This window comes from Anser brachyrhynchus (genome assembly GCF_964034855.1).
Source record: "Anser brachyrhynchus genome assembly, chromosome: Z".
Taxonomy (NCBI): domain Eukaryota; kingdom Metazoa; phylum Chordata; class Aves; order Anseriformes; family Anatidae; genus Anser; species Anser brachyrhynchus.
In genome coordinates, this window is record NC_137697.1 from 60,402,060 (window position 1) to 60,455,213 (window position 53,154).

The following is a 53,154-nucleotide window of genomic DNA, read 5'->3' on the forward strand; positions in this document are numbered from 1 at the left end:
ACAATAATAAAAAAATTAATGTGAAGGTTTTCTTTTGCCATATAAACTCAAGGCATATGTGTAACTTAGGATACTGGTGGCACACATTCCTGTTATTACTGCTTAATTATTACTTCACATTAAAGATTTAACACGTTAGAAATTATGCAAAAGCGACAACGTTGCGTTTTGCTAGAATTTATTCACATTACCCTGCCACAGAATACAATGAAAAAGGCCGTAACACCTCAGCGTTACAACAGGAAGGTTATAACGTGAGGGTTATTTATAACATACGGGTTATAAGGGAGGTGTCTCCCTCCAGAACCCAGCACCGCCATTATTGCCCCCCACCCTTCACCCCCCCGCCGTGACTGGGCGGGAAGAAGGTGCCGGAAGTGCAGGCGGAGCGGCGGGCGGGGCCCGCCGTTGCCAGGCGGAAGTGCGCCGGCAGGCGGCGGTTGGCGGCGGTTGGTGTTTAAAAGGCCGTGAGGCGGCGGCAGTTGTCCTGCCAGCAGCGGTCGCGACCCGCGGCAGCCCCCGGGCGGAGCGGGTCGAGATCGGAGCGGGGTGATGGTGCCCAGGGCTGCCGATCGGCTGCTGATCGTCGTCTCCATCCTGGAAGGTGAGCGGCGCGGCGGGGGCTTCCTGGCGGCAGCCGCGGGTGTAGGTTTTTCTTCGTGATAGGCTGATGTTCTCTATCCGCTGTCAGCGATCTACTGTAACGCTTCTTAATGCTGACCTGTGTGCCTGACTGTGCAAGCGAGGGTTTTGTTGTTGTTGTTGGGGGTGTGTCTGTGCTTTCTGTTTGTAATGTGCGTTATTATTCTATTACTATTACTCTATTGTATGACCTATTTTACCCAATTACTCTATCAGGCAGTGTAGGAGTAAGGTAAGGAGTAATGTGTTTAAGCTAAAAGAGGGTAGACTTAATTTAGACACTTGTAGGAAACCCTTCACCCAGAGGATGTTGAGGCACTGGCACAGGTTGTCCAAAGAAGCTGTGGATGTCCCATCCCTGGAATTGTTAAAGGCCAGGCTGGATGGGGCTCTGGGCAACCTGGTCTGGTGGGAGGTGTCCCTGCCCATGGCAGGGGGTCTGGAATCAGAAGGTCTTCAAGGTCCATTCCAACCCAAACCATTCTATGATTCTATTTCTCTGGCTATTTATGTTGTTTGCCAAGGTAACTTAACTTAAAAATTAAGATTCAGTGCTCTGAAAGGCATGTAGCCCCTTCCTGTGTGGTGACATATGCAAATTTTAACAATTCATTTTGCCACTAAAGTTATTAATCAGAATATAGAATGGTGCTGAATCCAGGACAAATCATAAAATCATTCAGGTTGTAAAAGTCCTCTAAGATCATCTAGTCCAACCATTAACCTAGTACTGACAAGTCTACCACTAAACCATGTTCCTAAGCTCTACGTCTACATGTCTTTTGAAGACCTTCAGGAATGGTAACTCAACTGCTTCCCAGGACAGCCTGTTTCAGTCCTGCAGAACTCTTTCAGTAAAGAAATTTCTTCTAATATCTAACATAAACCTCCCCTGGTGCAACTTGAGGCCATTTCCCTTCATCTTGTCAAATAGTATGACCTTAAACATTCTGTTAATCCACTAGTGAATTTTTTTGAAGTCACGAGTAACTGGAAAAACACCCTTCACTATGTTCATGAGGTCATGTTCCCTGCTTTGATTTAAGACAGTGGTCAAATCTGTAATGAAGGAAGAATGTTTAAACTTTCCTGTTTGTTACCTGTTGGCTTGATCTCGTCCTTGTCATAGATTTCTCAAAATTAAGTCATACTGGTTGCTCGGTTTCTTTCTTAATTATTAGGTGTTACGTAATATCTCACCGTTTCTGGGTGCTTCACAAATGGTTTGTTCTTTCTTAACTTTTAAATAGTAAGAACGCATTCTTAAAATACAGTTTTAGAGTAAGTTCAGGGAAGATATGGGAAATAATTTTATGAAATTGTTTAAGATGAACATCTGAGCTCGCACTTTTTTTTTAATGATGGTGTCTGGCAATTACACTCTGTTGCAGGGCGGTATTTTCCAAAACGACCGAAGTACGTGCTTATAGTTGAAGCAAAGTTTGATGGTGAACAGCTGGCTACTGATCCTGTAGAGCATACTGATCAGCCAGAATTTGCCACTGAATTGGCTTGGGAACTAGATAGGAAAGCACTTCATCAGCACAGGTAATGGTGGAAAGTTAAATCTGAAATAAATTTTCTTTGTAGATAAACTTATTTTTCTTGTCCTTACAGCTACTGAAATACAAGGTTTGTATTATTTTTGTCTGAGCTTTTTTGGAATTTTTCTTAGAAGCCTTCTTTTACCTATATGCTGATCTACCATTTTGTTTCCACAGCAAAATAAAGTCGTATGTGTAAAGATAAGTGAGTTTAAAAGTTTCTAAAGCTTCCGTTTATACTACTTAAAAAACAAAAAGGCAAATTAGAAAAGCTATAGTTTAAGCATTGGATTCAAGCTTCCCTTGTGTATGCCATGACACAGAATTAAGTTAACTTTAAGCTTGAAAAGTCTACGTAAAATCTTTTTGAAAACTTAAAATAAAGCTGAGAAATTGGTTTTGGTTTCTATAACTGTCATTGGTTTTGACTAAAAATATTGAGGTAGTATTTTAATGTGTCAAATAAGTTCAAAAGACTATATGAACTTTGAGGAGCGAAAAATGGCTGTATGTACTTTATGCTAGACACTTCATCTATATGTTTAAGTACTTTTAGGTGCTTTGCAAAAATCTTTTTCTCACAAGTGTAACTACAGCTTAATGCAAGTTGCATCACTTATTTCATGCACATGGATGAGGTTGGGTTTATTTAACACTACTGTTCTATTTTAATAGCATTTGAGGCTTTGTGAGACTCCAAGCAACTCTTCTTACAAAATTATTCATTTGCTCATTCTATGTTGCTTCATGCTGAATTTTTGGAAGTTTAATGTAAACTCAGTTGCTGACCTATTAGAACTAGCTATGTTATGAATTTCAATAAGTTGTTGTTGGTATGCTTGAAACTTGTGAAACACTTACTGTGAGCTAATTGCAGAAGTAACTTCTACAGCTTGGATTTCAACTGAAATGTTCTTACAGGCTGCAGCGTACACCTATCAAACTCCAGTGTTTTGCATTGGATCCTGTATCTTCAGCTAAAGAGAATATAGGCTATATTGTACTTGATTTAAGGGCTGTTCAAGAAAAGAAACAGGTATAAAGACTTTACAAACTGATGTTTTCACAACAGTGCTGCTACAGATAAATTAGAATCTGAATTGAGGCAAAGGCGTAACTTCTGAGTCTTGTTTTGAAGGAGTATGAGTCCTATTTAATAGCACTTTATTTTTAAAGAGATCTTGACTGTATAAGAGCATGGGCAAACAAAACTTATTTGTACTAATCTCAATAGAATGCTCTACAACATGAGAAAGCTAAATGTGTAGATTTAAATAAAATTTTGCACTTCTGAATTTGAGAATTTAAACACTTCTAAGCAATGTATTTAAGCATTGCTATCACTTAATAACTTGTAAAAACTTACTGAAGTCGTTGATATTGAGCAAGTGAATTGAGTCTCCATCAAATCAAGACTTTAGAGCCTGAAGTTGTTTTTGGTGTGTGCATGTTTTTTTGTTTTTTTTTAATGGGTTTCTGTGCAAGATGTCTTAGGGGTTCTGAAGTTCTAGCCCCTTACACAGCAGGGGGGTTGGATGGGGAGGGATGGACACGGGACATGTAATATTGTCTATATAAAATGCATTCATGAAAATTCTGTGTTGTGCTTGATCAAAACAACTCTGTGGGTCATGACATGACCCTGGTTTCTTATTTTAAATCACGATTCATAAGGATTTGTGATCCATATAATGTATTCTGCACCCTTACAGCTGAAAACTTAAAAGTTCTCTTCTAATTGAAGATTTATGGTGTATTTTGCTAGCCAACTTGTCTACTGTGCCAATCAGTGGAAAAGAATGTTCAACTCTTCTTTCATTCTATGGCATATTTAGTGTAGTAGCATATTCAAAACAGACTGTGTTTTTAGAAATGAATGCTGAGGTATATTCCTGTAAGTGACAAGATAGTAATACCAGAGCGAGTCTGTTTTCTGTAAGCATATTTTAATTATCCATCTGTTTTTAAAATGCCTTTGGCCTTTATCTTTGTTTATGCAGACACCAAAATGGTACCCTCTGCTTAGTAACAAGTACTCTAAATTTAAATCCGAAATACAAGTAGGTGTGGTGTTGGAAACTGATACAAAAGCATTGGTGGATGGCTTTAAAGCAAAGGAGGCACCCCCTAGAGAAGGGAGGGGTAAGTAACATGATGTCATTGGCTTTGAATTAGAGGTGTTCCTGTGACAGATCAACATATCACTTGTTGCAGACATGTTGTTTGAGCCTGAAGAGAATTTTTTGTATTGTAGCATTAACTAACCCTAAATGATATGTATAGGAAACGTACTTTGTGATAATAACTTCATTCGTTGCTTTGGTAATAGTGTGATTTCAGGTGGACAGAGATGCAAATTAACTGGTCTTTAAAATCAGAATCAGGGACTCAGTACTAATGGCATTTCACTCTGGTTAGATTTCAGGGTTTTAGAAAGTTACGTAACCGTAGAAATAAGAAACCTTCTTTAGAGAAGGCAATTTCACTTGTTTGAACTTGGAATTGCAAGTTGTACAGTAGGGTACTGTACTGTTTGTTGGGTAGACTGCTTTTCTTTACTGATTTTTTTTTGTCAAGCTTAACCACTCAACTTACATTGTGTTTATTTACAAGAAGTATTTGTAGTAACATCTACACTAAGTTAACTGTTGGGACTAATTCTAGTTCTGGATTCCTTTGTACTTTCCTTTCAAAAAGTAATTAGTGAAATGTGTCAAGTCTGTTAGAACTTGAGTATTGCTTGACAGTAGTACAGTAGCAACGCTCTTCATTTGTGCTGTGCTGGTCAGTCAGTCTTGTGTCTGGGATTTTTTGTGAGTTGTTTATTTTCTTTAAATACCCTTAGAAGTGTGATGTTTTTGTTTAAAACAAAAAAGTATGTATTTACCTTCCCCCATCCCAAAGTCAACCTATTTCACTTAAAAACTGAGCCTTCATTAGACTAGTGTATTTTCTCCTGCATTTGTTCTGATAATTTGTGTTCCTGCCCTGAGGGTAACTTTTTTTGTAATTCTGCATTAGTCATTTGCTTATCATAATCATCTACATCTGTGGGTTTGCAAAAACAAAATATTCAGTTGCAGTATTTTTCCAAGATTTCTGGCCCTGACTTTGTCTTCTCAGCCACATTGCAGGAGTGGCTAAGGAGTCTAGTTACACTTAGCTTTCATCCTTTCATGTTCACAACAAAGCACCAGGAATTTTACATACTCTTAAGTTTGTAATAGAGGCAAGGAATGTGACTTGTTAATCTTCTAACTCTACTGTGATTTTTTGATCCACAAGCTGTCTAACCTTCATGACACTTGCAGGTGATATAGGAAATTCCTTCTCCCAGCACTGTCTTCCACTTTTTGTTTTCTGTGGAGAATTAATACAAGTTTGCAAGTCCTGTTCATTTACTATCTCAAAATTAGTCAATGCCATACTTACACAATGGAGGAAATAAGCATGTAGGCTTTCACAGGTTTAAAGTTCATGTTCTAAGCATTGCATATGACAACACTAGACTACTCAGTTCCAGTTTTGTTGGATAGCTAATAGATGTTCTTGTTTTTCAGATTCATGCACTTTGATTTTTACTTCACTGACCTGAGTGGTCTAATGTTTCCAGTGTCTGAAATTGTGCCTTCTGGCTCACAACCAAAAGTGCTGTGTGATTATTAAGTGCTGTAATCTGAGGTGCTTTGAAATGTATTGAATTACTGGCACTATGGAGTGGTAACTGGTAAACCAGAATGTAAAGGGCTTATTCTTGAGTAGTCATTCTTTTTTTAATCCCCGTTTTTTATATCATATCTTATTTTTAAAGATGTAGGATGTGGAAACTAGAGATATGTATTTTAAGTGTGCATTATGTATAGCTGCAAGCTCTGCATGCCCTGTCTTCTAAACATGCATAAAGTACATTGTATAACATGTTTTTGTAAGTATTATTTTATATAATTGTTCCGTTTGCCTCGTTTTACTGTTTTGAAGTACGTGTAAACTATTTTGTTAAGTACAGTCTCAGTGTAGCTCTACAAATAACTATGGTTTCTCTGCCTCCTTGCCTTCAAGAACTCTCTGAAGACGAGTTTCAAAATTACATTGGATCATAAGTGAATTCAGTGATTTTTAGATGTATCAAGGCTACTGGGCTACCTGCCTGGGGCATAAAGCAGATGTTAGAAATTCTGTCTGCCCCAGTAATTGAGCTGGCTGTTACACTAAGTATGCTGTCTTTTCAGTCTGAGCTGTTTAATAGTCCGTGGTTCTGAAGTCTGACCAAGAGTTCAGATTTCACTTTAGAGTTCATTTTTAGAGGTTGAAAGCATTTGGGCTGTCAGGATCTTGCAACTGCAGGTGGAAAGCAGTGATCCATAGGCAGTAGATGGTGGTTTTCATGTTGCATATTTCTTCATTTTTTTTATTTTCCTTCTGATAAAGAAATACAGGTGAGCAAATCAATGCTTTTTTTGTTGTTCAGTGACTTGACCAGTCAGCTTGTAATGCACAGTGTATATTAAGTGGCACAATTTTCTCGCACTAAAATAAGTTAACTGCAGCCCTCTTTAAATGGCTTTACTTTAAATACCTCTATGTTGCTGGAGGCTAGCTCATTAGAAACAGTGACCATGGAGCCCGCACCCTGTAATCACACTCACCTGTGTCTGAGTCCTGTTGTGACCATTTTCCTCTATTTTCTAGAGTATTATAAAAACCTGTAACGCAAGTCTCCACTATTTTATACGCTGAAGACTTCAGATGAAGTCTTCAAATGAGACATTCTAAAGCTCAGTGGAGTGAAACATCACGCTTCTGTCAACAGTTAGTCTGTCATATGCAATTACTGTCTTGCATTCCTTTTGACAGGTGAGAGTGTGATGGACTCAGCCTATGAAATGAAGTTCTCTTCATTGTAACAAACTAACATTCTTTCTAGTAGTGTGCAAAACAATGTGTCCACTGAATAGAAATTATCTAAAAAAAACACTCTGTAGCTATTGTTAAGTATACTTAAACTTTTGTTTTGATGAAGTGCTTTGGAAACAATCATAAAGATCTACATTGCATGTGTGGTAAGAAAACTTACAGATAAGTAAAGGTAAAATTATGATTATATCAATTGCTGTGGGAATCTTGTATAACATAAGTTACTAATTTTTCTCTTCCCTGTTAGTATCTGTCCTTCTTTCTGGACTAGACCCTAAAAGTATTGTACCAGTCCTGAATGAAGAAGAGGGCTATCATCAAATTGGACCAGCAGAGTGTTGCAGCGACTATTTTGTTTTGTCTGTAACCATTGCATTTGCCACACAGTTGGAACAGGTTTGTTTCATGGCCAGTTTAGTTTTGAAGAAGTACTATGCTACGCCTGTATTTTTGCCTTCCTATGCCTTATTTCTACTCAGGATTTTTTATCTTGTTGCTTGTAATAAATAGCCTTGTTGCCATATTGAATTAATAAAAAATTGAATTTTGAAACATTATGTAGTGCTTATATGTCAAATTACAGATGAAAGATCAGAATTGGGGGGGGGCACTAAAACTGTAACTTTAAACTATGCATTACATTAAAGTTCATAATTTATATTGTAACATAAGAAATGTGCATGGACCACAGCAGATTTACCTTATGAACTGTTCTACAAAAATGTAAAAACGTCAATATAGCAAGTATGTTGGAATATTAAACTTCACCATCAGAGCTGCTTTCCCTAAAGGAAAGGGGAAAACTTCAAAGCTTCCCAGACTGGCTCTGGAAAAGTTTGCCTAAAATTAGAACCAAAGGTGATCTTGAACTTAGGAATTGACTTCAGTTTTCTGTATGACATACTTTCTTTCATGAGTGCAACAATACAGGGTTTCAGGTTCCTGGTCATCCTGCATGTTAAACAATTCAAGCCCCTGCTATTTTGTCAAAAGGATTTGGTTGACTCTGACAGATATAGTGTGACTTTGGGGAAGCTCTCAGGCATATGGTATACTTTGCTATTTTTCAAAGAAAGTCCAGAGGACAGCAGCTAAATATAGTGACTGTTTCTTCCAGGCTAGTTATATGATAGGCTTAATCTTCTACTTGTACAGCTGTTAAAAACTGAACTGAAAGTAAAAGCCTTATCTGAAAGCTGATAAATCTTAGGATTTGATAGAATGTGGTGGCCATATGCTAAAGTTCTGAAAAGATTAAATACCATTTCATACAGATTGTGAATTTAAAAGGTAGAGTTCATATGTTTCTTAAGGGAAGGACGTAATAGCTTGGATAAAGTGTCATGCTAATGTGATTAATTCAGCTTTAGACAGCTATTGTGTCCAAGCTGTGCTGTACCACAACACTGATACGTTCTTCAGGTTTCTCTGCATTGTCTGATTTCAAAGTACAGGCTTGCCCAAGTTATGATGGCTAGAAGTTGTGACTTTGATAATGGTTTGGAATTATTGATAGCTCATAGTATATGACAAACTTGCTTGGTCTTATCCACTTCAGAGAAAATAATGTAATTTTAAATGCCAGAATTACAGGGCCATGTGAAATAAATTCACTAATCACTCCAGAGCAGTTTGTGCCATTTGAACTCACAGTTGCAATGTCTAAAGGAAGGAGAAGCTCTGTTTTTGAATGTTCCAATGTTTTATGCAGTCACATAAGTAATGCTATAACAATGTGGGTTAGATACTGAATTTATTTACATTATAAATATTTCGTGGAGGTGTTGTTTTTCTTGAATATTTGTACAGGGCTTGTCATTATTGATTATATAGTATCATTTACAGCCCTTGGTGCTGGTATGTGTTGCCAGTAGTTTGAAAGGGATCATTTTGAAAGTTTCTGGTATCCTTGTTAAGTAAGTCTGCTTTTGAATTCGATTTGAATATTAACATGAAAATTTTCTTTTTAATTTTGTTGGTACTGTAAACTGGGGTTCAGGATAGCTGCTCAGAAGTTTGAGATAATTTAAATCCTTCAGTTTCAGAAGTTTTGAGATCATTTTAAGCCCTTTAGTTTCCAACATAGTGCCTGAAGTTTGCAGTAGCTGTACAATAATGAAAGATTTCTTCTTCTCCATTTCTCTTTTAGTTAGTTCCTAGTACTCTGAAGCTTCCTGAACGACAGACTGAGTTTTTTTTCTACTACTCATTACTGGGAAATGATGTAACAAACGAAACTTTCACTGATTTAATTAATCCAAACTTTGAGCCAGAAAGAGCTTCAGTTCGAATTCGTAGTACAGCTGATGTTCTTCAAGTTTATCTTTGCGCACAGTCAAAATTGCAGGTAAGTGTTTTCTTTTCAAATGTGAATGGAAAACAAATTAAATGATGAAAAAAAAGAAACAGAACCTATCTCTGGATGAAAGGGAAAATATTTTTTTTCCAAAACAAGATTGTATTATAACTTGGTTTTCATAGAGGGTTTTTCATGGAGGGAAATACTGTAGCAGCAAGTTTTCTGCATAGATGGAGTGCATTTTTTTTAAATGGTGGGTATATAGTGAACTGGGTTCCACATCATGATGTAAGATAGAATGAATGAAACAGGGCTTTCTCGAGTGCTCTCAGGCCTCCTTGGAAATAAGACCATCTGAAACACACAGCCCTGCTTTGTGCTGCCTGTTAGAACCTCATCCATGCCAGTCGTGGAGTGAACTCTTAAATAAGTTCTATAATCTGTGCCATCAACATGGCTTGTGAATAATAAGAGGTCTGGCTTTCTCCCCAGTTCTCAGCCAAATGCTATTTTAAATAAACTACAGCAATATTTGGGCTGTTAGGGGATGTTGCTTATCTTTAGCCATGACTTTTGAATGTTGTGTAGTATGAAAGTGTTTATGGTGATCTGCTTTGGCTTACACTTAAGTGATCACAAAATTAGACAACTCTACTGAGGATAGTACAGGGTTTCTAAATCTTGCTGGTAAATAAGACAGTTATAGAATGTAATTCTGAGTATGGACCCTCTAAAGTTGTGGTTTTTTTCTTCCTCCTCTGTACTGGATTATAGGATTTAAACTTGTATAGACAACTCTCGTTTTGTTATCTAGGTTAGTTTAAAAATGTTACAGGAACTTTTGTTTTAGATTTTTTTTGTCAACCTGAAATATTCTTCTAATGCTTGGAGAAACATAGGTACTGATGTGTTTGGGAATTCACCTTAGTCTATTGCATTGAAACAAAGTATTTAATATATGTACACATACACATATTCACACAGTTATGCATATTTTTCATCAAGTTAAAAAATGATTCTTTCCACAATAGATGTCATGAGGTCAGATCCACATACTGCTTTACAGTTTTGTTTCTCTCACTTGGCTTCTTAGAATTTGGGATATAGGATCAAAGCACTGTATTCTGATCCTTAATATTTAATACACTAATATACATATGTATATACACCTAGTTTTACACCTCTTAGCATTAATGTCTTCATTTTCTGGGGAAAAAAGCGTGATAAATGTTAAGGATCAGAATACAATGCTATGGTTTGCTTTTTTAAAAAAAAATGTATTTCCTTGGAGAAAGAACAAATTGGTGTGTAAGTTTCAATAATTAACTTTTGCTGAGTGACTTCTAAAATTTTAAGATCCCTCCTTTACTTAAATGGGCAAATATTACACTGTGGAAGGAAGAAAGATTTGAGACAAGATTCGAGAAAGGAATAATAATCCTGACAAGGAATTAAGAAGGTGGTGACTTAATTCCAAATATCCTTGCTATTTAAATGGAGTCTAAATATATGTATAAAGACAGAGCTTTCAGAGAACTTGCTTTATTTATTCTGTACCTCATGGTGGTGCATTTCACATTAAGAGCAAGAACTTGTATAGTATTCAAAAAGCACAAGCTACTAAATTTGTCATCCAGAAGGGATGACATGACAGGTCATCAGAGGACAGCCAGCAATGATCTGTTGCTGTGCTAGTACTGGGCAAATCCTACCTGCTCAGCATTGAAATATGCTGACAACAAGTGTTTTGAGCAGTATATAGGGACTAGACTACGGATGAAAATATTTTTCTTGTATTTGCTGCCTCTAGCAGAGGTTTGACAGACAGTTCAGGTGGAAATGCATATGCCAGTTACATTCTGGTACTTCTGTATGTTATACAGATCCATCTTTGCTGTGGTGACCAGTCTCTTGGAAGCACTGAAATACCCCTGTCTGGACTACTGAAGAAAGGAAGTGTGGAAATCGATCAACACCCTGTGGCAATAGAAGGAGCATTTGTCCTTGTTCCACCAAATAGAGCTAAACAAAAGCTACCACAGTTGCCCTTGGATATGGCTCCTACTGTGGGTGTATCTGTAGTTCTGCAAAAGGAGAGCTTAAATGTACAGGTATAGGCTATTCATTATTTTTGGCTTAGTTATTGTTGCACAGTTTCATGTCTTAACTGTCTGACTTAGAAATAACTTCTTTTTTTAAGTATTTATTTGAAAAAAATTGTTTTTATGAATAATCTTTTAATTGTTTCACTTTTCTGTCAAAAATAATCTCAAAGTTAAATGTTAAAAACGGTGTATTTCCATTAAGCCATGATAAATAAGAACCACATCTCTTCAGCCTCTACAGCCTTTGATTCCCCTAAATGTTCCAACTGAACCTAAGCAGCCACAGAAGAAAGTTCTTTCACCTGTTAGTGGAAAAACAGAGGGCCTGCAGCAGACATCCAAGGATGTCCCGTCTCAAAATGACCACTCTTCCCCAACAGAAGATGAAGCAACAGAAAGTGAAGTGGAAAGTCTAAAGTTTGAAAAAGGCACAAAACTGAAAAAAACAAGTATGTGGTATGATTTTTTTCCCTACTTGCTAAGTGCAGTCAGTCTTGGATTATGTACTGCTCATTTGTTGTCATAAGTCTTAAGCAAGTAAGAATTATGTATGTAGAATAAGTGATAGGATGAGAGTAAATGTAATTTGAACATGGTAGTTGTTGAAAGCACTTGGAAGATCTGAATTGGGGATTTGACGTGTGGATTGCAAGTGATATGGATGATCTTCGGCTTGAAAAGTAATACCAGATACACTTGAAATTACCTGAATTTGAGAATGCAAGTTTCAGTACAAACCCGTGAAGAAACTGATTTCTTCAGTGAAGAGTAGCAGTGGTCTAAGGTTCAAGTGTATTAAATAAAACAGTAGGGGAAATGCAGGATTTTTAAGGGAAGCTCAAATTCTAAAGAAATGTATTATATGAAATAAATGGTGAAAACCATTTATTGTTACATATATGCTTTGCCCTGTTTTACTTGGTTTGTAGACTGGTTGGGGGAGAAATTGAGAAGCAGAGACAGGAGGGGAAGAAATGCAGTAATGAAAGCATAATACTCAAAATAATCCTTGTTTGCTAAATTTTACTGGGCATGCATAGTCCTAAGAGATGGTATACAAATAAAGCCTAATAGTTATTTTCTAATGGCATTTGTACCACTGTTTTGATGTTGATCCTAAAGAGGTCCAGTTCTGCAGAGGAAAATCTGTGCTCTAGAACTTGTTCTCAGGATTTATCAACTATTTCAGACAAGTTTCTTTTAATTCTAATAGATCTTATCTAAGCTTGGATTATCCTTTATATAGAATGTATCAAAACTTTCATTTTCATGGGGGAGAAAATCCCAATTATGCTTTTTACTCATAACTTTACTACTGCTTATGCTTTGGCAAGGTGAAGAACCTGTAATTTTACGATTATCTTTCAGGGTTGGTGACTGAGTCTTGCAAAGAGGTTAACAGAGTACACTGAAGAGATGCCTATTTTCAAATTGCAGAGCAGAACAAAATCACCACTATTGTCAGATCTGCAAAATTCCAGTAATGCAAAATAGCTTATCAAAATCAGTTAGTACATTGTATGGAATTTAAATATAGCAGCAACTTAAATGAATTTTCACTGAAGACTATATGCAATTTTATGTTCTCTGTGAGAGCCTTAAAGTTCTATTCATCCATTTAATTGCACAAATCAAATTAGTGACAAACTCTTACCTAAATGACTGAAAATATTTAATTTCGTTACTACATTATGCTGATTGTCTGATATTGAAGTATTGAAGTTTTATTTTTTGTGTTGATAATGTAAACAAAGCACTTCATAAAACATCAGGAAAACAGTCAATGCTAGTAATGATTTTTTTTTTCCAAACAGTGGAAACATCTTAGATCAGAACAGCTAGCAGTAAAAGCCAGAAGCTCTCCTCTGTCCATTCTTGCCTTTTTCTCTTCTTAGTCTTAAATGTTTCTGGGAGTTGCCTTCTGGAGACCATGTCTGTAAAACTTGTAGTTTGACATCTTGCTTTTTGAAAGAGGTAGTGGGGAGGCTAAGGCCCCAGTTTAAGTACTTGAAAAATCTGGATTACTTCTGTGATTGACTTGATACAATTGAACAGGCCGCTTACAGTAGGGCTTCTGTTGCCCAGATTATAAAATGGGTATAACAACAGGGGCAATCCTGTCAAAGTGTGTGCATGAGCAGATGTGCTTTGCAGACCTAGTTAGAGCAGTTCAGTTTTTATTTCAAATTAACCCTTAGCCTGGGAGCAATAGTTGATGCTTTCTTACACAAGTTCTGTAGCTGACCAAGTGCTCTGTCCCTTTCAGTTCCAAACTAAATTGATTAGTTAATTCAAAGAAAACTAAATTACTATATTTTTTTATAAGCCTGCCTCTTCTGTGTGCCCTCAATTTGGCTAGGAACAGTTAAGCAAACTATTGAAACTCAAGTCGTATTCAGTTCTGCAGAGTTATGCAGTATGTTAGATACTAGTCTTTAAATTTCATGGAGTAAAATATACTTACATAGCTTTAAAACTTAAAAGTTCTGTAATATTTTTATTTCTTCAAGAAGATTTAAAGTATATTTTTTTTAGAATCAGTAATTTAGAGTGGCTACTTTTCAATATTATTTTAGTATTGGTTTATACTACAAGGAGTTGAAATCTTTCAGGAAGTAACCTATTTGTACTTCCATACAAAATGAGATGTGTTAAATATATTGTTCTTAATAATTTGTTATGCCCCAAATAATATGCACATTCTCTTCTGCGTTTTCAGCTGATGCTGCACCAGTAGCTGCATCTCAGTCCAACCCAACGGGTGCATCCAGTTCTTCTGAGCCTGTGTCAGCACAGAAAATTGTCATTCCAGCAGCCTCTCACCATTTTTGCTTTTCAATAGACTTACGAAGTATACGTGGTCTGGAAGTTGGTTTTCCAATAAATTGCATTTTAAGGTATGATTTATTTTTTTATCTTGTTCTTGGTAATAAGTGTTTTTCTTCTCAAAACAATATTTTTATAGTCAGTTTGCAGCCTGATGCCTTATTTTAATCGTCAGTAGTTGAATGCTTGAGGATGTTCAACTAGTTCGTCACTAAACTTCTGAGAATTGCAGTATTAAAGACAGTATATAACAGTTTGCCTGCACTGTTTTTTATTATATTTCTCACTTGAATATCAGAGCCTAGGAGGAATAAATCGATATTCAGTCTTTAGGAGATGAGTAATCCTCTTTAGGATTAAAGGGAGGATTCAAATCTTAGTAGGGAGAAGTATCATATTTTGGTTACACTGGTTCTTGGAGGTTTTTTTTTAAAAAAAAGGGTTTGGATACATGAATTTTTTGCCTTAGACAAAAGTACAAAATTTCAGTGCTAGTTTGTAACAACTCTGTAGAAATTATGTAAAAATTAGCTTGTTAGTGCTTTCAATACAAAAGAAAAGTATGCGAGTACTTCTGGAGCACAAGCTCCAGAGAATATAAATTAGCAGGGAGGACAATATATTGAAGGAGTAAAGACTAAAAGATGTTAAAATTAAGGGCATTGAAGTCCTTATTTCTATATTCATGTTGTTTTTTTTAGTTTAGTCTTTTTTTTTTACTCTGCTAGTGAAGAGAGCGACTTTTCTTTATCAACTTCTTACTCTTCTTGAAGGTTTTCCATAGAATTTAGGGTAAAAAGTTCATAGATACTGGAATTAATTTTTTATTTTTTTACGGGGGTGGTGGGGTGGGAATAATTCCGGATTGAATAATATTTAGCTCTTGACAGCATACATGTATTCAGTGGTTCATAGCAGTTAGAGCTTGTATTCTGGTTTTCATTAGGGCCATTTCAGTGTACATCTTTAATGTATAATTCTGTGTGAAGGAGTTACATAATTGTGGTTGTAAAGGTCTGCATTTGCTTTCTACTTGTCTTGACAGTCTGGTTGGATATAGTTTTAGCTGGTCACTGGGAAATCTGTTCTTGATGACTCTTAGGGAGTTTAAGCCTTTTTTGAACAGGGCAAAAAGATGGTTTGGGGGGAATACTTTGAAACACAACTAATATAAATTTTTATCATTATTGATTTTTCAGTTTAGGCTACACTATAAAATAGTGTGTGGAAAACAACATAAAATGGCTATCAATTTCACATAAAAGCAGATTCAGATAACGCTTCAAATTTTTTTTTTTCAAAATAGGGATAAGAAATAGGTTTTTACTTTTTTGCACTTCAATTTTTAGTCAGTGATGTATGTGGCAATAAATTGAAGAGAGGAAAAACATAACACTTAAAAGCTACAATCAGTTGCAGGGTAAACAATTGCATTTAACAGCATGTTGGGAGCATTGTTTAATTCAGGTTTAAACAAGCTCGTAACAAATTTGCCTAAGCAGTTAAACTTTATAAGTGGCAGCTGTTGATACAGCATTTATTTTTATAAACTACATTTGTTTTAAACATTTGTGCAGTTTTCACTTTTATGCTAATTGTGTTTCAGTAAAAGGATTCTAAATTAGTCTTATTTTTGCAGAAGTATATGCAGAAAATGTCTATTAAACTGTTACTTGACTGCTTTTGTTATTGCTTTTATTAGGTACTCGTATCCCTTCTTTGGCAGTGCAGCACCTATTATGACAAGCCCACCCACAGAAATCAGGAAGAACATGGAAGTTTTTCTTCCACAGTCCTACTGTGCATTTGACTTTGCAACTACACCTCATCAGCTTCAAGATACGTTCTTCAGGTGATAACTTGCATTATCTTAATTAGCTTGAATGGTTTTTATCTGTTGTAAATACAGTCAGTTTCAAATATTTTACTTAAGATCTTCAGTTTGAGAACTTAGTAAGGAATCAATGTGAATACTTAATGCACTTCTCTTCCCATTCCTTCATTATTTTGAAAGATGAGGACTCAAATTCCTGGTTTTATCTCTGGGTATTTATGCAGGGATCATTGCTTGCTGCTGTTGTAAGCTTGTAAATTAAAGGCTTGATAGTGCTTCTAACAAAGCATATTTATTCCAATTGAAGACTTTTGGCTGTGTATTCCTTTTTTTAACACAATGGCCATCTGAAATCTTTGGAAATATGAAAACCTGGAAAGCTGAGTACAGTTGAGTTGTGAATTCTGACACAATTTTTCCAGTAGTCCCACATGCTTTTGCTAGGGGATTTAGATGTGGATTAAAAGAATCATTGTAATTGTGGTGTTTTGAAAGGAAAAGCACAGAAGATGTATTCCGTGAGTGACAGTGACATGTTCACATGTAGGTATTTATAAACGACGATCTAGGTCTGTTAAGATTATTCAGTCAATCATTTTCATTGCAATGTAGTTCTTACTAATAAATGGAGGAAAGAATGATAACTTGAGCAAAGTAAGTGATAAAAAAGACAAAGTTTGTGAATCTCATTCCTCTGAAAATCAGTAACCCTGTATCATTTTGACACTTTGACCAGCACTGAGATTGGAATTGACTTTTTGAACATGAGGTCCCATTCCTCTTCTGTTGGTGACTGACATGAAAATAATTTCCATGTTTCAGATTACCTCTGCTGGTCGAGTTGTGGCACAAGGATAAAACAACTAAAGACATGCTTTTAGGGATTGCAAGACTTCAGCTTTCAAATGTTTTGGCGTCAGAAAAAAACCGTTTCTTGGGTGGTAATGGTGAACAATGTTGGCGTCAGACTTTCAATGAAACAGTCAATGTCACAGCAGCACAAGGGTAATAACTAATTAAAAGTTTTTTACTCTGTAGCAAGCCTTGAAGAACTATTTGTTTAGTATTTCTGTGAACAAGGTTAAACTTTCTCTGTTTATAAATTTGAAAGGTAAAAGGTAAACATAAACAAAACACAGGCTTTAGAAGTAGTCTCAATTTCTTCAAATTTATGTAGCTGCGTTGGTAGTCCTGCAAGAGAAAACATGATAAAGAAATAACTCTTAATTTTTCACCTTTTAACAATTACTTGCAACACTTAGATTTTCTTGATAAAAGCAGAAAATAAGTAAGAAATGTTGGTGATTGAATCTTAAAATCAGACACTTAGGATTATTATTGGTTGTCTTGTGTAAAAACTGGTTTGCACAACCTATGGAAATTTATACATAAATATTTCTGTCAATGCATATATATTTAAACTTACTGTTAATATATCAGCTTGCTCATTTTCATATTAGGAGCTCTGGAGAATAAGATACCAAAATGAAATAAAGAAGCCTGAAATTAAAACTTAATAGTGGCTATCAACAGAACTGAGAGATCTCAGAAAGTGGGCTGGTATTATTTGAAGAAAATACTATTTATTTTTAAGTGTAAAATGTTTTTGGTGATCTGTAAGTATTTTGGAAATCAGTTGTAAGCTCACGTGGTTTTAGATGAAGCCAAATCTGTATTTTTGTCTGGCAAGTGAACAGTTTGGGGAAAAAAAGGACCAGAGAATAACTGAAAGTTAAATCTTTTATATGTCCTTTAAACTTACCATTTTTTAACCCGAGCTTTTCACTCTGAGGCCAGCAGAATGGTGATTGCTTTCCTCATTTGACATTTCACTCTACAGTTTCACAGAACACAAATTCATCACTTTCACATCGGTCCCTTACCCATTTACCCCCATCCTTGCACTGAAGTATGGCTCCTAATAGCTCACATTTGTGAGACAGTGCTTTAAATTGGATGAATGAAACCTGTATAGAAAATATTTCTAGTAGAGTGCTAACTGAATTGGTGAATAAAGGTGTTTGCGGTGCAGTGGAGTTGGGAGTAGGCATCCAAAACATTAAAAGTTTAATTGCCACAGATGTATTGTGCAATCCCGCATTGATGCTAGAGTAAATCTCTGGTTTATATTGTATAATAATGATCTTGGGTAAGTTTCACAGACAGATCAAAGAAATAAATAGCCAATTAAATGCAATGAGGGACTTCACCGAGTAAGTTACTTAAGAATTGTGAATAGCTGCTGATGTTCCAGGAAAGAGTTAAGCCTGTGTTTATCCATAGTATGTTTTTAGACATATGTGACTTCAATGAAAGTTAGGAGGACAAATATATCCGTACAGTAGAGAAATTTCCATTTTCAATATTATACACTGATTATGGCAGGGTTTTCAGCTCATGTACATCAGAATGAGCAGTGGTGTTAGTTAGTGTGTGAATGTCAATCCTTCATGTAAATGAACACTTATCTTTTTCATGTTTATGTACTTCTGTCCTATGCCCTTGTTGAAAATGTGAACTGTGCTAGCAATCGGTATCTAGACTCTCATCTTCTATATGATGAGGACTTGATTATGCTTTTAAAAATAAATAAAAATTCCACTAAGACTGAGGTCAGTGTTAAACCTCTAATCTTATGAATAAGTAAAGCATGCTAACATTTGACACACAGGAAACTTCAGGGAACTAACACAGACTGTCTTTCATCCTCTTAAACTTGTATTAAATTGATCTCTGGCTCTTTTTAAATTTTTGCGTGGCCTGATTTAGTGGAGAGTTGTTTTATGATCTCACTGGACACTAAAGTTGACACTTCAACAAATAAGTTTGCTAAAATAAAGCCTGCTTTTGCACAAAACCACTAGATGGCATTGTCAAATTCATGTAATTGGCTCTGTATTTTGCTGTTCTGATACCAGTATAGAAAATCTTATACCAACAAGAGCAAAGCTAGACGGGTATGTTAACTGACTTAATTATTCAGAATTCTGAGGTCTGTTACCCTGAATCTTGTTTTTTATTAGTGACTGATAGAAAGTTGTAATAACTCAATGCAGTGACTTATTTGCACTTTGCATAAATTAATGTAGCCCCTCGTTCCCTTGAAAAAGGATGATAGTGTAGATGACTGCACCGTTGTAAAAATGTGTTGTCTTTTTATATTTACTGGAAGAAGAGATTTCTGTGGAAGAAACTTCACTGGTTAATTCCTGAAGCTTTTTGTCACAAACTGCAGTTTCCAGGTTTTGAGGGATTGTGTCACTGCCTTTACACCATCATGTAGTTATAACTGAAATAATAGCATTATTTCTGACCATTTACAGGTCTATGTTGTAATAGTACTTTTGTGTCAGACTAGTGATAATTTTCAGTTCAGTGATTCATCTGTGTATTTTCTCTAAACTTCTTATTATGCAGAAAACTACCTTTCCATTTGAGTTCAGAGGTGACAAATTAATTAAAATATTTATCTGGACACTTTCTCACTGTACTAGGACAGATATTTACCATACTTACCATAAGGCCCCCTCTAAGTGGATTTAAAGCTGTCAGTTGCCTGTGCTGAAGCATCTAGAAATGGGATTTTTTTTAGGAATCCAAGGATGGATTACCACAAATGATGTTATCCACAATATATTAAGTCACCTGACACCAGAAGGTTATAGTTAACTAACACCACTAATACAGGACTAATGAAATTGAGTATCTTAAATGAATTCAGTAGCAAAATACTTTCAAGAGGTAGACTTGTTAAACAGATTTATGACTACAGGTACAATATCTGTATCATTCTGTTCTTACAAGGATGAGTCAGTTGTGACAAACTGATAGTTAAATAGGTTCCCAATTACAAGTTGTTAAGGTCAGAAAAGCTTATTGTAGTTATACAAATCTGTACTTGTTAACTATATATATGGGAGAGCTGGGTTGTGTTGTCAGATAGACTTTCACAACAGTCACCTGAAATTGCACAGAGCCTTTTAGCAATTCAGCTTTGTTGCTTTATATGTCTTACAGAACACTTTGAGTATTTTTGACTGATTTTCATTCTAATGCAATTTTCAGGTCAGGCAACAGAATAGCAGAGCTTTTATATGCCATCACTTTGGAAGACTACGGGCTTGTGAAAATGCATGAAGTTCTGGTGTCAGATTCTTCTCAAGTAAATTTTGCATTAATTTTAGTATTTTTCCTTGAACTCTTTGAAATGTTGGTTTTCTAACTAAAAATCCACTTATGTCAGTGTGTAGGTGCTGGTCAGCAGTGGCATGCCCCTCATACTCAGCCTCATTGTGTCCCAGAAAACCAGCCAGAACCTCGAGAAACTCTTGAATACAAAGCAGCACTGGAGTTAGAAATGTGGAAGGAAATTCAAGAAGACATTTTTGAAAATCAGGTTTTTACTCCTACTTCCTAAACTGCCCAACTACCTGGAGAAGCTTTGGCAAAATTGGTGGGAGGAATATTAGCTGTATTTTTTCTTAAACTTTGACACTGTTTCAAGTAAGAGCAGCATTTCGCTCACATACATTAAAACATTGGAGATGTACACAAATATCTTCCATAACCTTAAGGCCGAATAGTAATTCTTTAGTATTAAATGACTGAAGTAGTTACTGGTAGTAAAATACAAAACTTCCCTGTCACAATTCTCTTTCATGATTTATGAAATGCAGTAGATATTCAACGTGCAAGTTACTGCTGTTAAATATTAACTATACATTTATTTATTCTGTCACTCTACTGCCGTTCTTCCACTCTTTAAGTCATTCCACTTATCCTATAAATGTTTCCTTCAAAAGTGAAGGTAGGTTTTGTTACAGTCTCATCTTGGTTAAGAGAGTGAGAATATAGTTTCTATTAGATGGTATATTTTTCTCAAACTTATGCTGGCTTCACAATTTGTTTTTAAGAGTAAGAAATATCTTTATTAAAATCATCTAGGTTATAATAAGTCAGTGTAAAACTTGTAAAACGTTTTTTTACTTCTGCTCGAGGCTTAATTCTGTTAGTACTCTCTGTAAAAGTTGTGCTATCAACAATCAACAATTTTGGTTTGAGTTTCTGTTTAGGAACTTTTTTCCTTTTATTAAAAGCTTAAAAAGAAGGAGATGGCCCATATGCAAGCACTTGCAGAAGAATGGAAGAAAAGAGACAGAGAGAGAGAGGCATTAGTGAAGAAGAAGGTAAGGAAACTAGTTTATATACTTGCTGAAAAGTCTCATGAATCTCATTACTGCAAAATTTGACAAGGTACTTTGACTATAACAACAAAGGGTCTGTGATAAGTCCTTACAACTTACAGGTGTATATGCATTTAGACAACAGTACAAAAATTAAAATCAGAAGTCTTTTACTTCATTTGAACACCAACGTTAGTGGTACATTTGTTTAATTTTGAACTAGAAATTGCTAGGTTGTTTACCTTCTTATGATGATGTGTAGACAGAATATTTGTTACGCATCCTGTTGGTTAGCTTGCTGACTCTAGTGGATTTTCAGCTTTGCTTGCCTCTTGCTTGCACGGTCAAAATCTTCAGCAGTCCAATTGGAGCATACTAACCTATTTCCGCTAATAAAAGAAAAGCTCTCCACCATGATTTCATGATTGAAAGCTGGAGATTTGTTTTGTATGTAAACTTGTATCAAACAAGAAACAATTTTAAATTCTTCATCTGTCTAAAGCCTAATTTTTATTGCAAGAAAATGTGTTTTTTTGTTTTTGTTTTCATAAAGGTAGCAGAATATACTGTTTTGGAAGAACAACTTCAGAAAACGTTGAGAGATCTAGATAAGCGAGAGCGACATCTTTTTAGTGCTGAATCAGAGGTAAAAGTTGTTTGGTCACTTTTTTGATTGAGATATTTCTATCCATTCTTTCATATGGAGGCAGTTATGACCTGTGTACAAGAACTAAAAGAGCAACATTCATACCAATGCACAGGTGAGCACTAATAATTTCATGCTAAATGTTTGTTACCTCTATACATATTTAGTGAAATAGAAGTTCAGCAAACTTATGAGTGATTTGTTACAAGTATAGAACTGTAAACTTTGTTTTCTTAACAGAATTAGTGTCAGTGGAGAGATTTATATAACATCATTATACCTCAATTATGTTTAGTATTCTATCATAGTAAACATTTTCCAGGTGTACAAGAGTGCCTTACTTCAAACAGTAATTTCTAGATCTACCTCTGAAACAAATAGGAGGTGCCAAGGAATGCTGGGAAGAACTGCAGTTGTCCAGATTTTGTCATCCAGAAATTTGATAGAATTCCTATTTTGTATTGTTTGATAGTCACAGGACCAAAGAAGATGAGGGAGAAACCAGTAGCTACCACTGTTTCTGGATCTCATTGAACACCCCACATCTAGGGAGCAAGATGAGTCCTCAGGAAAGCTATATATGGAAAGCATATGGAAAGAGAAAAGAAACTTCCTGTTTACCTACTTCAGAAACTTCAGAACAGTCTCACAATTGTATAGGTCGACTGTTGTGGTGACTTAGCAGTCCAGTGAACTCTTTTTCCTGTAGCTCAGCCTCTTTATCATAGGAATCCCTCCTTTGCTTGAGAACGAAGCTGCAATTCCCAGCAGAGGCATTGGCAGGTTGAACCTGTTTCCAGTTCTTTACTCAGAATCTCTTTATTCTCCTCAGGATGTAGTTTGTGCTGTAAACTATCTGACTTCACGTATAACTTCAACGTATAAAATCTGGTAATTAAACTTGGGTGCATTTCAGTCTGAATAAAAGTGTTTATTTTGATTCTCATACGTGTTTGTCACAAAACTTGTTCTAAATGTAGTGAGATTCTGGCAGGGTTTAGAGATAATGAAAATCTGTGGATTCCACAGGCATCTAGAAAAAATGATAGGAGTTCACAATTACAGTTTGAGGGGACAAAATGGTCAATTTGGAGGAGTTTATATTCAGATAGTAAATAGGCTAATAACATCTTCCTAAAAAGTTCAGACATGTCAAGGATGGTTTTCCTGTTAAGCTCAATAAGAATTTTTTTTTTACTGCACTCATTTTGAAGTGTGAGATCCTACTGAACAAAAGACATTTTCTTGGCTGTAGGAGTAACTTCATGTTTCCTGCAGTGAAGAGATTTATTTTTTTTAATTTTAGTAGGAAATTAAATTCTGTTTGTAATCTGATTTAGAAAGTAAGTAGAGATGCAAATAGCCCTGTTTTTAGTAGTCAAGTAACAATATACTTGTAGGCCAAATACATGAATTTGAAGATGATTAGTTAATCTGAAAGCCAACAAAAGGGGATATATCAAATGTGTAGGTAACAATACAATTTCTAGTGCTTAATTTCTAAAATAGATAACTTCTGTCATGAATGAGTAGTAGCGGTTTTAAGAGACTCTTAAAGATTCCAAATGTATGAATTGAGGTAGCTGTCTAATTTTTAAGCTTCAAAGAGTAAAGAAGGAGTTGCAAGCAGAGCATGAACGAAATAAGCAGGAGTTACAGGATTCTGTGCGGCGTGCCAGAGAAGAATGTGCTCACCAAATTGAGCTAGAAAGGTCGAAAATCAAACAGGTGGAAGAAGACAAGCTTCGCCTACAGCAGCAGGTATGTGCATTTAAATGGTTAGTCTCTGTCATTTAGTCTCTATCGTAGAGGCTGCATTTAGTATTTACTAGCCATCAGTGAAAGTATTTGTTAACTCATCTGATCCCTTTTTAAAAAAAATTTGCTTTTAGAATTGCAACATCCTGTGTCAGTGAGTTCTGTAGTTTGTGCTATTTAAAAAAAAAAATCTCATGTTCATTTAAAGCTTCTTGCTTAATATGAATGAGCAATCCTTAAGTGCCTATGTTACATGCCGTTCATGATTTCATAGGTCTGTCATACTCAATTTCCAAACACGAGCATCACTGTGTTTTGTCTTACCTTGTATTAAAGTTATGCTTTCTAGCTGATCATCCTAGTTCTCTTTCTGTGCCATTCCTACTATTTTGGATCGCCCTTTGTGCTTCAGTATGATGCAGTTGTTCCACTTAGTCTTCATGAGACAACAAACCACCTTGTTTTGTTGGGGGGGTTAGGATGGTTTGTCCTCTCTGTAGAGCCTCACCGTGGGGTAACTCAGTTTTTAATGTGCACAGGCAGAATTTTCCTATTGCTACCAGCTCTGACAGTCCTATTATCCTACCTTTTTGATTGTTTTTTGTTTCTTTTTAACAAAGAACATTCTGGAGTAAAGTGGAAGAATTCTAAGGCATATACTCTTTCATAAGAATTCATCCCTTACCCTTTAGTTTGAAAGAGATGTGTATTTACACAATTTTCACATATGAAGATCTGTAGAGGTTTCTAAATATCTAACTTGTTCGGAGATGAGCCCTACCATGTACAAGAGATTAGTTTCTGAACCATCCACTTTGAAGAATATCACTTTTATTCTCTGAATAGAGAAGTTGTGCTTTTGTGTGATTTGTGCACTACCCTAACAGTCTACAGTCTGAGGTCTCATGAGAAATTCCATTTTTTAAAGCATTTTCAGAAACAAACTAACTAAACATTAATGTGGAAGTTCTAGGGATAGCTTGCATTTTTCACAGCTGATGAAACTGGCTGCTGTTCTTATCATTGACATCATAGCCATATGCCTGTGTTTTAAAAAGAAATTGGTAAAAATATTGTCAAGAAACAATAGTATCTGTCAAAGTTGGCTGCCATCTCTTTCTGTGGAAAAATAACTGCAGTGAACTGTTTTTGTATGGTTACTTATAAGGCATCTTTGCATTCTTACATCAATTTTATACAGATAAATTCTATAGAAAGTGCAGAAATTTCTTGTGGAAGAATTATTGAGGTGACTCAATTAGAAGATCAGAGAACTGAAACACTGATGTACTAATAAAAGAAGTTGTAGGCTTCTAAACAAATGAATTTTCTGAAGCTTTTTCACCAAGTATTCTAAACATAGATACAATTCAGGAAACATTTGCATGAACTAGTTAAAGATAAAACAAGTTGCAGTTATCATATCAATTCTGTAGTGGAACACATCACTTTTGTCAGGTGTATTAAGGGCTTTCTAGTTGTGTAACCTTTATTCTTCTTCTGTTATATCATTCTATCATTAAAGCTCTCTTATTAGATGTTTTCTCAATGTTACTAATACAGTATAATGAAAAAAGTAGCTATTAAGCATTTAACTTACATAGTTTTTTGTAGCAAAGTAATACAATCATATATAGGCTACACTTTTCAAATTACCCGTTTTAAGATGAAAATCAAAGCTCTCTTTTAATGGTATCTTTGTGAAAGTCTGGAAATAGTGAGGATAGAGGTACATTCATTAAGTCATTAGTCGCTGAAGTCTTTGTTTCAGCCTTTTAAATTACTATTTGGCTGTACAAAGTATTAGTTGTTTCCTTTCCCAGACATTCCTAAACAAGTTATGCTTGTGAAAGCGAGTCTGTAATAAAACTTAATACAGCAGATAACACTGGCATTCTTTAAAAGTTGTGTGTAAATCTAAATAGTTTTGTTTTCTGTATTTCTTTTGCAAGTCTGTTTTAGAAATGTGAACAGAAGTGTTTATAAATCTTTCTGTTTTGTATGAGGAGAGACTTGTTTTTTCTTCCAGTACAAAGCAAAGATCATCTTTAATTTTTTTTCTTATTAAAATATTGCTGTATGGCATCATCAGGAAATTATTAATTATGAATATGTAACTCCTAGTATCTGTTTTGTATCTGTTTTAATGTAGCTTTATGAAGCAGAAAATAAGCATAAAATTTTGGAGAAGGAGTTCCAGCAATACAAAGAACAGCAAAGTAGTAAACCAGAAATCCAACTACAGTCGGAAATAAATCTCCTCACTTTAGAAAAGGTATCTTGAATTTTTTTAGTCTTTAAAAACTGTCACAAAGCATGAACCTGGCTATCTTGTCCATTTTGTTTTACTTTTTCCAACAATGTCTTCAACTAAATAAATATTCACACAGAGTTAAGGCCAACAGTGTTCTTATTGCTGTAGAGGAAGCTGTGGTGAGGCTAAGGCAGGAAAAACTGACCTTAAATAGGTCAAATGCATTATTAGTGCCATGATTTGTACTTGGGACTCTGAGCTCTCTATTCTTAAAGTTTAAGAAGAGTTTCTTGTGAGGGTTGATTGAGACTGTTTCTTTTTTTTTTTTTAAGTATTTCTGAAAACAGGTTACTTATCCGTGGAATGGAATTACCATCAAAAGTTGATTTCTTCATATGCTGCACATGCCTTCAGTAGAGGATATTCTACTTAAGATGCCCATATCTGTGGTTTTAATTATGGCCAGAATTATTGAAAGGTCTGAGTAAAATAGATTATTCTGAAAAAATTATACCATGCTTTTTTGCACAAAATGCACTCAGTTATATAGTGTATAGCTAGTCTGGATATTACTGTATGGTTGAATAGCTTTTAATAATGCAAGCAGGTGATTCAAAATATTTGCTTGTACAGACTTTTTAAATTCCTAACTAAAATATTGTTAGGCTTACTTTTCATTAAAAAAAATCTTCACAAATCTAGTGCTAAATAGTTCTTGTCCAATTAAAAAAAAAAATACTGTTTCAGGTTTTTTAATCAAAATGCTTCATTTTTCAGGTAACCGTGTTGTGTAGTTCATACCTGTTTTCATATGCCTTTTAGTACTGGTATATTTTTTGCACAATGCAATGAATTGTTGGTGAATTGCATAACATGTTTTTAAGATTTACTGTTTAGACTGTAAAACCAGAGATACCCAAAACGTATACATATATTTCAAAGAATGGTTAGAACAGAGGTGTATTTCAGAGGAAAGAATGTAACACATCTTCCATCAGCTCCAGGAAAGGAAAAAAAATAGGGTATACACCTTTTAAAGGCAAGATTTGTGCAAGATTTGTCCATCAACATTCCTGTTAAATTAGAGTTTATAATCTTACTTTAGAAAAGTGGGGGGAGGGGGGGTTGGAGAGGGGAGGTTACTAATTTGAGAATCTTAAATTTAAAAGGTTACATCAGTAGATTTAGTGCTAATAACTAATCTTTTTCTTTTGTATAGACAGCTATCCAATAAAAATAAAGCTATATTTTAAACAAGAAAATGTTCATGTGCCATAATATTTATGTTACATTATATAACAGCTTTAGATGATGTTGTATGTTACACTACATAAACACTTTTCTTAAACCAGACCCTTTGTATATATACATCTTTCAGTGATTGTTACTGCTGTTATTGCTTCAGCTGATATGGTTTTAATTGCTTTTAGGTTGAACTTGAAAGAAAGTTGGAGTCAGCTACCAAGTCAAAGCTTCACTACAAACAACAGTGGGCAAGAGCTTTGAAAGAACTTGCAAGGTTAAAACAGGTATGCAGGTTTTTTCTTCCATCATATGAGACAATCAAGTTCATGCAGTGTTGGAAGCTATTTACAGTTACTGTTAATTACTGGCTGTTTCATTGTTTTAGTGTTTTGTTTGTCTCTGTAAAATTCAAGCTCTGAGCTTTTTGCAGAAGTCAGTAGAATAGCAAAACTGTTTTGAGTTTGACATTAAATTCAGGGAAGAACACAGCTCAGGTCAACAAAGAAAGCTGGTTTATCTGAAAGCAGGTGTGGTTCAAAAAAGAAACATTAATTAATCTCATTCCTGGTAAAGCTCAGTCACCACTACCAGAGAACATGGTTTGACCGTCCTGACAATCTTGGTCAGTAACATTCCTAACTGTTCTGTATTTTAATTGTAAAATGAACAAAGAATAGAGATTAAAACCAAAAATCAAAACAATGGTTTAAGACTTGCTGAATGCTGTAACATGAAGTAAATTTGCAGAAGAAAAGTGAAATTGAAGATGAAACTTCTTGCTTCTGCTTTTGGAAATCCTAATCCCTGAAACCAATGTGGCATGTTTTTTTTACTGTTCTGATAGATCTACTGTATACATATATACAGTCATATGTATGTAACTTAAAGTAGCTTAAAAATATTCTGTTCTAAGTTGCAGCAGTAACAGTTTCATCTGTACTGAATGCATATACTTTTACTTTCGTCATTGCATCTTTCAGTAATTACAGTAAACTTTAACTAAGCAGTGTATGTAAGAGTGGCAAGCATTTCCATTGTTTGTGACAAATTAATAAATCACTAATCCAGGTTGCTGAACAAACACTGGCACAGACCTAAGCCTTCAGAATTTAAGTTTAGTAAAAGGTATTTATTACTTATCTTCACATTTCTTGTGAAGTGGGATGGTACGTCTTAAGGATTATAGTTCCTGCTTCATTCCTGTTGTGTTTTTTTCTTTCTGGAAAGTAAAAACTACCCTCCATTTTCTAATTGATTGTTACTTTTTTAATCCTCTTTACTTCAGTGTGTTAGCTGTTTTCAATCGCTATTAAAAACTAAACATTATCTGTCTTCAGATTTCCTTTTTGCCTACTGATAAAAGGAGAAATTTTCCTCTCCAATTTCTGACACACTGTGCTTGGCAAAGATGATAGAAGGAAGAACATAAGTCTCATAAATCTCATCTTTCTGATGAAGATTTCTTCAGCAGCCATGAAATATCCTAGCTATTTTTTCTTAATGCAAAATTTAAGTTCCCTGTAGAATAAAGGAAAACATTGTTAGTTGCCAGATTAACACAGAGTATATCATCATCAAGTTCTTATTATGAATTTCATCACAGTAGACCTGATGATCTGAATTTAGTAACATATGTAGATGGTTTCAGCTGACCCCCGTTGATGGAAGTCTGAACTATAAAATAAGTTGGCATATACAGTGAATTATGCTACTTAAGACTTTTATAGAACAGAACAAACCCTTTAAAAGTGGTTTCTTGTGTTTTTATACTCCCATGCTTCATTTTATACTTAGTCTATTGATAAAGGATTTAAGTGACTTTAAAGAGCCAAATAAAAGCCAAAGCAGAGCTGATCAAAAAACATTTACTGTGTTTTAAATATAAATTTGGAAAGTGTTGCTTCAGGAATTCTAGATCTGCTTTAGTTCAGATGATTTGTGCAATTGCACATACTTTGACCAATTTCTTGTTTAAATTGGATTAGTACCATGTTAATTTTGCATTGCCTCTGGTGAATAGCCACAGGGCTGTAATCTGTGCCAGTAATTTGTCACACCAAAGCTCTCTAGAGAACTATACAAAACATTTGTGTAGTGAGGATTAGACGCTGAAAGCCATATCTTAGATTGTTAATAAATGTTAATGACAAAACCCAGCTGGTAAGTCTTGGAAATGAGATCTAATGCTTTGCGCCCATTGCCAAAAAAATGTTTAAACAGAGATTTCCATTACTCAAAGGTGACCTAGTACAGTCAATTTGTGAATTAAAGAAGCATAATCTACAGGCTAAGCATTTAGTAAAATGCTCTTCTGATTTGCAACCATAAAAGTCAATGTTTCCTTAATTAAAAAGTTTCCTTTTACTTTGGAACTAGTTGTTAGCACACATCTGTGATAGCTTTATATTTTGCAGAATGAGATATGCACTACATAACTTAGAAAATGATGGGACTGTTAATAGAACATGCTCTGAACTTCTCCATGTCTGGTAATTTGAATGTTTAAAAACACAGTGCCAGTGGTAAGGAAAAAGACCTGAGCAAATGAGGGCACATATATATCACCTGTGCTTAACAAAACACAGAAGTTAATTGAATTTAAGCACAGTTTGTAAAGCTGAGTGAAAATAGTAAGCTGGGTTACATTCTGGTGAAATCTTGTTTAGGCCCTTTTACTTACTCAGTGCAACTGTATGTAAGTACTTTACTTATATCCCTGTTCACCTTTAGGAAGACAAACTTCAAGTTAGCTACATAGCTGTGCTTATCCTGGTAGGTTTTGTTATTTCCAGAGGTTTCAAAACCTGACTTCTAAAGTTTACTGTCAAGGAAAGTCTGAACCTACACAAACAAGACGTGCGTAGTTCTATGTATGTGAGCATTATTACTGAAAATAATCAAACCACTCACACAATGCTGTGGAGATCTCAGGTACTAAATGGAGTGCAAGTATTTTAAAACAAATACCAAAGCTACCAGGAATTTCATTTTCAGCAGATGATAGTCTGATAATCTAGAAAACCAAAATAATCTCAAAGTGTACATACATACATTATTCAGTGTTCTGGGAGAAATATTTTTTAAAGAAGTCTTTTATTGTTTTTGTGTCCTACAGGTCTGATCAAACTAACACTGATGCATTTATTTAAAACAACATAGATCTTATTGGTTGGTTGACATTCACTCTATCTTGTCCAGCCTCCTGCTTATCCACTTAGTAATTAATTTGATTAATTTATAAGTAATTTAGCCAAGGATGGGTTATAAATCTTTGCTTTAAAAAAAAAAAGTCAGAGGTCCAAGTCCTGGTTAAAAACTGTGTCTTGAAACCATCCAGGCCCTCCTACTGACTTGTCAGCTCTGGGTTATTTTCAGAAAACTTTACTTGAGTTCCTTAGCTTCAATCGTAAGTTTTCCCACAGACTTGCATGGTATGTGTGAGTGGGAGAGTGAATAGTGGCTGCTATTTAGCCATTGTTTAGTCTAGTGTATGTATGTTTACATCTCCCTTTTGGATTTATAGGCAGCTATGGCAAAATAAAGATTGTGCTTCCTTGATTGAAGAGCCTCTTAACTAGAGCACCTGGCGGCACAGAGGGGTTCTTTTACAATCTGATTGTAATTGAAATTTTTGTTTTCTTAATAGTGGCTAATTTTTATTTAATGCTGATTATTTCTCTAGTACCATAGGCTTCAAAACATGATTGAAGGTCCCACCATGCAAACTCCTAAAATAATATTCTTGTTCTCAAGTACTACATTAGAGATGCAAACCAATGAAGGAAGGCAGTAAAACACTGAATTAAATGATCTGATAACTAGCATGTGGCTTTAAGGTATTGTTTGGCTTGGCTTTGTTTGGGGTATGTAAGTAAGAGAAAGATAGCAAAACATCAAATTAATAAGAAAAAGGAATATTGATAAGTTTCCTTTTTCCCCCTCTTTAAAAAAAAAAAAAATCAAAAAGGGATAGCATGACTAACAGTGTTGAAGTGTTGAGAAGGTAATGGAGGAAAAGGTACCTGTGCCAACTAGGTGTATTACAATAATAATTTCCAGATGGTAAAAATTAAAAGTAATTTGCAGATAGTTTTCTTGATCATCTGTTGTTGCCTTGCTTTGGGATGGTGGGTGTTGACAGTCAGGAGGTAATGCAAGGATACAGTGTTCAGAGTTTCTAGTGGGCCTTGCATTCTATCTACACAGCTGCTTTTAGTCCAGCAGCTAATGATTCTGGAGCGGTCCCTTATCTGAAGTCTTAAAAAACAAACTTCAAGTTTCTAGAAATTGTTTAAAACTCTAGGGGTTCTTATTCAGGCTTCAAACAGCTTGACAGGGGTACAGTAAGAAGTTAGGAATAAATCTAAAATCTAACTTATTGTGGGAGCATATTCTCTCTGAAATAATAAGACCTATCATAAAAAGCCTTCACAGCATGAATTTTGTGTGTATGTATATACTTATGTGCCCTGAGGAACAATTAAAAATACTTTGTATTTGATTATATCCTTGTTTTTAAACTTCAGCATACACAGAATAGAATGAAAATGTTACACATGAGGCTAGAAATGCTGGACTTCACGTTACTAGTACTGTATTTTAGTAATATTTCTCCTTTTTGAAGATTGCACAGTAAATTCTGGTAAACCTCAAGTACTACTGTGAAGCAGAGTTCCTTCTCTGGTTTAAAAATAAACAGTGCTTATGCATCATTAAATTGTGATTGGAAAAAAGGGATTTTAGAGCCTGTGTGTCTCTTGTAAAGTAGTACCAGTCACCTCTGTAATGAATAAGAAATACTTCTTTTTCTCCCACTGTAACAAGTCTTATCTGTCTCTGAACATATCAGAATAAAGCAAATTAATTCAAAGTAAGCATATTTCACTTCTTATCAAACAAGTGTTCTAAGTTCTTTGCGATCTTCTTGTATTGATGGATTATTAGAAATCGAGTTTCTATTGCTGTTCTGAACATCATACAAAGAACAAGTTTGCTGTTACTCACCCTACAACTTCTGTTAGACTTAAAGGAGTCAAAGACGAATATTGGGAAATACATTTCAAAGTCTCACAATATGAAGTGTGTAACATTCACATTACACACAGGATCCATCCATCATAAATGAAACTGCAAAATCTCTTGTCACTTGCTTTCATGTATTTTCTGAGTTGGACTAGTCTTAAGCTAAGTGCTAGGGAAATCTTGCCTCAGAAAATACTGTTTTTTAAAAAAGTAGTATTTTCTAGATAAAGGTCATATTATTCAGGGTAATCTGTACCTCTTAAAATGCTACAGAAATTCTTGTTTTTCACTGGTACAGGACTAAAATTAATCTCAGTCTCCCTCATCACTCCCAAACAAGGAAATGACAAGGAATATTTGTCATATCTATATCATAATTGTATTAGTAACCACATTGAACTTCAAACTGCACTTTTCTGAAAGGAAGTCTTATGCAGTGTTGTGTTTGGAGACAAAATACACTGATAAGCGTTTGTCTACTTTATGGAGAAAAGGAGAACGCAGCACTCTTTATTCACCCTTACTTCCCTCCAAATCTAGGGATATCTTGAGCAATGAACATGCTCACTAGGAACGTTGATTTTTTTCTTTAACACTTTTCCAAGAGAAATATGAAAAGGAACACAAACTGAACAAAAGTTTCTTCAGAAATGGTTTTTTGTTCTTGCATCTTGGCTTTCACATTCTTTCTTTTTCCCCTTTTTTGGTGTTACTAAATATCACTAAGTATGTGTTTTCATGAAAAAACTTACTATTCTGAAACTAGGTACTTCAGTGAGGGCAGAAAGGATGAAAATACTAAATGGGATTCCTTCTGATCGGTCAAAGGTTTGGGAATTTTCTGTCACATGCCTGATTGAGTTTAGGATTTTCTGTTAATCTTCAGAGAATGTACTTCTTTCAGAGTTTAAAACACTCTTTGCTATCGATCTGCTACCGTAAGCATGTTCCTGAACAATATAAACCCCTGGATCATTGACATTTTCTGCCTCAAGATAGTAAAGTATCAACTTGTAAGGAAATTTCTATTCTCAGGCCAACACAGTTGTCTTCACTCTGAAATTGCAACTGTAGGAACACTTTCAAAACTTTACATTATGAGATCTGAGTAATATTCTACAAACTGAAGGACTGGGTTAGAATACTTCAGTTCAGTATGGTCACAGCTGTTTGATTTGTGTATATTATGTACCTCATTATAATCTGTTTAAAAAGTAGGCAAGGATGCCATTTTGTCCTGGCCTGTTGACGTCTTGTGCTAATGAGTGTTACTCTGCATTAGTCTTGAAGTATTTAACTTTCAGGATATGATTGACAATCTCCCATTAACACCTAGCTTCCTATGATGGTAGACCTAGTTTAAAACTAGGAGCAATTAGAGCATGTATTAACTGAGCTGCAGGGCAAGATTTCTTTTTCAAAAAAAAAAATCATCCTTTTCTCAATCTGCAACAATTCAGTGGACTGAAGCTAATCATATCTATAAATCAGTGTAGATAAGGGCTAGAAAAGGAGATGATGGCCGTTAAAACTCCTTAAATCTCCTTTTTTCTGTAGATCTGGATTTCTGACTTCATGTAAGATGAGTGCTCCACAGTGGTGTGGATTTCTTCCTCTGCATGATGTAGTTTGTTGTAAATTGCATTCTCACATAATCTGTTATGTGGCTTCCAAGATTCTCACCACTCTTAGATGATGCCAACAGGAAAACCCAGCTGTATCAGACATTCAAATTCTGCTTTTGAATTTTGTTTATGCAGTCTATACTGTATCTAAAACAGGATTATGTAGAACAAGTTTCTTCAGACTTACCATCCAGTCAAGAAAAGTAGCTGGTCAGCAGACCAAATTACTAGATTCTTTACCTATAGAGACAGACAAATAGAAATTTCTAGGCTTAATCTATACGTACAATGCAACAATTCTTCTGTGATTAAATATAGTTTTGAGTAGAATTTTAAATAGAACAGTGTAGAGTTTTAATGTACTCTAATCCCTAAAAAAAAAAAAAAAAAGGCACGAAACTGAAAATTTAATCTGAACACTTTTTTTTCTGAAATGTGGCTGGCTATATGTTAATTTTTTCCATTTTGAAAAGGATGACAGTTTAACTTGGATCTAGTGAAAGCACCAAGAACAGTGATGGTCTTCAAGTAAATATTGATCTGTTCTCGTATTTCTATACTTCACACAACCAGGGTAATCAGATATGCTGTCTGTATTCTATAAATTAGTTGTACTGCAACTTCCGTTTTTATAACAATCTATTTGAGCATACATAACGATCAGCATTTGATCTTACTACCAGCATTTAGCATTTACATCACTCTTAGCCCACTGTATACTTGAAATTTGGCTTTATTTCCTGGAATCTGTTGCCTATCCAGATATTTGGAAACCAGAGAATAACATATAAATGAGGCAGCCATATCACCAAGTATATCGAAGAACAGGTTCTTGTGCATTCCACTGTCACCTTCTACCTGCTGTGGAAATGATCAAGTCCTGTCCTTGCTCTGGTCTTAACCTATGAGTAATCCAAGGGAATGAGAGGACTTCCTTGCTGACAGTTTAGTTTTGTGGTTTGCTTGTTGTTTTGTTTTTGTGTCTTAAGAGAAGTTGGAAATGTGACTTTTTTTACGAAAGCTGGATTCATTTTTTCTACTGTATCCATGCATCCTGCTAGTTTTGTTTTAGTTGTGTTTTCAACCAATTTCTTTATCAACCAATTTCTTCACTGTGGAAGTAAGTCTTAGTGGTAGATCCCCATTATTCCTAATGCCTTAGAGCAGGAGGAAGGAGTAGTTTTATTCCATTCTATAAAAAAAAAGGGGGGGGGGGGGGAGTGTTGGGAGGAATAGGATGGAGGGTGGTTGTTCTTGGGGTGTCAATACCAGTTTTAGTGATAGATTACACCTCCAATTTCCCTTATACTTTGTTTGGATTTCCCTAGAACTCTTGAATAAATATCAGTTGGCTATAGTGATTTCTTACAATTTGCTATACACATTTGTTGGTTCGTGTTCTAAAACCTATTTTACTTAAACCTATTTTACTTCAATTTTAGCCTGCTCTTCAAACCTGTCCCACAGAAAAAATGCCTCTCACATGGTAATGTTCTTTTGTAATGAACTCTTGATGAGGGAGGAAGGACAATGGTCTTATCTCTTCCAAGTGCTTTTTTTATACTTCAGCCATCTATCAGCTGTAGAGTCTTGGCAGGATTCCTGCTTCTGGTTTTATATTATGTATCCCCTTAGCAAATTGTTCTGCAGTCATTTTGGTCTGTGTCACTGAAGTAATAGCATTTAATTTTTATTAAAATACTTCGTAGTCGGGTGCTATGATTACATGTAATCTTGTACAAGTACTTCTGTAACACATTGGCTGCTCACATGAACAATGAACAATTAGAGCTTTTGTTTATATCAACTCCTTGTGAAATTTGGATTTTATTACTTAATGATAATAAGTAAGATGCCTGGGACTGAGATTCAGAAAACTGGTTGAAATCAAGGATTAGATTCCTCCAGAAATTATTAGGTTGGCTGTATAATGAATATATTCACACATAAAACAGTTGTCTTTTTGCTGCTGTAATAAATATAAAACATTGTATTAACAGTCAAATATTTCAGATGAAAGTGATTTCAAAATTACAAAGGTAAGCTCACACTTCTCAGTATGTCCACATCCAGGATGTTTGTGTAACCTCCTACTTTGTTTTTTTAACTACAAGAACAAATGCCACTTACCCTCAGGCTTTCTGTTTCATTGAGTGTAAGACTGATTGTGTTGAGTTAGCACAGGAGGTCATACGGAAAATGACTGGGAGGAAAACAAGTGGAGAAAGGAACATGCTTGTCATTCAGAGACTTCAATGTCAGAGTGGAAGTGGACTACAGCTCTAGTTTTGCGGCTCTATACAAGTCACTAAAACAGAAAGTAAATTTAGAACCAAATAAACCTTTAGAGGGGTTAGTTGGATTATATCCCCTGAATAAGTTACCTAAGGCTTTGCATAGAGCTGGAAAACTCTAAAAGGAAATCTCACCAGAATTTTAGGAGTTCAAGGCTTAAACATGAATTGCAACTTCAGCAAGTCTTGAAGCTTTGATACTAGGCCTTGTGGGGGCCAATATTGGGATTTTATGCAGCTACTTACCATTTTGTCATGCATGGTATAATCTATATAAATCATATTATTAATTTATATAAAAACATAACATGTAATACTGAGACTCTTTTGCTATATATCTTCAGCAATTTCACAAATAAGTTTTATGTAAACAAGCTTAAGCCAGTATTTGTAAAGGTTTGTCCCTCTTTGTTACTTCATTAATGGAAAGATATCTGTGACTGGGCTTCAGCTGCTCCAGCATGGACAGGTTTACTGCAGTTTTTAATGTCTATAATGCTGCAAGCATTATAGACATATATATGCTATAATGCTACTATCACAGCTAAAGACATCCTGTTTAACATCTTTCTACTGCTACTAGAGACCTAATTGTTGTGATTTCATTCCTGAAGTTTTGATTGTGTCACTATAATTAGCACTTTGACATGTCAACCAAGTTATGTTTTTATCCTTTCACCCATAAGCGTGAACAAGAAAGTGCAATGGCTCGCCTTAAAAAGCAGCAACAAGAGCTGGAGCATATGAGGTTGCGCTATTTGGCAGCAGAAGAAAAAGAGCTGGGGAAAACAGACCGACAAGAGCTGGAGGATATCAGAAATGAACTTAACAGGTATTAAAGCACTTGTAAGACTCCCTTTCTGCCTCAGAATAAGAGAAGGTTCAGTTAAATCAAGACTATAATTGGCTGTCAGTCCAGTAAAAGAACACGTTTTAGTGTCCCTTAGCTAAAGATGGCACATCTATAAAATTCAACAGTACTGTATTATAGAAAATCTATGTGTAAGGCCACACTGTTTTTTAAGCTAACATAGGTGTATGATGCTAGGCATCTTTTCTTCTTTCTCTTTTGAATCTTCAGTTCTAGGGAGAACTGCATTAAGGGATTAAAAAAAAAAAACAGATACTATCCATATTTTGAATACATTAAAATTCTAAATCTGTGTAGTGTTGTCTCCAATGGCTGTCTGCAGTGATTCTGTACACTGAAACCTTGTAGCTTGAGTGGTATTGGCATTATCAAAATATGAGCTTTGATTGCAATTACTATATGTTACATATGCAGAATAAAAAAAAATAGCGTTTTCAAATTGTAGCTATTATATTACAATGTCTTTCATTTATAGTTTTCCCATAATTTTACTACAGAGAAGGTATTTGTTACAGATTTCCTTATTTTACTAAGTACTTCACTTAATGTATTATTTCGTCTGAAAATCAAAGCAGTTTTTAACAGTCATCCTCTTACCTTCCATTTTATTAATGCCAGACTAAAGCAACAAGAAGAAGAGAGAAAGCAATTGCAAGACGTTAGAGATAATTCTGCCGGTAGAGTGGATAGTCCTCATTCTAGAAAATTAAATGAGAACATGGATGATTATCTCTCTCGTCTGATAGAGGAGAGGGATACCTTGTTGAGAACAGGCGTCTATAATCATGAAGACCATATTGTAAGTGAACTTGATCGTCAAATCAGAGAAGCTATTGCAAAAAGGAATACCACTAGATAAAAGCATACAAAAAGCTGTTTAAAAGAGCCTAAACTTGAACAGAGTAACTGATTTTTAAACCACCTTCTGCAAAAATGTATAGTCATGCTTAAATTTTGCACATTTTTAGGCATTTTTGAAGTCAAGGTAAATATTTGCAATTCATGATGTTAAGCACAGTTGTGAGTTTTACAGGGAGTGGCTGTTTTTAATGTTTTTATACTCATATAAATATGTAAATATATTTATCTTGTGTATTTTCCTCTGAAATGTTTTCTACCTCTTTGTACCACCGTGCCTAGGTTTATTTTTAATATTTTTTATAATTTTTCTAAGCTTTTTGGTCAATACAGTCATAACTTATTTAAATTTTTGTAAAAAGGGGTCTTCAGCTATAGTAGGAAAAAATCACATTAGCTGTTTTCCCTGATAGAATTCTTAATTCTGACCAAAAATGCATCACTTGAACTTGACACGTCACTTTCTATTAAATCACAAGGTAATCAACCTTTGCTTTGGTAACTGTAGTTAAGATAGCAAGTTCTGTAGTTAATACTCTTTCAAGAGTCAAGGTTTTAAATGGAGAAGAAAACTCAAACCTTATGAAACTGATTGAAATATTAAGTAACTAGTATGAATTGTACAGGATGAAAGTCCCTTTGTCCTAGCAGTTTTGCACATAAGCCTGTAAGGGTGAATCCAGGAGGGTAAAGCCCTGGTTCAGGAATAAACATGAATTATATTCATCCCTCAAAACAAAAGATACATAAATTCACTGAATTAGTACCTCAAATGTTGAACACTTGCATAAGGAAGCTTTTCTAAGTAAAGACTTTTTCCTTAATCAAGACCTGGTCATTTTATGATTCCTTAACGTATATTTCAATGCATGTTTTCTCATTGCCACTTAAATTTTATGTAGTACTTGATGAAGTATGAAAAAGATAGCCTCAGGGTGTTGAATACCACAACAGAACTCAACAAGAAGTGTTAGTATGTGCATAATCAGTTGAAATAGCTGTTTTTTTTCCAAACTTCATTCTGTGTCAGTTATTTTAAAATCATTCATGTGGATCTAGTTAATTATATAAACGTACAACACTGTCTTTTCAATGGGGATTTTTGTCTGTCCTGTTGGTACAATGTTTGAAAAAGTATTGAAAAAGTCTTAGGTATCTTTGTTCATCCAAAGCATAATAATTCCCATGCAAAAAAAAATTTACATAAAATCTATGAACATCTATAGACATGGCTGTATATGTATTGCCTTCCTGTTTTGTATGGTATGAATTATATAGAAAATAGACTTAACATTGCATCTGACTTTGCCCCTAAGTGTGTCGTTTCTCTTGCTCCCTACCGTGGGCTTATCTCCTGCTAAATAAATTGTTATTTAGGGCCTATAAAGTTTTGAACTAGCCATATAAACTCAGATATCAGATTCTATAAGGAATTACTGATTATCAGTGTCAGACTTCTTAAAAAATGCTTTTGTATTGCCTTGCACACCTATATTTTTTCAAATTAGCGTGCTTAAAAAGATCCTACTCTACTGGTAAAAGAAATAATGTCTTCATAAATCCAGTACAAATCCATAACATGCAATTTTATACATTTTTTTGTTGTGACTTATCAATGATGCATGATCATATGCAATTATGGTAAATGAATCAGGAGGGCTTCTATATTGATAGGAAGACTTGCTCAAGACATTCTTCAAATGCTTGCTGATGTGCTAGAAGTGCAGTTTCTTTTTGAAACGCTGGGGGGTGCGTTAGACTTAAAGATCTTAAAGGTTGTTTACTAACAATTTTCATAATTGGTGATATTTTTGAACTAACATTCTATAACTTTTCAGGTCTTATGTTATTAAATAAAACTCAGATTTTTATTACTAATGATTTTGTGTTTTTTCAACTATGTATTTGAACAAAAACTTTGTTTATTAATATAGGTAATAAGTCAGTCTTTAGTGCTTGAAGCCATAAAGTTGAGAAGTTGATTTTCGAAGTTAATTTCATTTTTGAATTTCTAATCTTTTTCATGGTTTGTAAAGAAAACAGCAGTCATGCTGCTGTAAGGTTTAAAAAAACTTCTAATTGTAGTTTTTCTAGTAAAACAGAATACTTAGTAAAAACCAGAGTATTTAGTAAAATACTTATTACATCACTTTCTTTTAAAAATATATTTATAAGCCTGCTATTTAAAGCTGTTTGGGTCCACTTTGTCCCCTAAAAGATCAGTAATTACAGGATTAGAAGCATGAGTTTTCTAAGCTTTAAATTTAGATTTTTTTGGTTATACAGCTATTAGTCGTTGTATTCATTGTTTGTATTGTACACTTTCTCATCCTAATACTTTAGGCTTGATGTTTTGATGTAACTTTTGCAGGAAAAAGTTGAAGTGCTTCCATCTAACCATCTAAAGTAGTCTAGAAAACTATATTTGTAGTAGATATATATAGCAGAGGGGAGCTCGGTATGGCTTTTTTATTTTTACATTGAATTCCATTTGGCTTTTTATTGCTACAGAGCCATTTTAAGCATTATAACAATTCAGTGGAATGACTATGTACCACTTTTATCAAAAAAAAAAAACCAACCCTTAATTGTTACTTTAATCTCCTTCATGGCAAGAATAATACCATTTGAAACAGATGCATGAGGTAACAAGCATATTTTAATTTATCCAGCATCCTACTGGAAACTGTCTTCAATTTTCTTCAGTTTCAGTCTTGGTTCCATATTCATTAAAGAAAGGGGATGGGAAGAGGAGCAACAGTTAGGTCCTGCTGGCATTCTGACAGATTCGTACCATTAATTTTGATGCAGCCAGATTTCACTGGGGAAGTGGATGAAATTATTTCATAATAAATAATTTTACTAATATCTTTGTGTAAACTCAAATGCCCATAAAAATTAATAAATGGGGTAGCAGGGGAAAGAAGGGTTGTTCTGTTGATGAATTAATTTAAGCTTTCATCATTCTTATTATTCAGGCACACAATTTTCAATTTTGTCTGAATAAGGAGACTTCAGGACTGAATTATTTCCCATGTTTGTCCAAATCCAGTCTCTTAAAGACAAATCATTAGCCCATCTGAAAATGAGGATATCTAGAAACACTGGTTATGTTAATCCGAAGTCAAAGGATCCCCCACCTGCCTCTTCAGGTGCTATAACGAGTTATATGACTAGTTACAGTGGTGTGGACTTCCAGGTATTACTGGTCTTTACTACCGGAGTTAACTCTAATTACTTGATGCAGAATTGAAAGCAAAGCAGCAAATCTACACATTTCTACTTAAGAACCTTCATATGGAACATTAACTAAGGCTTTGAGAATCATTTATTTGAAACCAACCTTTTTCACCTTTAAATTATTAGTCTATTTATTGAAAAACTTGTGTCTAAATTTTTTGTTACTCAAGCAGTGAAATGCGTTGAGGAAAAATCTGACAAATCACAGAAACAAGAAAAATGTTTTGCTTTGAAGCTAGTTTATTAAAATATGTAGTTATATGATTGATCTTTCCAGTATATTGTATTTTGGGGGGAAGCTGTAACTATTTGTTATAACATTTTAGCAGTTATCCAACACTTTCAACACTAACACACTTTATAAACTGCTGTTGTGGAAAAGAAGCAATGTTATGTCTGGCACTGAGCTTTCAAGTATTCAGTCCGTAGCTCTCCTTCAGTGCAATTTAAATACTTCTCCCTTCCATCCACTGAGATAAACCTTAATGCACAGCTAAAGACGGAAGTCCTTTATCACATCTTCTAAGTGCTACTGAAGTATTTATACCAGTTATTACATATTTACAGAATTATTTATTTTGCTACTACTGTGCCTAAATGATCGTGACCTGTGTCAAGGCTTGGATAGGAAGCACTAGCCTCACTATTGTTAAAGACAGAACTGTAGAAAGGCGGCTGCATACTTAGATCTCATTTCATTTGTTTCTCCAGGGGGTTGTATTAGTAGTGTTTTCATTAGAAATGTTTTTACAGATGTCGGCTATCCAGATATGAAGTCTCTGTGGTGGAGAAGCAGTCAGGAGTTTGGCATTCAGAATAGAAAGAAAAAAGTCAACTTTGAGAGACTAATTTGTAGAAAAATAATTTACTGACTTTCTGATGTACAGTAACCCCATGGCGGCTTTAATGTAGAGTAATTGAATTCTTGCAAGTACAGTTATTTTCTGTTCTTAAGAAATGCTACAGCCTGTAGTTCCCCATCACCAAAGACTAAATCCTCATTAATAATGCTTCTGGAAAAATGGCACCCACTACTTTGTAGTCCAGTACTTTTTTTTATTTCCTCAAGTGAAATCCTTGTAGTAGTTTGACAGCATTTTAAACAATTTATGTATTGCAACAAAAAGTTTTGTTCTAACAATATACATAGCAAGTGGATCATTATGGAAGTGTAGTGTTACAAAATGTTTGACTGATAGGGTTTTGATGCAGTTACTGGGACATAACTATTGACAAAGTAATGTGGCATCCATATTTAGAAGTGGGCTTACTCGTGGCAGAGAGAGTAGAACATGGCCCACAGCCTAATGCTGTTTAAACAGCTATTGTACATTGCTCATAGCTTTAGCTGTACTGTGAGAAAACTGTAAAATTATTTTCAGAGAGGACTGGGACTTACTGTCACTACCGGGGGATCTCCAGGAAAGCTGGGGAGGGACCTTTTATCAGGAAGTGTAGTGATAGGACAAGGGGTAATGGCTTTAAACTGAATGAGGGTAAACTGAAAGAGGAAAAAATTGCATGTAAGGAAGAAATACCCTACTCTGAAGGTGGTGAGGCACTGGCACAGGCTGCCCAGGGAAGTTGTGGATGCCCTATCCCTGTAATTGTTCAAGACCAGGCTGGATGGGCCTTTGGGCAACCTGGTCTGGTGCAACCTGGTCTGGTGGGAGGTGTCCTTGCCTATGGCAGGGGAAGTAGGTGATCTTTAAGGCCCCTTCCAACCTAAACCTAAATGATTAGGGCAGCAAAATTAAATTATCAGGTTTTAAGATGAGCAGGCAATCAAGCTAATAAATGTTTTATAGAATTTAGGTTTATGAGGTAATGGTAAGTCTTCAACATTTTTGTGTTCCTTTAATAGCTTAGCATAAGTGAGGGGATTTTTTTTGTTTTGTTTCTGGAGGTACAGAAAAGAATTTTTATAGGTCTCACTAAGAGACATTAGTTATACAAGAACGCATACCATCAGTGTTTTCACCTGAGAAGGCTATTTTTGGCAATGAGATTATAATACAATAGATGATACAGACAAGGGCTGAAAGGCACTGTAAGCCCTTATTTGCTTTATAATCAGAGATATGCCTGAAGGTTGAGTCCTACTCAGGCATGAAGTTGACATGCACCTTCTCTTCCAAGTAAGTCAGACAATTTAATGGTTTGCTTTTATAGCTAGTATACTAAGCCAATACTGCTGATATGTTTTCATGATTATTAGTGCATATTTGGTGTAAACCACTGAGACCACTTGCTTTTCTAGGAATCATTCAAGCAACCTTGAGGATCTGTTGTTTAGACTGTTTAACATTTTTGACACTTCCACAGCAATAACATTTTTGACTGCACTTTTCCTGAATGTGCATGCATATGTTGCTTTATGCATTCTTCCTTACTGATTTATTTATCCTGATTATTCTGATTATAATCCAATTATTCCACTGAAGAAATGGAGTTAATAACCCCAAAAAAATGAGGAAAAAAAAAAGCAGGATGTCAAAAAGCAAGACCATGCCACTGCCCCCAAGGAATTAGTAGGTATATCTCCATAGGTGTGTGTACCTCCATGAGCGGGCACTGCTCTTCATGGAAAAACTTGGACTCATCAACAGCGTGCTTGTACACATCTGCAGTGACTTTTACTTGCCCCATCCTACCATGTGCTGCAGAACAGCTGCATTTTTTTTGACTCCATGACTGTACTTCCTTATTGTATATGTACAACAAATCACTAAAATGAGCCAAAAGTTTGATCATTCCAGAATGAATACATTTATGCCACTTACTCCTATTTCATTTATGTATATTATCATCAATGCACATGGCATGTAATAACTATAAGCAGAAATAGGTAGCCTTAGCAAGAGGACATCTTAGAATGCATTGTCTTTGCACAACAGCATAAGGACTAAGCAGTGCACATGTAGCAGTAATTCATGCAATATTGCAAAATCCTTCCTGAACCACTTGTGTGAAGGGGCAGACTGAAGGTTGGGTACACAATGCATGGTTTCTCTGCCCATCTTGGTTGTAGAGAGGGCTCTGTGCCTCAATTGCTCAAACAACAATATGAGAAAAGGGGAGAGTTTTTCTATGTAAGTGGTTCACAAACTGCTTTAAACTCAGATTGTATGCTGTGCTGGATACTCACCTAATGCCCTGAAAGGGGTAGTTACTAGCTTCTAGCAAGATATTTCTTCATCAAATAAGTAGAAATTATTTATGTTCTCTAACTCTGCTCTTAGTAGATATATCAGTATCTTTCATTTTTCTAGCTAATTATGAACTAATTCAAAACATTTCAGGAAAGAAAAAAAGGCAAAAAAAAATATTTCTTATTTATGACTAATTTCTATGTTAAAGAAGCTAAGTTAGTCCAGGGCTGATGCCTCTCAAGGCTGAGTTAACCACTTTAAGAGATGAATAAAATAAAATCAGCTGGGGAGGGAGGGGGCAGAAAAAAGTGCAAAAAACGTGGAGTTTTGGGCCGACCATGGACAAGGCTGTATCTGGTGTGGGGCAGTACCATATTGGTAGGATGAAGATTGCTATTTGTTACTCTGATGTTTTGATGAACCGCTAGTTAATGCTTGGTTGTTACAGATGTATGGAAAAGGTCAGGCATTGTTTGCCATGTCCCGTATATTGAGCAGATAAGTAATTGCAAGGGTTTTAGTGAATACTTTTATAGGAAAATCATTTCCTGACTTATTAGTATTGAAATACTAATAAAAGCAAATCCCTATTATCCTAACCAACATGACAGATATTGTTGGAGATGAGTCTTGAAGGTGGGGGGAAGCCAACTCTTCACAAGGCAGCTCTCAAGTGCTGTGAAAGCAGTTGGCTGCAGCTGAGCAGGACACCCCCACACCGGTGCCAAATGTAGCTGTGCCCATGAGGTGGTTGCAAGGTCCCCATCCAGGTCTGGAGCTCAGCATGAGAACTCGGGGGGCACTGGGCCACAGAGAGCAGGAGGAGGAAGCAGCACCTTTGCTCCACTGCGCTTGCCATCACGGGGAAAAGCCACTGCTGTTGCTGTTTGTAAAACCTCTACATCTGCCTGCATAGCAACAAGTTGCTGATTTTTTTTGTCATTTTTGACTCTTCCCCTTTTTCTTCCATTCTATCACCCGTATGCACAATGAAGAGAGAGGCAGATTTCACCAGCAAACAAATTAATTGGGATGGTTTGCTTATGATGAATGGCAATATATGTATATTAGGTAATATGCAGAGACTTACGTGTGTCATTTTATATATATTGTACTGAAAGCAATCTCGATCAGATCATTTAAAAAAAAATCAGCATCTCCAAAAAAATAAGTCTTGTGAGTTTGTTTTAAAAGCAGTTTTCATGCATTAACAGTAGTCTTTCACAAACATCTGAGGCGTTTTGGGAAGGGATTTTTTTTTTTCACTTCATTTCTTACTTACTGAATAGATTATTCATAACATCTGCACCATCACTCCTGGAAATGTCTCACCACTATAGAAGGAAAGTATCTTAGCTTTAATAAATGCTTGTAGAATAAATAAATAAATAAATGACTGCCCATGTCTTTATTTTGCTTGCTGCTTATTTTACCACTCCAGTTTCAGATAAAAACGCATTTCATGCTTTATGGAATGCAATCTGTTACAGAGCATGAACAACATACCAACTTGTGTACCACAAAATAACAAGCTTGTATAAGTACAGGCAGGGCTGCTGTTTATACTGCCAGACTCAAACTTCTAGTTAGATAATTTTTGGCAGTGAAAGCACCCAGTCTGTTACTCATACACCAGTTAATCCTGACTTAAAAAAAAAATCAAGTCCATTTAGGGCCTCTAAAATCTTAGCTTAACTTTTACACTATGGTAAGAGATGACTTAGGATATGTCACGTTAATTGCTATAATTCTTAAAATCTTTCTTGTGTGTTAAGCATCAGGTCTTTAATCACTGTGTTTTTATACCAGTTTGCAAATGAATACCGAATCAAATAAACTACAAAGCAACTTTCAGTGGGCTTGGTTCAAAATTTGTTTTATTTGAACTCACAAGAGAAGAGAAAACAGGCATTTGGTGTTGTTTTCTTACGGAGGAACAAGGTCTATTGTGAATAATAACAGTATGAAGTAAATAGATTACCCCATGCGATTTGAACATATATATGTGTATTTAAATACGCAGATGAAAGAGGGAACACAGTTAGGAGAATCCGCCCAGTTTTTCTTAAGGCGGAAAGGTTTGCTTTATCTTACTGCACTTTCTTGATTTTCTTCTGTTGTACAGAGCTGTATTTCAGTGGCTTAGCATCCAGATTACATAATGTCATTTTAAGAAGCAGCAGCAAAATTGTCTTTGGGAACATGAGAGGCAACACAACCTGGCTCATAGTATCTTTCATTTCTGATTCTCTTATGAAATAAAAACCAAGCAAACAAAATCCCACTGTAATTTGGAGCTTTCCTTACAGACATTTTTGAAATCTTGCATTTATTCATCTAAGACCCATAAATATATGTTTTTAAAATATTGCAACCTCAACTCCCTTTTCTAGCTCCATTTTTGTTATCGCAGTATCTATTTTAATGGCTATTAAGCTACAATGTCCGTACCTTATCTTTGTCAGTTAATGTATCTAATTCCACCATCCCAGAGGGAATAAACCTGAAGCTAAAGCCTGCAATATATTAAAGAATCAAGAACGCTTATGCAGAACAAACAGAGGATTTAGCTTGGATAAACAGCAGAGAGCTCAGTGTCTTTTATGTCCAGAGCTCAGGACTGGAAGAAGAAAATGACTATAAATCATCCCTGTGAAACAACATAACATAAATGTTGTATGTTTATTTAAAACTTTATACAATCATTTATCTGGGCTATAGCTCAGTTTCAAAAAGTGCTCTGCTGTAATGAGGTACTGAGACTAGCAGTGATCAAGAGTAAAATGATATATAGTCTTCAACCAGAATTTGCTTATGGGAAGAATGGAAAGCACTTAAGCAGACACCAAGTATCTATAGCTAGTAGATCAAGCAGGAGGATAATTCAACAATAACAAAAACTTTGATAAATTTTTTCCTGTTTCTCTTCAAAATATCACATTTCTTGTAATGTGACATTGTTTTGAGAGCTAAGCAGCCAGCAATTTATGCCTTAATTTTCACACTTGAATAAAGGCTGATTTGTTTTCAATGTTGCTCCACCAGACTTGAATTTAAAAAAAAAAAAAAAAAAGAAAAAGAAAAAAGAAAAAAAAAAAAAAGGTTAAATCTTTGTCTGGGCTTGCATTCCAGGGAGAAGCACTCTTTAAACTATGTTGCTGCTTCTTGCTTATAGCATATGTTCCTGCATATTCATAGCTAGTAGTGGCTAATTTTTTTTTATTATTTTATTTTTTTAACTTATGGGAAATTAAAGATTACTGTTTACGTATTTACTGCATAAGGAGACAGGAAAAAAAATGTAACTCAGCATTTACTGCAAAAGGAGGATTTTACCCAAGTGCTTTGCACCCCTAATCTTCCAGAGGGGAGTTTGAAGTCTCCCAGAAGGTGCCAGTGCTCGGGCCCCAGGATTGCAGCCGCAGGCACCCGTTGGGCACTGGGACAGGGCTTCACCACCATGATGTCCTGGTTGCCCAGTCAGTGGGTGTGCCCAGTCAGGACTGAGTTGACTTTCTTTTTTGTGGGCACACTCTTGCACCCAGCAATTCCCATTGCCATATTTTTTTCCAACATTTTGATGCAATTCAGGCTGATCTTCCTCTGGGGAAACACACACAATGACACTGGAGATCCCATCCAACGTTTCTGGCAGTGGCAGCTTCTGCTGAGGCTGCAGGCACCATCTACCTCCTCAGCTGCTGCATGCGAAGATTTTCGAGGCTGCCTGACGTATTTCCCATTGCTTTGACAGTAGACACCAGTCCCAAGGCTTCTGATTTTTTTTTATTTCTTTTTTATGGCTTCCAGAGCTGACCTGGTAGCATCTTAAAGCCTAAGCTGCTCTGCATTATCAAAAAGCATTATTTCAGTTTGCAAGACCAAAGTTCATAGTGGCCCAAGAATTAACCATTAACAAAAAAATAAACCCAGGCACATGTTTTACACCTTGATATTTTTATTTTATTTTGTTTTATTTTGTGGGCCATGAAAACAAGGGCCCGCAGAGATGAGGTGACTGAAGCACCATTTCTGCTGGCAAGAACATCAGAGGTGAAATCTCCTCTCTCTCCATTTCCCCCCTGCAGCTGACAGTGCCCTGTAAAACAGTGCTGTAAAGAGCACAGGCTCATAAATACTTCTGTGCCTATGCAGCTGTGGATGTTTTCAAGCAAATATATTTGTTATGTCAATAACGATAAAAAAAAAGATGACTTATTCAATAATTCATAATGGTTTCAGAGCTGCTGGAGGCTAGTATGGCTCACTTTACTTTAGATAACTTATAAATGTAGATTATTTCCATGACAGACTGAAATTACTTTCTGGTGAATATTTATTTGAGCTTTAATTTTCTTATTAACCCAATATATTCTAGAAAAGAAGATGACAGTGCTACTGTCCTCCTCAACTCTGCTCTCCCAGATGCAAGTAACAAAGTCTCCTAGAAACAGTTCATGGAATCAGGGTTTTTAAAAGTTTGTCCATGCCATTGAAACCAGAGCAATACAAATAACTCCTGGCATTTTTTGTTATTGTAGTTTTAATTTAATTATTTTAACATATGTGTTTATTTCTGTAGCACCTGGGTGTACCTAACTAACCCCTCCAACAGGAAGAGCCAGGGCTGGGTTTTTGACCAGGCCCAGCTCGGGCAGGCTGCACCCCGCACAGGAGCCGCTGCCAAACCCCAGGGCAGCCTGAGCAGTGCTGCAGGCTGAGGGCACTTTCAGCAGTGGCTGAGGGGTCCCTGCCCTTTGGTGGTGGTCGAGGCACCCAAGGGAGGGCTGGCGAGGCACAGGAGTGGGAAGGGGACCTTTGGGAGCTGGGAGGGTGCGCTGGGCAGCCCCCATCCTCATACACCAGGTGCCATCATGGTGGGACAGAGGCTGTCAGGCCCCTCTGCCTGCCCCCGTGCTGAAAGAGAAATGACACTTGCATTCTTGAAAATGGCTCTGATTGCCTCTGAAGTTTCCACCTCGGAGTAAAGAAGAAATGAAACATCTCCCCGAGAGCAAAAGCCAGGCACAGAGAGCCATGGGGAACAGGCAGAAAGCAGCAGGAGGAGGAGGGAGCCCCACACTCCAAAACTGACCCTGTCCCTAGAGCAGGCTGGTTTCCTTCTCTGTTTACCTAGGTAAAATACCAAATCCAAAGATACTTAGTTATGGATGTATCTATACCCTGGCAACCCCAATATTTTAGGTGAGTTCAGTTCTGGTGGTGTTTGGATGCTAAAGAAACATTTATTGTGCAGGCAGAAAAACATACAGGGAGCAAACTTAGGATAACATTTTTAGCTTGTTGTCATTTAAAGTTGATCTTTATAAGCTAATGGGCTTTGAGATTATTAACAATGATTTTATAGCAAATGGGAAGAACAGATTCTATAGTTCTTAAATACGAAATTGCTTTATTGTTTTAATTTTGAACATGCAAAAAATATGCAGCTGCGGGAATCCATAAATACATTCCCGGTTAAAAATAAACCTTGCTCTAACACCAATAAAAGCTAGCAACAAATGTTTGAAAACTTGAACTCTGTACAAATATTCAAGACAGCCACGTGGACCCTGGTCGGAGCCATCTTCGGGGCAGAGGCGGGTGGTGGTGGGCAGCCACCAAGGCCACATGCCCCGTAGTCCCCAGGAGCGTCCTCCTGCCTGGCTGGCCACACTGCCCCGTCCCCCTGCGCTGACGTGGATGCAGAGCACCCTCTTGCCTTAATCACTTAAGAAGTTACTTATGATACGTGGCTAAATATTTAGTTGTGCAGAGGACAGCTTGTCACAGACAGCTTTGTTGGTAATGTATACAAATGCTGGTATGGCGCTGGCTTCCTCCCTGCGTACACAGAGATACACATGCACCGACCACAGCCTAAATAAGCTGATTTATTTGTTTCAGTTATTTGATAAGTGCATTATACCTCAAACCCTAGGAAACCACTTTAGGAGGATTATAAGTTTTATGATGTGAAAAGATTACCCTGAGTGTGCTGAGCAAAGTTTATATTTGGAGCCTGTGCAGGAGGTGAGACATTCACAGAGGTTGGGGAAGGAGGGCTTGATAGCTAGAAAAGGGATTTTCTTTGTTGGTACACCTCTTGTTGGATTTTTTTTCTCCCTTCTTCCATTAATAGAGTAGCCCCAGGAAGACCCTGTGTTGTGGCTCTCTTCCACTCAACAGCAACAGTTCTGGGATCGGCACACTTTGGCAACACTCACAAGTGCGGGAAGGAAGGAGAGGCTGGGGGCTGCCTGCGAGGGGCAGCCACAGAACCCCACATGCCACCCCCAAGTACATCGCCCAGGGATGCTCACCCCAGCCCTGGGGACCACCCCTCCACCCTGCCCCACGGAGGCAGCAGGGTGCTTCCAGGCGTCAGGGGGAGCAGCAGAGCCAGGGCTGGGGCTTCTCTCCCAGCAGCCAGCTGATGCTGCTCTACCAAGCACATGGCTTTCCTGGGCTTTACACTCATGCCCTGCCACGGCCAGGAGCAGGCTCTGTGCAGCAGGAGTAAGGTGGTCATTTTAGCCTTGTTACTGAATGTCTGGCACATGCTTAGGGCACAGCCATAAAGTGGAGGTGTGCTAACTGACCAAGTGCCCAGTGATCATTTCCACCCATCCTTGCAAAAGCCATGGACTCATAGGGCGAAGGCTGGACATTGTTCTTCTGCGCTAGTGACAGCAAAGTGCCAGCAGTGACAGCAGGACTGTGGCACACGCCATGTACTGCTTTTGGAGTGCTCCAGCATGGGTGCACAGCAATACCTGGGGCTTTCGTTCTCCCACCAAGCACACCCCCAGTCCTGTCACCAGCCCCACCACGGCTGCAGAGGCAGCAGGGTCCTCCTTCCCACACCCTGTCTCATCCTGACCCTGCCTCTCCACTGCCCTTTTTTGTGGGCACACTGCGCTGCACTGGTGGCATTTCTGGTGTACTGTATATAATATTATATATAACATTAATATAGCCTTATATATAATATTATATAATATATACATGTTATGTTATCTTTATATGTTATGTTGTTATGTTATGTTATGCTATATACTGTCTCTTGCACCTTCCAAGAGGGAGTTTTTTATGTGTCACCAGAAAATACTGGGTAACACACTTTATTAGCCTCATGATACTACAGCTCATCAATACTTGTCGGTGCTTGATGAGATCATGCTATGATTGTTAATCAGAGCAGAGAAAAGAGGTGGGGGAGTGGGGAATACCTTTAGGGAAAGAATCAATTTTAAAAAATAGGACTGCAGGTAAGCATGCAAATTGTTTTAAAGCATGAAACAGCAGGCAGCTGGTCAGCCTGTCACTGAAGTTTAAACCTAACTTCCATTCAATGTCAGACATCTCCCTTTTTTCAAAAAGAGAAGAGATACTGTGCTAGCAGAATATGCTTGTGACTGGCAAGAGGCTCTTTTAACCACTATCAGCCTCCTTAAGACCCATTACTTAGGAAAGCACTTAAGTGCACAGCTGGCTCTAAGCACAGGGACTGTTACTGGAGCAGTCTCATCTATTCTTTGCTAGGCTGAAAGGTTTCAGCTTTAAGAGATTGTCGGATGCATCTCTGCGTCGATTACTCATGTGGAAAGGTGCTCCCACCTTGAGTTTTTCCTTCTCATCCAGGCACTGTGTGCCCAGGGCGGGAAGTGATTAGTTATGGCTTCCTTGCACCTTCTCCCTAAAAACCCCGTGCTGGGGTGATGCTGAGGGGTGCCGCAGAGTAGCCCTGGCTGGGGCTTGGTTTCCAAAGCCCTCTGCTGCTCCTTCACGCTGGCAGTGCACAGTTCACCCTGCTGCCGTTTTCCAGCTTGCCTGGTGTCAGAGGAGGTATTTTTACAGCAGAAGAGTGGAGGATGAGTGGTTAAATGACTTCGCCTCGGACTACAGCAGACATCAGGGTCCGATCTACAGCTCGAGAGCTGACTCCTCACAGGCTCCTGTTTCAGTTCCTGGAAAGGCCATTTAGACTGTGGTCAGTGGGAAAAGCCTGAGATACTTCGGTGACACTCTTGGTGAAAACATTATCATTTATAGAGCTTATTTTGCAGACCTAGCTTAGCATGAAACACGGCACTCAGTGTTTTACATCCCTCCAAGAAATGCCAGCCTTGCTGCTGATAGATGACAGGCTGCCTTACACTGCCAGCCTAGGTAGTGCTTCGTCAGGTGGGAGAAGTGCAAATATCTGCACCTTAGACCCTATTATTAGTTTGGTGCCTTGCAGAGAGTTTCAGGAAAACAAGATAGAAAGAATAGGATAAAACCCCAACAAGTCAAACTGGCAGGGTGCCTGCGGCACCTCTCCCCATACTGCTCTGTGAATACAAAGAAGACTTCTTTTTACATGGCTGGAACCACACATTGCCTTTCATCAGCGCAGTGTTCAGACTTGCAACAGGAAAAAATTAGAAATCCTATTGCATTGCTGTCAGTACAGTAAGGTCTCCCTCTACTAACTTGGGTCCAAGGGTCATCACGATGGGAAACAAACGGGTGCTAAACAGGCCTATCAGAGCAACTGCGTAGGAGAGAAATAAGCTGTATGCAATAATTCCTGCTGGCACAATAGCTGTCACAGCCAAAGGGACCCAGCTGAAAGATTTCAGAGATTCCCCAGAGTTATTTTAAGAAATTCTCATAGAAAACCCCTTGATCTGAGCCATGTCAGCACTTCTGAGAGTCTCCCTGGAGACTTCTGGCAGAAGGTACTTCTTCCACAGTTAATAGGTCTCTATTTTCACAGCATGGTGAATGTGCTCTTGTGAATGTTAGATACAGCACCAAACTCAAGCTTTCATTAGAGGGAAGGAGTAGGTTTTTA

The 53,154-nt window shown here is 36.4% G+C and overlaps 1 protein-coding gene across 1 annotated transcript; it reads left to right on the forward strand.

Moving 5' to 3' along the window:
• Positions 1-412: 412 nt before the first annotated feature.
• CEP120 (centrosomal protein 120) lies at positions 413-39,801 on the forward strand. The gene is made up of 20 exons (XM_080573971.1): positions 413-604; positions 2,034-2,190; positions 3,108-3,222; positions 4,187-4,328; positions 7,348-7,496; positions 9,250-9,447; positions 11,283-11,510; positions 11,737-11,953; positions 14,224-14,401; positions 16,033-16,182; positions 16,987-17,169; positions 20,230-20,326; positions 20,408-20,560; positions 21,261-21,350; positions 21,901-21,993; positions 23,593-23,754; positions 25,904-26,026; positions 27,436-27,534; positions 36,878-37,023; positions 37,681-39,801. Exons 1-20 carry the CDS (start codon positions 553-555, stop codon positions 37,919-37,921), a joined length of 2,973 nt encoding a protein of 990 aa, XP_080430097.1. The 5' UTR covers positions 413-552; the 3' UTR covers positions 37,922-39,801.
• Positions 39,802-53,154: the final 13,353 nt, after the last annotated feature.

What these genes read in the sequence shown, in the direction of transcription:
- CEP120 (XM_080573971.1), top strand. Translation starts at nt 553, where the DNA reads ATGGTGCCCAGGGCTGCCGATCGGCTGCTGATCGTCGTCTCCATCCTG. An exon ending in AGGCATTAGTGAAGAAGAAG is followed by an intron (nt 21,351 to 21,900) that starts GTAAGGAAACTA and finishes GTTTTCATAAAG; the next exon opens with GTAGCAGAATATACTGTTTT. An exon ending in AGCTTCGCCTACAGCAGCAG is followed by an intron (nt 23,755 to 25,903) that starts GTATGTGCATTT and finishes GTTTTAATGTAG; the next exon opens with CTTTATGAAGCAGAAAATAA.